The sequence below is a fragment of the Papaver somniferum genome, chromosome 1 (genome assembly GCF_003573695.1).
Source record: "Papaver somniferum cultivar HN1 chromosome 1, ASM357369v1, whole genome shotgun sequence".
Taxonomy (NCBI): Eukaryota; Viridiplantae; Streptophyta; class Magnoliopsida; order Ranunculales; family Papaveraceae; genus Papaver; species Papaver somniferum.
The window spans coordinates 188,514,473-188,586,561 of record NC_039358.1 but is presented as its reverse complement, the minus strand read 5'-3'; positions in this window follow the sequence as shown (position 1 = coordinate 188,586,561).

Below are 72,089 nucleotides of genomic sequence, written 5' to 3'. Positions count from 1 at the left end.
TTCGCTGCGTCGATTAAGATTATTGTGAGGTGATCAATAATACTAGGCTGTTCTTCGGGAATATAAGTCTGGTTTATTGATTGGTTCCTGTTCACCTTGATTTATTAAAAAACGGAGCAAAACTCGTAGGTATATTCGTGGGAGACGGATTTATATATTACCGTAGACTTTTCTGTGTGATACAGATTGTTTATTAAAGTCTTTGACTTTGGGTCGTAGCAACTCTTGGTTGTGGGTGAGATCAGCTAAGGGAATAAAGTACGTAGCATCCTACTGGGATCAGAGGCGTAGGAGCATAATTGTACCTTGGATCAGTGTGAGATTGATTTGGGTTCAACTACAGTCCAGGACGAAGTTAATTTGGAGTAGGCTAGTGTCTGTAGCGGCTTAATACAGTGTGTGTTCAATCTGGACTAGGTCCCGGGGTTTTTCTGCATTTGCGGTTTCCTCGTTAACAAAATTCTGGTGTCTGTGTTATTTATTTTCCACATTATATTTTGTTATATAATTGAAATATCACAGGTTGTGCGTTGTTCAATCAATTAGAATATCCGACCTTTTGGTTGTTGATTTAAATTGATTGACACTTGGATATTGGTCTTTGGTACCATCCAAGTTATCTCTCTTTGATAAAGACTCGCAGATTTCTATTTGCTTGAGTAAAGATCAAATCGAGAGATTGAGATATAAACTCATTGATATACTTTTATCTAGATTGAGTCTAACTGTCTAGTTGATTCTCTAGAAAGTATATTAGAGTTTGTCCATACAGATTGCTAATCAAATTGTTGGGTGTGGTTGTTGTACCCCCACTTTTTCAATGCTACCCTGATGATGGTACCATCATCGGTGACACACTTGAAGTTGCAAAGGCTTTATGTATTATACAAACTGAAGGTTCAAGTCGCGGCTTATTGATAGGTGTTGTAAAACGCCTAATTTTATGTATAGTATTTATGATTTCTTTGTTATTATCCTTGTGAATTGCATCTCTTATGTTTAGTTTTGAGCTTATTAGGTGCAATGGAGTCATTTTGAGTAAAAGAAGAAAGAGTCCATTTGGAGCGTAAAGGGCAAGGAGGTCAATTCACATGCGAGCTATACTTGGAGCGGCCTAGGTGTGCGCTAAGGAGGTGAAAAATGAACTACCAGTTCCTCAAAACTGACAGTTAAGCAAGAAATAATAGGCTGTTAGTTATCTGAACCGACAATCCATGTATGAGTCAGTGGCCCTTATCCTAATGTACCGGGTTCCAATATCAATTCTTATTCCTACACAATACCTAAAATCCAGTGATGAAATCATTTCTTATCATTAGCCATTATTTCTCCTCTTGTTGATGATGATGGTGTTTCTATGGACCTGTTGGTGTAGAGAGAGATAAAGTTGATGGTCCTAACTGCGAACAAGATTACAAGTGGTATGTAAGTTAGCAATTCAATGTCACCATCATGATTGATAAAATAGCACTCAAGAGATCAAAGTAGTGCTTCTATTGGTGGGAGGTTGGGTAGCTCACCATTCTACCCGGAATTAACGTACGGTGACACACACTCTAAAAGCACAAATTTAGACACGTACAAAGAACTGAAGGTCGGTGCCTCACATGATGTAACAATAGGTAGTCTCCACTATAGGGGATCACAAATCTAATACCGAATTCATTCTGCACCTCATTTGCCATTGGCATGGTTAAATCCAACTTTAACTCTCATACAAGTAAGAAACCCGATCACGTTCTCTGTCATCTCTAAGTTTAGTCACTCTTGTGAGAATTTTGATGTAATCTTAGCGACATGTATACTATGTGACTCTAAACTAACTACCAGTTGGAGTTTTTTATTCACTAATTTACAAAAAAGTTGAAAATCATGAAAAAATTACATGCAAATGTTTAACCACCCCCCACACTTAAACTTTACATTGTCCTCAATGTAAATTGAGTCATCCAAAGTAAGTCAAGGTGGGAAATCTTACATGATAATGTGACAAGCAATCAGAAAAAGTAAATGCAAGACAAGAAAAAGATAAAAACAAGACGTGAAAATGAAAATAAGACAAGAAATACTCATCCTATGGGTTGCCTCCCATTTAGCGCTTGGTTTACAGTCGTCAGCCCGACTATCTCCTTGCTTGCTAAGCCTCCTCCAGAGGGAGTACTTCCACAAAGTTAACTCCTTCCACCACTTCGGAAGTTAAATTCTCATAATCTGGTTTCAACCGGTGCCCATTAACTTTAAGTTCCTTGCCTGTAACTATGCTCCGAATTTCTACTGCACCATGAGAAAACACATTAGTAACAATAAAAGGTCCAATCCAACGTGACATCAATTTACCCGGAAATAATTGCAAGAGAGAATTAAACAAAAGCACTTTCTGCCCAACACAAAATTATTTTCTAGAAATCATAGTATCATGAAAGGCCTTCGTTTTCTCCTTGTAAATGCGCGAGCTTTCAAATGCATCATTGCGAAGCTCCTCTAGCTCTTGGAGTTGTAACTTCCTTTGCTTTCCAGCCCCATCCATCTCCATATTGCATTGCTGAATCGCCCAAAATGCCTTATGCTCAATTTCAACGGGTAAATGACAAGGTTTATCACACACAAGTCTAAAGGGAGACACCCCGATAGGTGTCTTGTATGCGGTTCTATAAGCCCACAAAGCATCATTAAGTCGCATTTTCCAATCCTTCCTTGTTGGATTCACCGTCTTCTCTAGAATGGATTTCACCTCTCGGTTGGAAACCCCGTCTTGTTCATTTGTTTGGGGATGATAAGGTGTTGCAGTCTTGTAAGATCCTTAAGACACATTTTACTTCTTCAACAAGCTTTGTAATATCCTGTTTTTGAAGTGAGAACCCCGATCGCTAATTATGGCTCTTGAAATTCCAAACCTTGCAAAAATATTAGCTTGCACAAAATCTGAAACCACTTTAGAATCATTAGATGGGGTGGCCTTAGCTTCCACCCATTTGGAAACATAATCAACAACAAGTAAGATATAAAAATTCCCATGAGAGTTGACAAAAGGACCCATAAAATCAATACCCCATACATCGAAAACTTCAATAATTGAATAAAAGTTTGTGGCATTTGATTTCGGTCACCTAGATTGCATGTTCTTTGGCACCTATCACAAGTTGTACAAAACGTATACGCATCCTTGAACAAGGTTGGCCAATAAAAACCGCTTTCAAGTACCTTGTGAGCTGTTCTCTTACTCCCAAAATGTCCTCCGCAAGCATAAGAGTGACAAAAAGACAAGATAGAATTAAATTCATATTCGGGAACGCACCTTCGTATTACTTGGTCACTGCAATGTTTCCATAAGTATGGATCATCCCATATGTATTGGTTTCCTAACTTCTTAAGTTCGTCCCTCTCAGCACGAGACAAGTTCTTTGGGATTTGTTTAGACACCAAGTAATTGACAATATCGGCATACCATGTTTCTCCAAAGGCAATTGAGAATAGTTGCTCATCCGGGAAACTTTCACGCAATGGGATAGCTTCCTTGTCTACAGCAAGACGGCTCAAGTGATCCGCAACGGTGTTCTGAATTCCTTTCTTGTCCTTGTTTTCAATTTCGAACTCTTGCAAGAGTAAAATCCATCGTATGAGCCTCGGTTTCGCTTCTTTCTTCATTAGCAAGTACCTAGGTGTTGCATGATCAGAAAAGACAACAACTTTTGTACCAATTAGATAAGAGCGAAACTTTTCCAAAGCAAAAATAATAGCTAACAACTCTTTTTCAGTGGTTGTGTAGTTTTGTTGGGCCTCATTTAACGTTTTGGATGCATAATAAATAGCATGAGGTATCTTCCCCACACATTGCCCAATCACTACACCAACCGCATAGTCACTTGCATCACACATGAGCTCAAAAGGCTTGCTCCAATCCGGTGGTTTAATGATAGGGGATGAAATCATAAGTTCTTTCAAACGGTTGAATGTCACCACACACTTTTCATCAAAGTTAAAAACCACATCTTTTTTCAATAAGTTGCAAAGTGGTGATGCTATCTTGGAAAAGTCCTTGATGAATCTACGATAAAAACCTGCATGACCAAGAAAAGAGCGTATCTCCCTCACCGTAGTGGGAGGGGTTAAAGCACGAATAAGGTATATCTTAGATTTATCAACTTCCAAGCCTTTAGAATATATTATATGGCCTAAAACTATGCCATGAGTTACCATGAAATGACACTTCTCCCAATTTAGCACAAGGTTTGTTTCAACACATCGTTCAAGGATTAGAGACAAGTTGTTCAAGCAAAGGTCAAATGAATCACCAAAGACACTAAAGTCTTCCATGAACACTTCAATTATGTTTTCAACATATTCTGAAAAAATACTTACCATACACCTTTGAAAGGTAGCTGGAGCATTGCACAAGCCAAAAGGCATCCTTCTATAAGCAAAAGTACCGAAAGGACAAGTGAAAGTAGTTTTCTTTGATCCTATGGCGCTATCATAATCTGATTGTAACCTGAATATCCATCAAGGAAGCAATAGTAAGAGTTTCCATCTAGACGTTTAAGGTTTACAAGCAACAGTACAGAAATGAGCAGATTTCAGATTCAAGTAAAGCAACAAGACAAGGAGCAGAATTTTTATAAGTTGAAGACTATTGTACAAGAGTGAATATTATCAAGATGAGAGTTCAAGAAGTTTATGATATCAAGACATACAAGTTGTGAAGAATCAAGCGGTAAAGTACTTACACCATGACCTTTGTACTTGCATTTTTATTTTATCGTATTTGTTAATTTATATTTTATTTTCTCTTGTCTCAAAAAAAAGACAACAGTAAATTCATTAGGTTCATAATTAGTTTTAATATTTTGTTTGTTTTCATTTTGTATTTACTTTATTTATCTTGCATATCAGAAAAAAAAAAAAAAGATTCATTTGGATGCTGGAAGACCGAAGAAGAAGATGGAGACAAGGATAGAATACCGAAGACGTTTCTATGGATGTTGTGAGAGTGGTGCTAACTGCACATCTAACGGATAACGAGGTAAGTAAGCATATTCCCACCTTCGTTAAGTGATTGATTTCCTTTCTTAGAGATCGTCAGAAAAAGTGTTTTCAAAATGAATAAAAGACGTGGGTTTTCAAAACAATTCGGAGGGTTTTTCCTTCCTACTATTTAACGTGTCACAAGATTCTCTCTTTATTCCTACCTGGACACATGTGTGACCCATAAAAAGCTATTTATTATTGAGAGAAACTTCATAAAACCTTTTCTTGTGGGCAGAGTCGAGACTTTCGATCACTCCGAACCCGAATTTCTCTCGATAAGGGATGGTTATTTATCTCTCAACTTTTAAGTATGAGATTATGTTCATATATGTGTCTAACTTCTTATTATTAGTGTGCAAAATTTCTATGTCTTCTTAGCGCGTTGGATGCTATCATTTCGGAGAACTTGCAAGTTGGAAAAGTAGGTTTTGTGGGTATATCTCTAGTAAACCCTCACGAGACTAAAACTCGTCCACTAGGGACACCTAGGGGTTCAAAGGATTGTTATACTTGCTAAGTGTGACCGTTTCCTCAACGACATAGAGTTGTATGTATCCTTTAGAATAAGTTTTGTTTGATTTGCTCGAGGACTAGCAAAGTCTAAGTGTGGGGGAATTTGATAGGTGTTGTAAAACGCCTAATTTTATGTCTAGTATTTATGCTTTCTTTGCTACTATCCTTGTGAATTGCATCTCTTATGTTTAGTTTTGAGCTTATTAGGTGCAATGGAGTCATTTGGAGCAAAAGAAGAAGAAAAAGTCCATTTGGAGCGTAAAGGGCAAGGAGGTCAATTCACATGCGAGCTATATTTGGAGCGGCCTAGGTGTGCGCTAAGGAGGTAAAAAATGAACTGCCAGATCTTCAAAACTGACAGTTAAGCAAGAAAGAATAGGTTGTTAGTTATCTGGAACCGACAAGCCATGTATGAGTCAGTGACCCTTATCCTAATGTACCGGGTGCCAATATCAATTCTTATTCCTACACAATACCTAAAATCCAGTGAGGAAATCATTTCCTATAATTATCCATTACTTATATCTCAATATCAACAAAACTGAGGTCTTTTGGCCATCCCATGATCCCAGGTGTTTAGAAAATGAGGTATTCCCTAGAGATATATGCAGGCCTGCAGTGGGTGTTAAACTGTTAGGTGGTCTAGTGAGTTTAAACCAACAATTCCGCGGTGATATCATAATGGGTCGTGTTGACAAAACAATACACCTGATGAACGCAGTCAAAAATTTAAAGGATATGCAGAGCGAACTCCTACTTCTTCGTAACTGTACAGGGGTATCAAGACTATACTTTACCATGCGTACTACCAATCCCATTGTTGATGGTGGATTTTCGTTTAAGGCTAAAATTGTAAAAGCCAAAATTATGCGCTAACATCCTGCAAAGGATAAAGCCCCTGATAAAATAAAGAATATTTCTCCATTGAAAACTTATAGCATTATCAATTAGTGCCTGACCAGGCTTGTATTTCCTGTCCTGCTTCACTCTTATCATTATTAGTGCAGCATGACGACTGAGTGTTGCTCTCAGCAGAGCAACACGAATCTCCAATCATTAAATAAGGATGCATGTACGAAATACCCGTACAGGCTATAACTCTCGGAGTGTTATACTAGCCCGATCGAGCATCTGGACTGTCCGTATCAGTCTCAGAAACGATCACGACCATCCAACTTCACCAGCATGATTGGATGACTTAGATCGAATCCATAACCCTCAAGCAGGTATTGGAATGTTCAACACCGGACCAATGCGGACCCCGCATGGGCGACCTCCCCAAAAGGGTAGCATGGCTTGCCAATTCGTCCATCCAAAGCAGCGTGGACGAGAAACCCTAAATTAGTGTTTGCAACACACTACATGTGTCGTAAATCAGTCTCAACCATCCATCTTCGCAGGCATAGATGGAGGGTGTAGATGTAGATTCAAAGAGCCCATAGCATGTCAACACAAACACTGTGGACCCGCCTACATACATGACCGATCAGTCAGGACCAAACATGGATGGTCGTCCCAATTCGTGTGTCCAAACAAAGCATGACGTACGGCTGGCAGAACCCTAATTAGGGTTTTCGATCACGAGCGTCCATTTTCACCTGATCGAACGAAGGGTCTAGGAGTTGATTAAGCAGGTCCAGTAAGTATCAGCATGATCACTATGGGTCCACATATCTCCACACCCGATCGGCCAAGGCATACCATGCCTGGTCGCCTCGATTCGCACGCACAAACTGGCATGGTCACACCTCCCAATCAAGAACTGATCTCGACCACTCAACTTCACCGGACAAATTGAGTGGCTTAGATCACGTTTCCATGGGACAATCAAGTATAGGCGTGAACACCAACCTATCACCTACACGCCAAACCAATCGGACGGGACCGACCAAGCTTGGTGGTCTCGAAACGCGCGCCTGAAGAAGGCATGGCGTACGACATTTACAGCACCACATTTATGTCGTAAATCAATCCTGAACGCTCCTCTTTGTCGGAAAAATTGAGCGGTCCAGATTACACTTTTACGGGACAACAAGGTATGGGCATGTACACCGGCATGCCGTCTACACACATACCCAATCGTGCATGCCAAAATCGTGTCCCAAGCTTGGATTCCACCAAGCTGAAAAGTGGTGCTTGCGCACCTCTTCCAAGAACCTAATTCCACTAACGGTCGCAGATGAGTGTCTCGAAGATCATCTCGTCCGTCCAACTTCACCGTCTTGGCTATACAACCCTGGTCAGGAGTTAATTGGTCAGTGAGGCGTCATGGTGATCACCACCCGTCACTCTACCACACCATGTGGTCGGCCAAGGGAGGACTTGCTTGCACAACCTCCAAACCATCACATGAATTAGGCTGGACATGAAGCTATTTTGAGACGCTCAAACAACGATGCTTCATACATGATGAATATACTTGATGCAGTACCTACATGGAATACACACGATACTTCACAAGTATCGACTTCCTAAACACTTAGTTATCTAATCTAGTATTACATGCTACTTTCTGTGGGTCCCACGATCCACACACTCGAGATATCAATCATGTCACAAACTGGGGGATACATACTGGGGTATTGGTATGGCGGTTTACAGCGTGCAGCGTGCAACGCTCCATCACAAGAACGTGTCAGGAAGTCATGAACGGTTAGTGATGATGGGAGAAGTGGGCAAGACTAATCGTGTAACACTAACACACGACTCCACTACCCTATCACTCCATTTTCTCCACTTACCACGAGATACGAGGTTCAGGCTCAAAGACTTGTATAAATAGGTTCTCCGCCCTATTTTCCAAGGAAGACAAGACAACAGAAGCAAGTGTTGATACAGCCGTATTCAAACACCGGAACTGATAGCTTACATTCTGCAAGCCAGTTCAGCTTTCTGATATAAGTCATACATAACCAACACCTTCACAATCTCAACACATTCTTCGCTTCCCTCCCTAAGATCAACCCCATCTCCTTCACTTTGTGACCGAAGCAATTCTGGAGCGACCATTTCTTGGTTTAGGACAGAATTGTACAGACTGATTTCTTGAATCACAAGCACTCCCGTGCAGTGCATTTATTTAGGGTTTAGATTCATTCCTCATCCACACACCCCAAATTACCAAATTCGGCAGGAATATTTTTCACCCATAAACACCCATACATCTTCAATCTGCTATTACACATTTTGACCAGCACTTACTCCAGTAGCTGCGAAAATTAATCACTGGCGACGCCGCTTGTTTTGGACCGGTTCAACAACGATTTGCTACACTTCCAATCAGAGATGGAGGCATGGGCGTATATACGATGGCTGATACAAGTAAGTATAGTTTTCTGGCTTCTTGTATACAGACACAGGAGGTTAATCTCTCGGTTGTAAAGTCAATTTCTTCAGAATACGATTCAAATTCATCAATTTCGAAGGGGTAGATGTTAGATTAAATTTAATCATCAACCTGTTTTAAGATGGTAGAACTTAGGTCGGGATCAGCAATCAATCCTGATGGAGCTAGTGCGGATAACACTCTTGGTATCGATGTACCTGTCAGTGGAGCTATTGTGGTCAATATATCTTGTGGAACCGTCTCTTCTGCCACCAAAGCCACCGGAGCAGGAGATATTCCAATAAGTGTAACGCCTCCTATCACCAGAGCCAGAGCAGCCGCAGACCTTGACATATCTTCAAGTGTAACACCTCCAGCGATCACCAGAACAACAACTTTCATTCCTTCATCAGGACGGGGAGCCGGAGGAGCAAGAGGAGGACCATCTCCAATTACCATCGCAGACTTGATGGAGAGGCAGGAAGCTCTTGATAAGACTCAAACAGATATGGATGCAACTCAGAAAGAGGTACTCACATTCCTCAAAACCTAAATTGAACGATTGCCACAAGACTCACGACAACCCCTGGAGCCAACAAGGGATGACTTCACGGCCAGAACAGGGGTTTCCACTCAGACCCACATGAATGAAGAAACTCGTGTTGTTCCTGAACGCCCAAGGGAGATGGACCGGTCTCCCAACTTCATCACACGTGAAGACCTTGAACGATTTCTCCAAAACCAAAGCAAAGGAAGCATGATGGAGGTGCACCAACATCAGCCGCCGTACCCTCAAGATGTACGACGAATTCCTCTCCCAAGAGGATACACCTATCCTCAGTTCTCTCTCTTTGATGGTACTGGTAACGCTCATGAACGCATCTCTCGATTTTTGGAATCATTAGGAGAACATGAATACAATCGTGTTCTCCGCCTAAAAGAATTCTCGAAGTCACTTACGGGAAGAGCGTACACCTGGTACAACAACATCGCGCCTAATAATATATCCAATTGGGATGGGATGGTAAGTGCTTTCTATAAAAATTACTTCTTCGTGTCCGAGCAGATCACCTTTTTAGACCTGGGGAGAATCTCTCAGCGGAACAACGAACATCCGAACGATTTCGTTAAAAGGTTCAGAACTCAAGCACTAGATTGTCATGATCCGAGTATCACTGAACGACAGTTGGTGGAGCTGTGCATCAACGAGATGATACCTATATACCGCGCCCTACTGGAGAATCTGGGCTTTCAGACGTTCTCCGAACTCCATGAAGCTGCCAAGCGTTCAGCCAGTACTTCCCCAGCATTACTAGAGAGAACCAGGGTTGTTCGAAATGAAGACCTACGTGAGAGTCGAGGAAGCAGGCGCCTCACCAACAAACAATACAACACTGGTCCTTCTGTGAGCGTGGTAGGCGAAGGAGGAAAAAGGAAAGCTTCAGCAACAGAACGACAACCCAAGCGTGCGGCTCCGGCACAGACGACCTCGTCTCAAAAAGGAGTAGGCAAGACTCCTGCACAAGACACCGAAGATGCAGGATTCCCATTCCCCATGAGTGAAGTGGTGGAACTCTTGGAGGCATGGATTCAAGACGACGCTATCAAGCCGCCTCCTTTCAGACGCCCGCCAACCGAGAAAGATATGGCGGATCCCAAGTACTGCCGCTACCATAGGTTTGTCCATCATCCGACTAAAGACTGCAACAGACTGAAGCAAATCTTCAAAGAAAAGGTAGAGGCAGGAGAACTCCAGCTTGGAAACAAAGGTGTTCATAGAGATCCTCTCCCTGTCAGGAACTGCATGATTTTCGGGGATTCTGTTCGCAAGACTGTACAATCTATGATGGAACATTTGTGCGAGATCTTGTACTTCTCCAAAGCACAGCGTCAGGACATATTTGCAGCCCTCAACCGCGTTGTCTCAGGCAGGCGCTTGTATCTGGAAAAGGAAGCGGTCTCGAAACCTCAGTCCTTACTGGAAGATGCAAGCCAGGGAAACTGGGGACTCTTAACCGTTGCTCGTTTGAGGGATGTCGAGTTCGGTATCACATTGATCGATACGGCCTCTGAATTCAACATCATCACTCTCCATACCTTGAAAGCATCAAATATTTCAAAGCAGGAAGCTACTCACAACCCAACTGTGATTAAGACTCCAGAAGGAGAACTTGGAGACGCATATGGGTACATCAATCTTGAATTTAAATTGGGTGACGTCCTAACGCAAGCAAAGTTCTACATAGTCAAGGAGCATCCTAATTACGACATGATCCTAGGATACTCTTGGATACACGACAACAAGGAAACACTGGAAGTTTGTCCTCTACCGGCTTCGGTACACGAAAGGATATCCAACAAGCCGTTCTGGACCTGGGGACTGTCTGTTGCCGCACCACCTACAGCTTGCCAACGTGATACAACTTCCTGGAGAGAGCCCGCCAGCGTACATTAAAAGGTTCTGAACCCAAGTAAGTCTCATCACACAATCCTTTTTGCAACCAATCACTCCTCACTCTGACAAGCACTGGGGACTGGTTCCGACTAACAAACCAAACCCGGCTAAGAGATGTGAATGGGAGGCCGGCCCCTTCAAGCGTTTTATCGAGAACTTAGAGGTTGTCTCAGTCAAATAAGATAAAGCCAAGGTCCAGGAATCTGCACGACCAAACCCATTTGGAATTGGATATCTGGTGACGAAGACGACTACATTCAAGGTTGGGAGCATGACGGTTAAAGTAACCAATCCACCCGGCTCACCCACTGAAAGAGAGGATGAACCATACCTGGTAGCAGACGTTATCCTAGGAGGCTACTGAAAGCTCATCAACGCTGACAAACTGGAAGGCTTAACGATTCACTCGCGATGGCTCAAACCCTACCGTACTTAAGACGATTCACTCGCGATGGCTCAAGCCCTACCATACTTAAGACGCTGTGCTACCACTTTCCAGCGTCCTCCACACTTTGAAACGCTATGTTGTTTTCTCCAGCGTGTCTTTTTACAATTACCTTCTCATGTCATATTTGTAATTCCTCCAGAAAATGATTGCAATACTTGCATCCATAATTAGGGTTTCAATTTTCAATTTCAAATTAATTGAAGTTTTATTTCCATCCAAGAACTTCTTTACCCCTAAAGGAAGACACAAAGTCCTGAGTCAGCCTAAACCCATTAGAGCAAAAAAGATAAGGAAACCCTAAGCAAATATTTCATAAGAAGTCAAGGAAATAGAATATGTGCGGAAAAAGAAGATGCTTTGAGCCATTCACCCAGCAAGACTAGGGAGATCTCACGTCAGGAGCACATACAGGTCCGTGGTATTCCATTATTCCATTATTTCTTTTATCATGAAGAATCACATACATATGAAGGCACACCATTGTGCCTGGAAATGTTCAGATGTAATCTTAACAAAGGATTATAACATAAAAACCTTTATTCAAGCAAGAAAAACAAAAGATCCTGGACTCAGCCGCCACTGAGTACAAGGAAGATGTTTATGAATTACGGGAATGTATTTAAAGAGAAAGAAAAGCAAAAGCCTAGCCGTCAACAAGGTCTACCGTGTCAGCACCACTACTAGGTCCTGCTTCATTGCCATCGCCATCGTGAGCCGTTACTGCTTCTTCCTTCGGATCTGCCTCAGCTTCCGCTTCAGATGTTTCTACAGCAACACTCTCCACCCCAACATCGTTAGAAGGAACAGCTTCCATGTCTTCCTCAAAGTCCACAGCAACGTTAGGGATTTTATTGACTGCTTTTAGACGCTCAGGTTCATCTGTGTCAGAATCAAGGATTGTCACACCGTCGTGGATTGTATAATCACATTTATCTTCACCAAGAGGTCGTTTGTGTTCAACCATCACGCCTCTATTGCTCCTCCATGTCGATTTCAGCTGAAAGGGCACAGATACGTCCCCTGACAATACGCAGGTGCAGAATGGACATCCCTTGTATAGCACGACCAACTTCGCGAAGTGGAAGATCGATTTTAGCCATTACTTCTTTGTGCGCATCATCTCCGGGCTTGTCGACTTCAAAACGTTTTTCTGGAGAAGTTACAGAATGGTCATCGTCCACCGCTTCCATGATAAGCTGCAAAGAAGAAGAAGTTATGAGAACAAAAAAATGTGTGTATATCATCATCAATCAAATAATAAGATCACATAAGTGTGGAAAAATACCTGGATATACGACTATGGATGAGAAGAATCCTTGGAATATATATCTTGCAAGTCAACAGAATCCCAGTAGAAGAGAAGTATTTACTGGCCACCTCTGAAGGCTACTAATTCGGGATAATGATCAACGAGGCGTATCAGATATATCTGGGAAAAGCTGTCGTGCAATGGAGGAGAGTACACCCAGTTCAAGAAGTGGGCCAAGCTCTGTCCAGATGTACATGGAGGAAACCAAAAGCGACTCGCCTGACCAAGTCCTGCCTCCTTCATGACCCTAATCAAGACTTCCAGGACATCACCTGACGATCTATGCGGTAAATACATATTTACTTTACTTTAGCTTAATTTTTTCAGCATACAAAATCGTCACCATCTCATGCCTACCCCACAATAGTGTAACCATTACGTGCTAGGCAGGGGACTTAATGTTGATGGTGGATTTCGTTTAAGGCTAAAATTGTAAAAGCCGAAATTATGCGCTAACATCCTGCAAAGGATAAAGCCCCTGATAAATTAGAGAATACTTCTCCATTTAAAACTTATAGCATTATCAATTAATGCATGACCAGCCTTGTATTTCCTGTACTGCTTCACTCTTATCATTATTGGTGCGGCATGACGACTGAGTGTTGCTCTCAACAGAGCAACACGAATATCCAAGCATTAAATAAGGAGGCATGTACGAAATACCCGTACAGGCTATAACTCTCGGAGTGTTATACTAGCCCGATCGAGCATCTGGACTGTCCGTATCAGTCTCAGAAACGATCACGACCATCCAACTTCACCAGCATGATTGGATGGATTAGATCGAATCCATAACCCTCAAGCAGGTATTGGAATGTTGAACATCGGACCATGCGGACCCCGCATGGTCGGCCTCCCCAAAAGGGTAGCATGGATTTCCAATTCGTCCAACCAAAGTAGCGTGTACGAGAAACCCTAAATTAGTGTTTGCATCACATTACATGTGTCGCAAATCAGTCTCAACCATCCATCTTCGAAGGAATAGATGGAGGATGTAGATGTAGATTCAAAGAGCCCAGAGCATGTCAACACAAACACCGTGGGCCCTCCTACATATATGACCGATCGGTCAGGACCAAACATGGATGGTCGTCCAAATTCGTGCGTCCAAACAAGGCATGACGCACGGCTGGCAGAACCCTAATTAGGGTTTTCGATCACGAGCGTCCATTTTCACCTGATCGAGTGAAAGGTCTAAGAGTCGATTAAGCAGGTCCAGTAAGTATCAACACGATTAATGTGGGACCACATATCTCCACACCCGATCGGCCAAGGCATACCATGCCTGGTCGCCTCGATTCGCACGCCCAAACTGGCGTGGTCACACCTACCAATCACGAACTGATCTCGACCACTCAACTTCACCGGACAAATTGAGTGGCTTAGATCACGTTTCCATGGGACAGTCAAGTATAGGCGTGAACACCATCCTATCACCTACACGTCGAACCAATCGGCCGAGACCGACCAAGCTTGGTGGTCTCGAAACGCGCGCATGAAGAAGGCATGGCGCACGACATTTTCGGCACCACACTTCTGTCGTAAATCAATCCTGACAGCTCCTCTTTGTCGGACAAATTGAGCGGTCCAGATTACACTTTCACGGGACAACAAGGTATGGGCATGTACACCGGCATGCCGTCTACACACATACCCAATCGGGCATGCCAAAATCGTGTCCCAAGCTTGGATTCGACCAAGCTGAAAAGTGGTGCTTGCGCACCTCTTCCAAAAACCTAATTCCACTAACGGTCCCAGATGAGTGTCTCAAAGATCATCTCGTACGTCCAACTTCACCGGCTTGGCTATACAACCCTGGTCAGGAGTTAATTGGTCAGTGAGGCGTCATGGTGATCACCACCCGTCACTCTACCACACCATGTGGTCGGCCAACGGAGGACTTGCTTGCACAACCTCCAAACCATCACATGAAGTAGGCTGGACATGAAGCTATTTTGAGACGCTCAAACAGCGATGCTTCATACATGATGAATATACTCGATGCAGTACCTGCATAGAATACACACGATACTTCACAAGTATCGACTTCCTAAACACTTAGTTATCTAATCTAGCATTACATGCTACTTTCTGTGGGTCCCACGATCCACACACTCGAGACATCAATTATGTCACAAACTGGGGGATACATACTGGGGTATTGGTATGGAGGTTTACAGCGTGCAGCGTGCAACGCATGATGGTTTATCAAAAGTGATTGTAGTAGTGGTAAAAACAGGGTCTTTTCAGACTTGTGAAGGTAACAAAATTTCTAGATTTAAATAAAATTTAGGAAAAATAGCAAACTGAAGTAAAATTTTATGGAGAAATAGGGGTTAAGATTCCACCAATCAACAATACTTATGTGATCTAAATTTTTTTTACTATGCAATTTAAATAATTGGGTTGATTCTAAATATTGCCAAGAGCAGATTTTCCAAAATATCAAATGTTAATCACAAGTATAATGCATCAAGAGTCTAAAACTAAGCATGCATTATCAAGGGAAAACACAGTTGATTAATAAAAACCATTTAAATCATTTTTATCAATGCAATTAATCATATAAAAATATTGCATAAATTAATAAAATAGAGATTACCACATAATTATTGTGAGAATGGCTTCCTCTGTCACCCCTGGGATTGGGTTTAGCTCCTCATATCAAAAACACACTCACAAGATGTATTCATGGCTAAATAAGTGTTTTTATTGATGAAAATAATTGATAATTGAAGTTTGTAACGCTGTTGTACTGTTGCAGCGTCACTGTTACAAAGGGGTAGTGCTGAAAATAATCGATAGAACACAAGTGTTGTATAACAACGACACAGAGAGCTCGCTGTTTGCACTGTTGAAGAACTACGACCCGCAGTGGACAGTCGATGTCACTGTTGATAAACGACGGCCTTGGAGAGTCTGTTCTTCACGTTCTTCCTCCTCGCAGCAGCAGCAGCAGCAACAATCAATGGTATCTTCCTTGTTTCGGCTCTGAACTCTCTCCTATTTCTCTCTAAACTTTTCTAACCCTTTTTATGACTTGAAACCACTCTTATATATCCCACAGACCCCAAATATCTCGTATAAATTCCGACTTTTTCTTTTCTTTTTCTTCTCTGCGCTGTTGAGAGAATAATCCCTTCTGTTGAGCTTTTTCACGTGCTGTTAGCTATAAAATAGCTACCAAACTCTTCCCTAGACTTAAATAAGACCGTGTACATGTTAATCCATCGTCAAAGTCCTCCAGAAATCTCTCAAAAATCTTTGAAAGTGCACAACAGGACACGTCTCTCTGTTTTAACTTTGATTGCTTCTCCCGGATATTCTAGCCCAATTAAGCCCATGAAATCATCCATACTAGAATTTTATATCCATATCACGTCCAGCCCAATCAATTTCCGGTGTTTAATCTCCCTAAAACAGCTCCAACAATCGGATCAAAATTCAACAGCGATATGCATGGCCTTTCCCGCCAAAAACCAGTATTTGAAATTTGAAGAAGACCTCCCCCTATCCAGTTCTGGTGTCCCTTTAGCAGCTGCCTGGAAATGGGTCACCCCTTAGTAATTAGGTTACCCCTTATCCAAAGTGAGAGTCCGTATAGTAATTTTCTCCCACGAGCGCAAAAACCACTTTCTTAGCCAATTTCGCCGCAAAAGCTTATTTCTCCGGAAATACCTACAGGGACATAAAAAGCCATAATAAGTACAAAAATGGGTACTAACACAATATACAATGGGGCTATATTAGACACATAAATGCGTCTATCAAATACCCCCAAACTTATTATTTGCTAGTCCAGAGCAAATCAAATAGAAAATAAAATCCTAACTCACTGTCGCAGGCATCGTCGATTGCATTTAGCGTATGCAATAAGCCTTTAAACCCCTAGGTGGCCCTAGTGGCCGAGTTATAGTCTCGGGAGGGCTTACCAGAGATATACCCACAAAACCTTAATACTCCAGACCTTAGCTATCTACGCAGAACCTTGGAAGGCACTAAAGAATCTCCTTGGTTGGCATACTTATTGACTACAGGAAGAAGTACCCTGATGCGAAATTCCAATTGTTGTACACGAGTTTGCACTCAAGCATACTAAAATTCATATAAAGTGACAGAGCTCTACTCAGATAGTTGCACTATGGACATCATATTCGGAGTCAAAACTAATCACATGGATAGATCAAGAAGATGGATATAGAAAACATAGATGGTTTTGATGTTTACTAAGTGAACGACGTTTCCCATATCTGTCTGAAGGCCTCCGCCAAAATGAACCTATCCTAATGGATTGAGATACTAGTCTGACTAATATCAACACACTGGCATATACAAGGGTACCAGTGGTCGATAACCTAACTCTAGGTCAACACAACTGGCATATACAAGGGTACCAGTGGTCGACTTTATTGAATTTATTCCTTTTGGTCAAATGGTCTGGTCTCAATTTTTTTTTTTTTTTTTTTTTTTTTTTCAACTTTTTTTTTTTCATTTTTTTTTTTTTTCAACTTTTTTTTTTTTTTTCATGGTATCTCAATCACTCTAATTCACCCTAGCATTGGTAACAACTTGAATCGTGGGCCCCACCTATCACTTAGAGAAACATAGTTTAAAAACAAAATAAAAAAAAATAGAAGTGAAAAGGACTCAACGAGATATGGTGAAACTATCATGTTATTTCTAACACCTGAGCTCTGTGCTTTTATGAATAGACTCTTTAGATGTTTCCATCTAATCAGATTGGTTCCTCAAACTCCTACAATCAAAATGCTTCCATCCACTTAGATTAGTTAGTGCAATCCTCAATAGGCATAAATTTCTAGGCTCTGGAGTTTATTTATTTATTGCAACTAAAAGCTAACAAAAAGTTTCTTCCCCACCCCCAAACTTAAATCTAACATTGTCCTCAATGTTTCTCATGAAAGAACAGTACCAAGAATATAAGTAACATGAGGAAATAGTAAAGAGAGAGTTCGGAAAGATAGTACCTGAGTGAAGTGAAACCAAAAACTGAATATAGAAATTATACAACATACAAATCACCTCGATGGTCAATCAAGGGTAAACAGGGTCCTCCAGAGGGACCTCCTCAACATCACCTGTAGGAAAAGGCTCTAAAAAGGGCTTCAATCGCTGACCGTTAACCTTTGAAGAACTACTACCATCCAGTGTCTCGATTTCAACAGCTCCATGAGGAAAAACAGTACGGACCACAAAAGGACCGGTCCACCGAGAGCGCAGTTTCCCGGGGAATAGATGCAAACGAGTGTCATACAGAAGAACTTTTTGACCTGGAGAAAATGACTTCCGTAATATGTTTCTATCATGCACAAGTTTCATTTTGTTCTTATACTCCTTCGCACTATCGTAAGCATCTATACGAATCTCGTCCAACTCATTGAGCTGGAGTTTCCTATGGGCTCCTGCCTTGTCAAGTGAAAAATTTAGCTGCTTAACAGCCCAATAAGCTCTGTGTTCTAACTCAACAGGTAAGTGACATGCCTTGCCATAAACAAGCCGATAAGGCGACATTCCAATGGGGGTCTTAAACGCAGTACGGTAAGCCCATAAGGCATCAGTAAGCCTAGACGACCAGTCTTTCCGATTAGGATTAACTGTTTTCTCTAATATACGTTTTATCTCCCTATTGGAAACCTCTACCTGACCACTAGTCTGTGGATGATACGGGGTAGCTATCTTATGTGTAATACCATATTTCTTCATCAGAAGTCTAAAAGTCCCATTACAAAAGTGCGACCCTCCATCACTAATTATAGCTCGCGGTGTACCAAAACGTGTAAGTATATTATTTTTCAAGAACTCAATCACAACCCTATGGTCATTGGTTTTACACGCAACCGCCTCAATCCACTTAGAGACATAGTCTACGGCGACAAGGATGTATAGGTTACCAAAAGAATTAGGAAACGGACCCATAAAGTCAATACCCCACACATCAAAGACCTCAACAATTAAAATAGGGTTCAAGGGCATCATGTTCCTACGGGAAATGGTTTCTTAATTTCTGGCATCGTTCACAAGTAACGCAGAGTAACTGTGGGAATCTTTAAACAACGAAGGCCAATAGAATCCACACTGCAATATCTTAGCAGCAGTTTTCTTAGCACTAAAGTGACCCCCACAAGCATGATCATGACAAAAGGAAATAATACTGGACTGGTCACTCTCAGGTATACATCTCCTAATAATCTGGTCTGGGCAATACTTAAATAAATAAGGATCATCCCAAAAGAAGTGCTTAACCTCAGCTAAAAATCTAGAACGATCTTGTTTACCCCAATGTTGGGGCATTCGACCAGTAACAAGATAGTTCACTATATTCGCATACCAAGGTAATTGGGTAACAAAGAACAATTGTTCATCAGGAAAGCTATCCCTTATAGGAAGGGAATCATCTGGGGAACTAACAACTAGCCTAGACAAGTGATCTGCTACAACATTTTCGGCACCCTTTTTGTCTCTAATGTCTGGAGAAAACTCTTGCAACAACAGAATCCACCTAATCAATCTAGGTTTAGTATCCTTCTTAGACAAAAGATATTTTAAAGCAGCATGATCAGTATATATGATGATCTTAGAACCTAAGAGATAGGGTCTAAACTTGTCTAAGGCAAACACAATGGCTAATAGTTCCTTCTCGGTAGTGGTATAGTTCAACTGGGCATCATTCAGAGTTTTGCTAGCATAGTAAATCACATGAAGTAACTTATTTTCTCGCTGACCTAGCACAACACCAATAGCATAATCTGAAGCATCACACATGATCTCAAAGGGTAGGTTCCAGTTGGGTGCCTGGACTATGGGGGCGGTAGTGAGTAATGACTTAAGCTTCTCAAAAGCCTCTAAACAAGCATCATCAAAAACAAACTTAACATCTTTTGCAAGCAAATTGCAAAGAGGTCTAGACATCAAGCTAAAATCCTTAATGAAACGACGATAAAAACCAGCATGTCCTAAGAATGACCTAATATCTCTTACGGTTTTTGGGACCGGTAAAGTTTTAATAAGGTCAACTTTTGCTCTATCCACCTCTATACCCTTTGAAGATACAATATGCCCTAGAACAATTCCTGAACGAACCATAAAGTGACATTTCTCCCAATTAAGCACTAAATTCTTTTCCTTACACCTAGTCAAAACTAATGACAAATGATGCAAGCACTCATCGAAAGACGAACCAAACACTGAAAAATCATCCATAAAGACCTCTAAGAACCGTTCTACCATGTCAGAAAATATGCTCATCATGCAACGCTGAAAAGTCGCTGGGGCATTACATAGCCCGAAAGGCATGCGTCTATACGCAAAGGTACCAAAGGGACAGGTAAAAGTGGTTTTCTCCTGGTCTTCTGGGGCAATAACGATCTGATTATATCCAGAGTAGCCATCTAAAAAGCAGTAGTGACTATGTCCAGCTAATCTCTCTAGCATCTGGTCGATGAAGGGAAGGGGAAAGTGGTCCTTCCTAGTGACCTTGTTCAATTTCCTATAGTCAATACAAACACGCCAACCCGTGGTCATTCGGGTCGGGATTAACTCATTGTTATTATTCTGGACTACAGTAATACCAGATTTCTTGGGAACAACCTGAACGGGGCTGACCCACTTACTGTCTGAAATAGGGTAGATAATTCCTGCATCTAATAGCTTAAGAACCTCAGTTCGAACTACTTCTTTCATATTGGGGTTTAGTCGACGTTGCATCTCCCTAGAAGGTTTGGTGTCTTCCTCTAAATAGATCTGATGCATACAAACAGTAGGACTTATACCCTTAATGTCTGCTATGGTCCACCCTAAAGCTTCCTTGTTGTTTTGAATGACGGTTACTAGCCTACTTTCTTGATCTCTATCCAAGTCGGAAGAAACAATCACAGGTAAAGTCTCAGACGGGCCTAAAAACACATACTTCAGGGTATCTGGCAATGGTTTTAGGTCCAACTTAGGAGGCTTTCTAAAGAAGGAACTAGGGTAGACTTAGAAACTGGTAGTGGTTCGAACTTAGGTTTCCATCCATTACTAGTATCTAACAAAGGGTTGAATCTAACAAAGCATTCACCTCATTAATTACATTATCATCATCAAAATCAATCCCAAAGTGAGCTAGGCATTTTTCTAATGGATCTTCTAACAAAGTGTTTGGTAATGACTCCTCGACTAATGTTCCTATCATGTTCACCTCTTCTATATTCGAGTCATCTAGTTCAGAGGGTAGCTTACTAATATTAAAAATATTCAGCTCAATAGTCATATTACCAAAAGACAAATTCATAATACCATTTCGACAGTTAATGATCGCATTGGATGTAGCTAAAAACGGGCGACCTAAAATCACTGGTATTTGGTTCTCTGGGTCAGGGACAGGTTGGGTATCTAGGATAACAAAATCCACTGGATAAATAAACTTGTCAACCTCTATGAGAACATCCTCGATCACACCACGAGGAATTTAACGGACCTATCAGCTAACTGAGTGTTATCTGGGTAGGTTTCATCTCACCAAGTCCTAGCTTAAGGTACACATGGTATGGCAGTAAGTTCACACTGGCTCCTAAGTCAAGCAACGCTTTCTCAACACGGTACTTACCTATTGTACAAGAATGGTAGGGGACCTGGGTCTTTATACTTAGGAGTAGTGGTATTCTGAATAATAGAACTCACATGACTAGCTATGAAGGCTTTCTTCTGGACACTGAGCTTACGCTTTCGCGTACACAAGTCCTTAAGGAACTTGGCATAAGAGGGAATCTGCCTAATTGCATCTAATAATGGAAGGTTGATATTAACCTGCTTAAAAACCTCCAATATATCATTAAAGTTGGACTCCCTCTTAGTCGGAACTAGCAGCTGGGGAAACGGGGCTCTAGGAACAAAGCCGGGCTTAACAGGACCCTCATTGGTCTCTTGGAGACTCTATCAGTCTCCTCATTTTCTGGCTCAGCAGGGTGAACTACAGCATGTTCACTATCAGGCATGGCGACCTTGTTGTCAACTTTCTTTCCACTCCTAAGGGTTGTGACAGCATTCACATGATTGTACGATTTCTCTCCTTTTGGGTTGGGATCAGTACGACTAGGGAACCTTCCATCTTCTCTCTCACTTATGAACTTAGCTATTTGTCCTACTTGAAGTTCTAATTTGGCAAGACTCTGGGAATTATTCTTCAATTCTTGCCTAGTTTCTTGTTGAAAGCTCATGTGGTTCTTTGTTAGCATTTCATGGTTATTTGCTAACATAGTGAGAGTATCCTCTAAGGTAGAGATCTTTTTCTCGGAAGTGTTCTGAAACTGGGTTTGACCTGAAGAGTTCTTAAAACCAAAACCTGGGGGAGGCTGAGAATTGCTAGACTGGCCTTGACTCTGGCCCTTAGACCAAGAGAAATTAGGATGGTTTCTCCAACCAGGGTTGTAGGTTTCTGAGTATGGGTCAAACTTCTGACGGTTCTCAAACCTAGCATTGTTATAGACAGCATGGGCTTGCTCTTCACTAACCTGACCTTCCCAAAATGAATTATCAGGCTCTATTCCACAACTAGAGACTTGAGAGGCTCTATTAGGTTCAACAAGGGACCTATTTTTAGACTGGCCCATTTCCAAAGCTTCTAACCTTCTAGATAAAGCAGCAAACTTAGCATCTGAACCAAAACTTGTATCTACCACATTGGTGCTACTTCTATTGACCAAGAGTCTTTTAGGGGGTTCAACACAAGATTCCCACTGTTGGGATTTTTCAGCGATAGCTCCTAAGAAGGTAAAAGCATCATCAGCATTTTTACTAGTGAACTCACCAGCGCACATAGACTCAACCATGGCTTTGGTCGAATAGTCTAAACCATCATAAATAATCTGTACAAGTTTCATATTATCAAATCCATGGTGAGGACACTGAGATAGGAGATCATTGAATCGCTCTAAAAACCTATAAAGAGACTCTCCCTCTTGTTGCACACTAGCACTAATTTTCTGCCTAACAGCTGCAGTTTTATGCTTAGGGTAGAATTTCATATAGAAGGCAGCGATAAGTTCCTGCCATGTTTCTATGGATTCAGACGGTAGGTTGTTAAGCCAGGTCTTGGCTTTATCTCTCAAGGAAAAGGGAAACATCTTAAGTTTCAAGACTTCATCGGTAAGGTCCTTTATCCTAATTGTCCCACAGATTTCCTCAAAGTCCCTAATATGAAAATAAGGGTTCTCATCATCTTTTCCTAAGAATATAGGGATCATTTGAAGAATACTAGGTTTTATCTCAAAATTAGCCGTAGTGGCTGGCAATTTAATGCATGAAGCTCGGTTGGTCCTAGTTGGGAACATGTAATCTTTCAAAGTTGCCATAGCTGGCACAACAGAAGTACTAGGGTACTTTCCTCACAAAGAGACAGATTCTCAAAACAGAAGTTTCCAAAAACAGGGCTCTAAAGAAGAATCTTCGAGCTCCCTGCTTAAATCAGAAGAACTACTAGGTTTTTCGCTAATCAATCGACCTAGAGTATCTCTTTTCCAAGCCCTAACAAAATCGGGCATACACTAAAAAGAATTCAAAAAGAAATAAAAATCCTAACAGGAAGGTTCTAGCAACACACAGCAGGCTGACTCGACTTTACCACAGCAAACCTAAAGATTTCTAGCAAACAACAAGCATGATGGCTCCACTTAGATTGTTTCTAGACCAGCTTCTAATCCTTCGAAAGGGAATTCGTTACAATTTGAGCAAACCCCTCTGGAATCAATCCGAGTTAAAGCAAGTTGAATCGAGGCGAGGGAAGCTCAGAGGAGCTTTGATACCCAAAACCTCACCGATCCAATGCGGCGCAGTCACGCATTCAACTCGCAGAAACCTTCAAGAACTTCGAGGTGTGCTTAAAAGAGTAACCAATATTTTTCGAATGATGTCCTGTTAAGCTCGATACCCTATAGGTCTCTTTCTAGTCCAAATTTTAGGCTTAGGTTCGCTTTAGGTTTCGTTTTCCTAAGGCGGGCAAGAAGGGAGCGGTGATGAAATCCGAACCCTTATCTTATATGGTCCAGTCCTTGCCCTTTACTAGGAATTTAAAAACAGTCCATATTCAAGTCCTCAGCATATATTCACCTTAAGGAGTCCAGTAACCCGCTTGCAGGAGATTCGCGGGTGTTTAGAATTTTACCTCCCGTACCAGACGGGCGAAGAACCGCTGAAGTCGACTCGGGCCACGACTCCTATGCCGTGTGCGAACCCGAGGGGCCGAGACGATATTGTAATCGTCGTCCTTCCCTGCAAACAGTTTATATTTAAGGGTACCCTTCCGTAGGGTTTAAAAATAAAAATAAAAATGTCCCAAAATTAATGTCCAAAGTCCATAAAAAAAATACAAAAGAAAAGAAAGTCTAAAAAAAAAAATTACAAAAAAAATGTCTCTCTTTTTTTTTCTCTCTTTTTATCAAAATAAATAAATAAAATTCTTCTTCTTTCGCTCCTTTAGCTTTGCTTTTCGCTCCCAAACTTTAAGTAAATCACCACAAGCTTTGGCAAAATTGTCTTTAGCTCCAATCTTCAAAAATCTGCAAGGAAACAAAAAAAAAACAAAAACGTAAAGAAGAACAAAAATAATAAAAATAAAAAAATCTAAAAAAAATGCTAACTAAACACAGGTCCGCGTCGGCGGCGCCAAAAATTTGATGGTTTATCAAAAGTGATTGTAGTAGTGGTAAAACAGGGTCTTTTCAGACTTGTGAAGGTAACAAAATTTCTAGATTTAAATAAAATTTAGGAAAAATAGCAAACTGAAGTAAAATTTTATGGAGAAATAGGGGTTAAGATTCCACCAATCAACAATACTTATGTGATCTAAATTTTTTTTACTATGCAATTTAAATAATTGGGTTGATTCTAAATATTGCCAAGAGCAGATTTTCCAAAATATCAAATGTTAATCACAAGTATAATGCATCAAGAGTCTAAAACTAAGCATGCATTATCAAGGGAAAACACAGTTGATTAATAAAAACCATTTAAATCATTTTTATCAATGCAATTAATCATATAAAAATATTGCATAAATTAATAAAATAGAGATTACCACATAATTATTGTGAGAATGGCTTCCTCTGTCACCCCTGGGATTGGGTTTAGCTCCTCATCTCAAAAACACACTCACAAGATGTATTCATGGCTAAATAAGTGTTTTTATTGATGAAAATAATTGATAATTGAAGTTTGTAACGCTGTTGTACTGTTGCAGCGTCACTGTTACAAAGGGGTAGTGCTGAAAATAATCGATAGAACACAAGTGTTGTATAACAACGACACAGAGAGCTCGCTGTTTGCACTGTTGAAGAACTACGACCCGCAGTGGACAGTCGATGTCACTGTTGATAAACGACGGCCTTGGAGAGTCTGTTCTTCACGTTCTTCCTCCTCGCAGCAGCAGCAGCAACAATCAATGGTATCTTCCTTGTTTCGGCTCTGAACTCTCTCCTATTTCTCTCTAAACTTTTCTAACCCTTTTTATGACTTGAAACCACTCTTATATATCCCACAGACCCCAAATATCTCGTATAAATTCCGACTTTTTCTTTTCTTTTTCTTCTCTGCGCTGTTGAGAGAATAATCCCTTCTGTTGAGCTTTTTCACGTGTTGTTAGCTATAAAATAGCTACCAAACTCTTACCTAGACTTGATAAGACCGTGTACATGTTAATCCATCGTCAAAGTCCTCCAGAAATCTCTCAAAAATCTTTGAAAGTGCACAACAGGACACGTCTCTCTGTTTTAACTTTGATTGCTTCTCCCGGATATTCTAGCCCAATTAAGCCCATGAAATCATCCATACTAGAATTTTATATCCATATCACGTCCAGCCCAATCAATTTCCGGTGTTTAATCTCCCTAAAACAGCTCCAACAATCGGATCAAAATTCAACAGCGATATGCATGGCCTTTCCCGCCAAAACCAGTATTTGAAATTTGAAGAAGACCTCCCCCTATCCAGTTCTGGTGTCCCTTTAGCAGCTGCCTGGAAATGGGTCACCCTTAGTAATTAGGTTACCCCTTATCCAAAGTGAGAGTCCGTATAGTAATTTTCTCCCACGAGCGCAAAAACCACTTTCTTAGCCAATTTCGCCGCAAAAGCTTATTTCTCCGGAAATACCTACAGGGACATAAAAAGCCATAATAAGTACAAAAATGGGTACTAACAAAATATACAATGGGGCTATATTAGACACATAAATGCGTCTATCAATGCACCATCACAAGAACGTGTCAGGAAGTCATGGACGTTTAGTGATGATGGGAGAAGTGGGCAAGACTAATCGTGTAACACTAACACACGACTCCACTACCCTATCACTCCATTTTCTCCACTTCCCACGGGATACGAGGTTCAGGCTCAAAGACTTGTATAAATAGGTTCTCCGCCCTGTTTCCAAGGAAGACAAGACAACAGAAGCAAGTGTTGATACAACCGTATTCAAACACCGGAACTGATAGCTTACATTCTGCAAGCCAGTTCAGCTTTCTGATACAAGTCATAGATAGCCAACACCTTCACAATCTCAACACATTCTTCGCTTCCCTCCCTAAGATCAACCCCATCTCCTTCACTTTGTGACCGAAGCAAGTCTGGAGCTGCCATTTCTTGGTTTAGGACAGAATTGTACAGATTGATTTCTCGAATCACAAGCACTCCCGTGCAGTGCATTTATTTGGGGTTTAGATTCATTCCTCATCCACACACACCAAATTACCAAATTCGGCAGGAATAGTTTTCACCCATAAACACCCATACATCTTTAATCTGCTATTACACATTTTGACCAGCACTTACTCCAGTACCTGCGACAATTAATCACTGGCGACGCCGCTGGTTTTGGACCGGTTCAACAACGATTTGCTACACTTCCAATCAGAGATGGAGGCATGGGCGTATATACGATGGCTGATACAAGTAAGTCCAGTTTTCTGGCTTCTTGTGTACAGACACAGGAGTTACAATGCTCTATTTTGAACCTCCCTCTTGCTACTGAATCGAGCCCTAGCTTTCAACATGCTTTACAAGAATTTACACAGGCCTGCAAGATATCTCCGTCCTCTATCAATCTTAAAGAAAATACCCCCCATCCCATGAACTCACTGGAAGATAGATACTTTGGGGTGGTTAAACGGGAGTTGCCTCTGCAGTTCTCTCTATCAGACCGTGAAGCATACTTGTGGTAAAGCAAAAAAATGGAGCATGCCTTAGACTTTCTGAAAGCAGTACCTATTTCTGGGCTTAACCAATCTATTGTGCTGAGACAATTCCATGTTATACTTAAGTACAGGTTGGGTATCCCCCTCTTTGACGCTGATACTTTGTGCGTCGGGCGCAACAGAACCATGGATATCTACGGTGATCACGCGTTACACTGTGCAAAGGATGTTGGCCTTGAATTTCGGCATGATATGGTTCGATATGTCTTTGCTGATATATGTTATAAAGCCGGTGTTGCAGCTCGAAAAGAGGTTTCCTTGGGTTTCTGGTCCAACAGTGGCACGGGTTTGAAACCAGCTGATCTTCTTGTGTATAATTGGGAGAACGGACAAGATGTTTGTTTTGATGTTACTGGTGTTTCCACTTTCACTAGTGTTGTCACCTGTACTTTTGTACCACGCCATGCGATTGCAGCTGCAACTACGCAAAAACGCAATAAATATTTAGACAAATGTATCTCTCACGGCTACGGGTTTGGAATGTTGGCTTTCACCACCTAGGCGGATTGGGTGAGGACACTGTTGTATTTCTGAAGAGACTGAAGAATTGCCTTGCAAGTCATGATGCAAACTGTAAAGTGGGTGGTTCTCTTTTTCATAGAATTGGGCTTGTTATTCAAAAAGCAGTTAGAGCTCAGATTGTTGTTAGGCTCCCAACTGTCCCTGTATAAATTACTATGTGTTTGTTAATAAAATCCCTTGTGGCCATCTTTCATAATAATAATAATAATAATAAATAAATAAATAAGCGTGAATAACAATATGTGTATGTTCTCCCTGTCTCCGTCGCCTGAACAAGCGTGGAATGCAGAATCCATAGGAATTACCACGTAATCTGCTGACAAGAAGCATGTGCTTGGATCCGAAAGATCTAATCATGTTGTTAATTCTTAAAAAAAATTTTGATAATTATCAGACCAGATCTTCAAACCAACCGGAATAAATTGTTCAACAAAATCGACCACTTCCCTTGTATATGCCAGCTGAGTTGATCTAGAATTAGGATTATCTACCACTGGTTCCCTTGTATATGCCAGTTGAGTTGATATTAGTCCAAACCAGTATCTCAATCTATTAGGATAGGTTCATCCTGGAAGTGGCTTTCAGACAGATATGGGAAACACCGCTCACCTTATTCAACATCTAAAACCATCTACGTTTTTCTCTATATCCATCATCATAATCTATCCGTGTGATTTGTTTGATTCGAGTATGGATGTGGCTATCTGAGTAGAGCTCTGTCACTCACATTAAGGTACTTCCTCCTCAATGAGAATATGTCAACCAAGGATATTCTTTAGTGCCGTTCCAAGGTTCTGCATAGATAGCTAGGGTCTGGAGTAAAGGTTTTATGGGTACACCTCTTGTAAACCCTTACGAGACTATTACTCAGTCACTAGGGCCACCTAGGGGTTCAAAGGCTTGTTGCACACGCTAAGTGCAATCGCGATGCGTGCGATAGTGAGTTAGGATTTTATTTTCTAAATTAGATTTGCTAGAGGACTAGCAAATAATAAGTTTGGGGGTATTTGATAGATGCATTTATGTGTCTATTTTGATCTTAATTATATATATTGTTAGTGCTCATTTTTATACTTATTACGGGTTTTTATGCCTTTATAGGTATTCTTGGAGAAATAAGCTTTTGCGGAGAAATTGGCTCGAAAAGTGGTATTTGCACCCCCGGAGGAATTACTAAGGGCGCCCCAGAAATGTGTTAAATGCACCCGGAGGAGTTGTTAAAGGCACCAACTAAAACTACTATTTACGCCCAAAAATTATTATTTGCACCCACTGGGGCATGTGCTAAATGGACCCTATCAGTGGATAAGGGGTACCCAAATTACTAAGGAGCACAAAATTATTATGGCACCCAACAACAGGATAAGGGGCAACCATCTTCAGCATTTCAAATCCGATAATTGGCGTGAAAACCAGTTACAGAAAGTTCAAAATTAGGGTTCGAATTTTGAAGATGTTTTAATGAGATTCAACTGCTGATTTTTTCTGGGATGACTCGAAATGACGAAAAGTGGAAGGAATAGTCATTAAAATTGGTTAGTTTGGGCTGGATTATTGAATTGAAACGAAACAGGGGAGGATAGTTCTTCTCGAGTTTGTTTGGATTCTTGAGATGTTTTTGTGGAGATTCAATTATTAAAATTGATTAGGTTGGACTCATTAAAGCATAACAGGGATGGTAAGAGTAATTGGATTGATCGAATTGGGTTGTATAATCAAATTGAAGAAAACAGGTGATAAAAGTTACGGGTTTTGGGTGAAGTCTGATTTTGGAAGTTTTATCGAGAGATAAGGAAATAATGTATTTTGAGAGATTTGTTTCTATCATATGAAGGTTCTGGAATGATCTTTACAGTTCAGATACGTGCAAGAAAAGAAAGAAGAGAAAGAGAGGAAACTTCAGGAGAGGTTTGGAAGAGAACAGAGCACTGAAATCACGAATTGGAGAATTGTTTCTGCTGTTGCATCATCAAGAACACGAAGAACAAAAGACCCACAAAAAATGTCGTTTATTTAATTGTTCCATTAACACTGTTCATCTGCGAAAAATAGATTTTATCGTTTCCCTCTGCAACAGTGTATTCGCAACACCTATATCCGCTGCAAATTCATGTATTATCACTTTTCACCTCTTTAATCAACTTTTGAGCGATAAACATATATTTTGAGAAAATGATTAATATGAGGAGTTAAACCTCATTGCTGAGGGGACGGAGGAAGCCATTTTTTCCAATTATAATGTGGTAATTTTTATTTAATTTAATTATTGCAATTTTTTTTATGATATCTGCACTAAACAAAAAATTGATTATATGATTTTGATTAAATAGTTGTATTCTATCTTAATGGTACATGCTTAGCCTAGGGTTTTTGATGTCCCGTACTTGCGATTAACAACTATTCTTTTGAAAGTCTACTTGTCTAGGCAATATATTATAATCAAATTAAATGTTTTGAGTTGCATAATTATTGATTAGATTGAATCATTAAAATTGGATAGTGGTGGAATCCTTTGTCTCAGTTTCTCTACAATCTTGAAATCAAATTTTAATTGAGTTTTCTTTGTTTTAGCACTAGAAGATAAATATACAATCAACTTTCACAAGTCTTAAACGAACAAATTTTCTTATCACTATAAAAACTACATCAAGCAACCACGTCCTTAAGGCATGGCATAGTTTTTCATCACCATGGTTGATTATAGCTCCATCGTGATGAGATAAAGTAAGTAGAGGAGAGATCCCCTACTTCACGGCTACCCATGCGTCGCTGGGACTACTGAGTTATCTTGTATATGCTCGCCCAGATGGTGACACGTGTTCGAAAGTTAAATGGTATCCACATTTTTCCCTTTTCTTTCGTATTCTACCGAGGGTAGGATGGGAAAAAAATCCTCCCACTAAAACACCCTTTCAACATGCCTGATTTGTGGTCCCCGCCCGTACATTCATGCAATAACTTCTCCTCGGATTTTGGGACAACTTCTATTTTGGATTACCAATCTGCATATAAAAGGAAGCTTTTAAAGAACAATAATCATAACTCCCTTTTATTTTTCCAGTCGCTTTCTCTCTCTGTCTCTTTCAACAAAGTTTCTTCAACTGTTCCTCTTCTCCTGACACTCACTTTCCTCCTGCAACTGTTTTTCTTCTCTGCTTGGCTATGAGAGATTTGGCTCGGAAACTTTGACTGCTACTCTTCGCTCTTCTAATTTAGTAAGTCATAATTGCCTTTACTTTACTTTTTATTTTCTCATCTTTACCGAAATCAGTGCTTGCATGCCCTAACTTGCTAATTTCGAGTTTAGGTCCCCCCCCCCCCCCCCCCTTTTCATGCCTTAATCATGATAATCATCACAACCTCTTGCTATGGTTTGTTTCTTCGAGATGGGTTTTAATCTCCAAGTATGCTTGATTGATTTCACGTTGGATTTCTGATTTTGACAATCAAAAGTTTTTGATTTTGTGATTATCTGTAGATATTTGATGGTTTGTATCTGCTGATGTTAGTGACAATGAGGCTTCCGTAAAAACCTACCAGTAAGGATTCTAAGGGTAGATCTTCTTCTCATCTACCTTCCTAAATAGATCATCTGGATGCTACACCCTCTCCGCCTCCTGAGGTACCCGAGGAAGTTGAAGAGGCTACGCCCGTCGAAATTATTGTTGAGGATCTTCCTCCGCCTCCTCCGCATTATGAATTGCAAAGGTTATAGTTGGAGGACAAAGATAGCTACCGAAGTTGGTCTCTTGCTTAAATTTCCAAGTATTTTCGTTTAAAGAAGTTTGAGATCTTCATTGCTGATGGTCTGGATGTTCTCACTGAGTCTATGATTCGAGATTTCTTTTACGATGAAAATAATTTGCCGATAAGTGTTGGACAACGAGACTCATGTATGCTTCTTCCTTTGTTTAGTAGAAAAGACCCCTTGTATTACGAATTACTGTCCGCAAGGGACAATCCTGCGAATAAGACTCAGGTTCGGGGAGTCATGAAATAAACTAGAAACTTATGGCGTAATCTTAATGAGTACTGGCTCCGTAGTAGGGGTAAGAATAACATCAATTCTTACGATCCATTTTCTCCTAGGAGGTGTAAGAATAAAGATTTTACTCATGTAAACTTTAATGATACCTACGTGGATGTTATTCAAAGGAGAAATCTTCTTCCTTGAAGGTAGGTCCCCGTCGTATTCATGTTACAACTACGCAGTTCATAGAGGGTGATACCCTTCGTCTGTTGGAGGAGATTGACAAAATTGGTCTGACCATCGTTCCTTATGAAAAAGCGGGGATCTAACAACCTCACCCAATATTTCGATTAGCAATCTGTATGGACTAACTCCAATATACTTTCTAGAGAATCAACTAGACAGTCAGACTCAATCTAGATAAAAGTATATCAAAGAGTTAATATCTTAATCTCTCGATTTGATCTATACTCAAGCAAATGGAAATTTGCGAGTCTTTATCAAATACTAGAGAGATAAACTTAGATGGTACCAAAGACCAATATCCAAGTGTCAATCAATTTAAATCAACAACCAAATGTTGGATATTCTAATTGATTGATCTTAACGCACAACCTGTGATATTTCAATTATATAACAAAATATAATGTGGAATAGAAATAACACAGACACCAGAAATTTTGTTAACGAGGAAACCGCAAATGCAGAAAAACCCCGGGACCTAGTCCAGATTGAACACCATATTGTATTAAGCCGCGACAGACACTAGCCTACTACAAACTAACTTCGGTCTGGACTGTAATTGAACCCTAATCAATATCACACTGATTCAAGGTATAGTTGCGCTCCTTACGTCTCTGATCCCAGCAGGATACTACGCACTTGATTCCCTTAACTGATCTCACCCACGACCAAGAGTTGCTATGACCCAAAGTCGAAGGCTTTAATAAACAAATCTGTATCACACAGAAAAGTCTATGATGATAGATAAATCTGTCTAACCTAAGAGTTTTGTTCCGTCTTTTGATAAAATCAAGGTGAACAGGAACCAACTGATAACTCGGACTTATATTCCCGAAGAACAACCTAGAATTATCAATCACCTCACAATAATCCAAATCGTATGGTAGCGAAACTAGATATTGTGGAATCAAAAACGATGAGACGAAGATGTTTGTGATTTCTTTTTATCTTGCGATATCAGAGATATAATCTCAAGTCAATTATTCAATTGAACTCGTACGATAGAAAATAGGAAGATCAGATCGCTCAACTACAAGAGAAGTAGTTTCGTCTGGCTTCACAATCCCAATGAAGTTTTTCAGTCGTTAACCTACAGGGTCTCGAGAAGAAACCTAAGGTTAAAGGAGAATCGACTCTAGCAAAACCAACTAGTATCACACAGGAGGTGTGGTGATTAGTTTTTCCAGTTGCTAGATGTCTCGTTTATATAGTTTTTAAATCAGGGTTTGCAATCCAAGTTACCTTGGTAACAAAGCATTCAATATTCACCGTTAGATAAAAAACCCGATTTAACCAAGCTAATATCTTTCAACCGTTAGATCGAAACTTAACTTGTCACACAAAAATGAAATGTATTTCATTTAGGTTTGAGTAACTGTACCTAAACGTGTACACTTAGTTGGTTCACAAATAGTTAAACAATGGTGATAGGTGTCATAAACACCTTATATTTATCTATTATTTATGCTTTTTTGGCGAGTTTTCATTTAAATTATGTATCTTATGTTTCTTTTTGAGTTTAGAGCAAGTCTTATGGTGGAATCCAACCTATTCCAAGAGTGGAAAATCCATGGAATGTCAAGTCTAATGACTTCCAAGTTGGGGTCTTCCATAGAAAATCCAAGCAGGGTTCCATGATTTGGTGGAATGGTCTGTGGAATCCATGGAAACGCTAATAAGAATAGCGTAAAACGCCATTAAGAATAGCGCCTAAAAGACAAAAAAAAAACGCTAATAAGAATGGAGCATAGATTTAAACTGAGTTGTTGAAAATCTAACGGCTGGAAAAAAGCTCCATTCTTAATAGCGTTTTTTTCTTATCCGTAGATTTAAATTGAGTTGTTGAGAATCTAACGGTTGAGAAAAAAGCTCCATTCTTAATGGAGCTAAGCTCCAATCTTAATAGCGTTTTTTTAGCGCTATTAAGAATAGCACTGAGCGCTATTAAGAATAGCGTTTCTACTATTCCACCATTACACTTGCGCTTCCATCCACAGTTCCAAGTGCTGAGGTGGCGTGGAAGATGGAAGATGGATGGATTCCACCATAAGACTTGCTCTTACTAGGTGCGATGGAATCATTTAGAGCAAAAGAAGAAGAAATTGTCAATTTACAGCGAAAAGGACAAAAGGATCAATTCACGGGCGAGTCATATTTGGAGCCAGCTGAGGTTGCGCAAGGAGGATGTGAAGAAAGAACTGAAGAAAGAATAGGCTGTCAGTTATCTGGAACTGACATGCCAAATATCACTTCGGTGGCCCTTATTCTAATGTGCGGGGTGCCAATATAAATTCCTTTTCCTACAGATAACCAAAAACTCAGAGAGATGAGCTTTTATTTCATCTCCTCTCCCTGAAACCAATGGCGGCTGTTGCTGAGGGAAATCAGATCGAGAAATTCACAGAAGTAGGGAGAAATTCAAGATGATGGATGGGTTGGTTATAGTTCTCGAGTTTCTAGTAATGAACTGATGATTGAAGTTAGGGTTTGGTTGAATCTAACTACAGATGGAGAAGGTTAGGGATGTATTTGTGTTGAATGTGTGTATGGAATAGAAGGAGAATTGAAGATGGCAGTAGCCGCAGTTGATTCATGGTTGCAATATGTGAACAGAGAGAATGAAGACATGGGTTAGAGCTCGAAATAGTGTTTGCTGCCATTAATGGTTGCATCTGGTGAAAGTTTGAGGATGGAGTTGCTGCTGCTGGTGGTGGTGATGAAATTGAATTCTCTGAGATGATGAGATTCTGGGTTTTGAGACCAAATCAAAGAAGAACAGAAGCTGGAGTTGGCTCTGAGATGGACTTGCAGAATGAATTGCAGCTGAAATTCTGGTACTGGTAGTGGTGGAAACTTTGGTTTGGTTGACACAGTGATGATGTTACAGATGACCAGCTGAGATGAGGAGATGTGCAGGAGCTGCTAATGAAGTTATAGCTGAAGAACTGAAATGGTTGCAATCAAGCAGATCTGATATTGGTGGTGCACTGATGCTGTTGCAGGTCTACAGGGAATTAGGAGATGGAGCTGGTCCGTGCTGAACAATAGGTACTGAAATGAATGGCAAGATTGGAATGGATGCTCATGTTGTTGTGTTACAGGGAATTACAGTTCTGCAATTGAAGAATGAAGTGCAGTTGCAGTGGCTCTGAGCCTGAGAAGATGCAAGTAATGGCAGATATACATTGAGATTGTTGCTGTGAGCTAATGGCTTTGAGGCACTGGTGGTGATTCGGAACGATGCAGTGACTGATGCTGCAGATGACAAGCTGAGGCTGCATGTCTAGGATGAACGAATTTGCAGTGGTGGATGAAGTGCAGGTACTGGAGACAATGAAGCTGCAGAGCAGGGTTGTAATGCAGGAGTAGAGTTGAGATGGAAGCAAGCAGGGGCAATAGTGGTATGAAACTGCAGGTGATGGCGAACTCGCAAGTGAAGTTGAACTGTAGAAGGTGATGGATTGTGTGAGATTGCAGCACGGAATGAAGTTACAGGTGCAGCTGCGAGCTGGTTGTTACAATGGGTTAAGCTGCTGTGCCAGTTGAAGTTGAGCTGCAGTGGGAGATGGCCTGCTTTCTGACGCAGAAGCTACAGAAAGTGGAGATTGATGAGCTATACGGGTGTGTGTCGAATCAACAACAAACTGAGTACAATGTGAACGACGAGTCTGGCGGCTTGCTGCCACTGCTAAGAAGAGATGCTGTTAAAACGGGTTTCTACAGGTTGCGAAGATGGGAAAGATGAATGAATCATTGTGTAGATGAATGTTAGGTTGGTACTGTTGAATCTGGTGGATGAGATGGGATTGGTTTGTCGAAGGCAATAGCTGGGACTGAATTGCAGGTGGCCAAAGGAAGATGTTTCAATGGGGTTTATGGTGTATGAGGTGAGATGCCAGCTGATGGAGTTTGTGCTGGTGATTGACAATTCAAGAAGTTCTGTTGCAGTTGCACTTTGGTTGTGCCGAATAAGAATGCGTTGCTGTACTTGGTTGTTAATAAAGAGAATGAAATGGACAATAGATGAATGTTTTAGGACAGGTACGGATTGCAGTTCAGATTGTGTGTTGTAGTCCATGGGTTTCGGTGCAACGGAGTTGCAGAAATGGCTAGGCTCTAGTGGATTTGGTCTGCAGTGTTGGCTGTGGCAGCTACAGGTGGTGCGAGATTTGAATTGCAACTGAGGTCGCAGGAACGCAGTGATTTTGGTGCTGAGTTAGAATTGGTACTGTGGGTTAGAGCTGGAAGGGCAAGGATCTGGAGTTGGCCTGGAGAGATGCTGTAATGTGCAGTTTCAGTTGGTGCTGGTAAATTGTGCAATGAGCAAATCTGGAACTGCAGGAATGAAGTGACAAGTGATGCTGTTTGAATCAGATGGACTTGGTTCTGTTTTATATGGGCTTGTTTGATGGGCTGTCAGAGACGCACTTTGGGCAGTGGACTAACTAGTTCCAGGGATTGAAGCAGAAGGGTGCGACCTAAATTGCAGAGTATATAAAAGGGATATCTCTTTACACATAGGAAAATCTTATCTTTTCTTCTACTTTCAATTTCTAGGGTTTAGAAACATGATAGGTTTTATCTTCCTCCTTGTTATGAACTCCACGAATATGAGTACCTAGGTTGTTTCATTGGTTAAGGAATAAGTTGGATTTCCAAACATGGGTTGTGTTCAATAAATTAGTTTTGTCCCCATACTTTATCGTTTATGATTCATCGTTAATATTGTTATGTGAATTGAATGCTTGTTTGGTCGAATCTAGAATCGATTGAGTTTGTTTTCATCTCTATTGCTAGATTAGAGTTTGTTATGCGTAAAAGTGATAAATTTGTGATTGCAAGTAGCATATTGTGAATATTGCTTGTAGTGATGCATCCTAGTAGTCACATATGAATCATAACCTTTGTTAAATTGGATTAGTGCTTTTACACGTTCGATTGCTTTGATTGGCCTGATTTCATAGAACTTAATGCATCTAGGGAATTAAACTTGATTAGTGCTTTTACACATTAGGTTGTTCTCTAAGGTAGAACTCATACTCGCATCTTTTAATGTGTTTGTTGATGACAAGAGAAAATTAGCGGGGTATTCTTGCGATCAAGGTATCCTAGGGCCTTTGATAAAAGTTGAGATTAAATATCAATTCTAATTATTGTTTCAAATACATGTTTGTGAATGAAAATCAATCCTTGACCAATATTATAATCTTATTGATTTTGCTTTAATTATTTGTTTTTCTTTTATTTTATTTTAGTATATAAAAATCAGAAAACCCCACATTGTTATTTATAGGAAACTGAAACAACTTGACAACCATAGTCCTCTCTGTGGGAACGATCCTTTCTTACCCTTGCTATATTATATATTTTGAGTAGTGAGAAAGTGTAATTTATTTTTGACGCATACGACAGCGATCAAATGGTTAGCCATATGAGTACTTTCATATTAACCGTATTCATCTTCTTCACATAACTAGTTCAAATGACTAATAAGAACTAGTTGAAGAGTTGTTCAATTGCTTAGGTCTTTATGAATAGACACAATTGAAACAAAATCGGTTTTATTCACTTGAATCAATTCATGAATAATATAGCCACGGTTTGCAAAGATTGCATTCCTTATTGATTTATTGTTTAAGTTCATGAACTTCTGATTTGAGAAATATAACCAGCTTGGGGTACGCGTACGGGTACGTGTACCATAGTTACCGGATTTGAGTTTAGAAACTCAGCAGAAATTTTCGGTTCGAAAACTTTTGTGGGTACGCATACGGATACGCGTACCTAAGGTGACTGGTTTAACAGTTTGCAAACTTACAAACTCAGCAGAAATCTCCGGTTCGAAAACTTCCGCTAGTACGCGTACCCAACCTGTCTCCTTCACCAATACAGTATGCACACATATGCACACACTTGGTTTCCGGCACATGGATTTATACACTAATGTGCGAACACACTATATATGCTTATATCCATAGTTGGTTACGTAATCTCAACTCTACATTTTAATCATTGAAACATTCTTCTATAATGTTATAACAGTAGTTATTCACAACTATCGTCATCAAAGCTATTTTCAAGATTGAAACGTCATCATGGCTTTCTTCACGGGTTAAGATGAAAAGTGGTTAAAGCGAAAGCTTACCAACACGTATTTCGATAAAAAGATAGGCGAGTAAACTCGGCTCGAAATAGCAAATGTGTATGTATGAAAACTATCATACTTATACGACTTTGTCTCAAGAGTAGGAGATAAATAGACTTTTGAGTGATAGATAAGTTCAAGTCTCCACATACCTTTTAGTCGGATGAAGTTTCACTGGTTCCTTGAGTAGTTCTTCGTCTTCGTAAGATGATTGTCACGGAGTCTGGAGCTCAACTACAGTAAATTGTCCTAAACCGAGACTTAGCTATAAGTAGTCTAAAATCAAGACATATAGTTTTGACAGCTAAACTTGACAAACATGCTTGAGATAGCAACGCATGCGAGTTCGACCGAGCAATGCTCTAACAATCTCCCCCCTTTGTCAATTTTAGTGGCAAAACTATCAATACATATGGATTACAAAATAAATAAAACTTTGTAGTCCACATGCTTGATCTCCTTGGTGCTTCAACATTACTCGAAAACTTCGTCTTTTCCAAGTACTCCGATGATTCCATAGATGTTCAATTTAGCATCATAGTTGTTGAAGATCCGTAGCCATAACAATGAGAAAACAAAAGCTCTCGATCATTGTTATATAATGTCATAATATTATTACACAATATCAAAGTTCTTATATCACAACTTCGATAACAATACTATGGTGATATGTATCACTCCCCCTTAGTCAATACTTTCATCTCAACATGAAAACCACTCCCCCTTACACAATGATCCGTAAAGCACGTAAACCATATGTATTTGTAGTGTGAACCACATATTAATTCTCCCCCTTTTTGTCAATAAAATTGGCAAAGGTACGAAAACGGGATCCTAATGAAATTGCCACGGAGATGCTTCAAGACCAAAGAAAAGTACATATCAACTTGTTTAGATGCAATCATAAGGCCGAAGCTAAATGCATTCATCAAGAAGTTTATAAAGATACAAGATAACCCCTAAAAATATTCCACATCCGCACTCCCCACAAAGATATGGAAATTAAGCGCAAGTTCAAAAGAACTCTCTCCCATTTGATGTCATTCCCGAAAGAACAACAAGAGCGACCTTACTTTTACACGAAAAGAAGGATTTCTTTGGACACCAAAAACCATAAGGAAATGATTTTGTATCCAAAAATTCTCAATTAAACTAATCACAAGAGAACCCATGATTAATTTAATCGGAATACACGACCAAATTAATCACAAACGAATCTATGATTAGTCTAGTCGGAAATGCTCACATAAGAAGACTTATGGAGTGATAGGTGTCTAAAACACCTAATTTTATATCTAGTATTTATGCTTTCTTTGCTATTGTCTTTGTAAATTATGTATCTTATGTTTGCTTTTGAGTGTTATCAGGTGTTTTGGAGTCATACGGGGGAAAAGAAGAAGAAATCATCCAGGTTGAGTCAAAAAGGGCAAAGTAATCATTTCGCAGGCTTAACACTGTTTGGAGCCAAAACAAAGGTTAAAGGACGACCCTTTCAGAGGAGTGTTAAACAAAGATCAGTCGGGGCTAAGGGGATGCCAGCTGGGTGGTTCTACAGTTGGGTGTCTAAATTCCACCCAAATCATTACAAGTTTACAACCCTAATATTGAAAAGAATTGTTTCCTCTCAATCATTATTGACACCTGAACCTGAAATTGAGAAACAAAAGAAAGCAGCGCAGCTGCTGCTGAAATCGAGAGAGATTGGAAGGGACATAAGAGCAAAGATGATGTTCATAGCTCGTAGAGAGAAAGAATTAGCAAGACCTGTTGCTGGAATAAGAAATGATGAAGGAGGAGCAGTTGGAGTTAGGGTTTGCTGAAAATGGAGAAATTGAAGCTTTGTAATGAATTACTGAGTTGGGATTGAGCTCGATTTGAAACCAGAAGAAGGTATTGATGTTCCTGCTACAATTCGACAGAAAGGGAGGAGATTAGACGCGGGTTTGGTTTAACATCGAAAATGGATTTTTTTGGTGGCTGTTCTTGAAGGGGTTGAGAGCATCAATCAGTGATGTCATGGCCGTAATTGATTAGGGTTTCAGTTAGTTTCTTGTTAAGGGAGTGATGGCAAGAAGGTTCAGGGTTTGATTTCATGTAATTTGAAGACAAGAAGAATCAGAGATGTTGTTGAAGAGAGTTGATGAGCCATAGACAAACTCCGCTTGTAATGCACACAAGGTGTTTGAGTGAATGCCTGAGTTACCAGGGAAGCTGAAGTTGTTGCAGCTGATTCTGCCAGTCATGGTTCAAGGGACAAGTAGAAGGGGTGTGTGTTCGACAAAGCCAAGACTTGTGCGCTGTAAGTTGGTGGTGATGCTGTCAGGTTGAGCTGGAGTTAGATGGAAGAGTCTGTAATGAGTCGAGCTTGAGACAGCGTGTTTGATATTGAAGATGGCATGGAGGTGATGCTCAGAACAAGAATTGTGGTGGCTTAAGGCCGGGAAATGGTTGCAGGTGGATGAATGTTGAGCATATGGCTGTGACAATTGGTGGATCTAGACAGCTAAAATGAGTTCTGAGATAGAAACTGTGAGCTGATGAGATGGAGGAATTGAATTGCAAAGGTGTTATGGACTAATGCACTGCAATGAGAATGAAGTGTATTAGATGTAATCTAGGACATTACAATGGAAGCTTGATGAATTATGGGTCATTGGTGTTGCTATTGTGGGCTTGAGGATCTGGTGGTGCTGAGTTCAAATGGTGAAGCTGAACTGGAGTACAGTTAGCTGGGAACAACGATTGCAAAGCTGAGTATGGCTCAATGGTGAACAAGAAGGGTTAAGCTCATTCTTGAGCTGTGAAGTAACAGAGAAGGTGGTGGTTGCGGCTACAAATGGGTTATGCTGGTTGCAAGTGATGCAGGGTTACAGGGCAATGCTGTGAAGGGTGCAGAACCTCAATGAGAAACGGATGATGGTCCTGGTGGTGTTGTTTTGGAAATGCAATGGACAAGTTTGTGGTGGTTGAATGGTTCAAGCTTATGAAATTGCAGGTGGTAGCTGGTGCAGTTGATATTGCAGTGCAAAGCTCAAGGAAACGGTGAACTGAAATTGCTTGAATTTAGAAGGTTGGCGAGTGCCTGAAGTGGAATGAATTGCAAGCTGATGAGCAGGTGCTGGATGGATTGAGTCTGTGCATTACAGGGAGTAGGCCGTTGTGTTACTAGGCTGAGTTCTGGTGGCAATGGGAATGTAATATTGGCTCAACTATGTTGCTGTTGGCCTAACTGAATAGCTGGGAATTATGAATTGGTGCTGAGTGATTGTTGTTGCAGATGCAAGTTGGTAATGGCAGTTCTGGTTTCAAGGCCGTGAGAATGGGTTTACTGGAGATTATGTTGCTGAGAAGTTGTAATAGAAGGTTTGGCAAGAACTGAAGTCCTCTTGGAGTGCTGCATTAGATGAATGATTAGGAATGAAGCAGGTGTAGGAAGCTGAGACAAAGAATGATGCAGAGGCTGGTCTGAGATGGCAGTTGAGCTGCAAATGCTGACTGCAATTGACGTTGGTGGTTGAGATGATAATTGCAGCTGCAGTTCGAGACTCGCATGTGGTGCAGTGTAGGAATGAAGACTGGTGGAGCTGTTGCCATGGAGTTGAGCTTGCTACTGTCTCAGTGGGGTGACTAAATTGGTGGTGTCCTTGAATTGCAGTTGAGATTAAGAAGCTGCTACGACTGGTTTGTGAATGGTGTTGATACAGAGAATGGCTGATGCAATGGTGAATGGGAGCATATGAATCAAATGTATAGATGTATGCTAGGATTGCAGGGGAGGACCTAATGAGAAATGGTAAATGGAGCAAAAACAGACATAACTCGGCTGGAATTCTGTTTCAGCGAGTTGACTCACCGATCCAGGCATGACTCAGATGTACTTGGACCTGGGCTTCACACATGGGCTGGTTTAGTAACTGACTTTTGGATGCGACCGAAAGTATGAGATGGAAGGTGAAGGCAGTATATATAAAAAGAGGAGTTCCATTCTAATTGAATATCTAATCTCTTCTTCGACTTTTGTTCTAGGGGTTTAGAAACATGAGTTTTCTCTTTATCCTTGTTATGAACTCCATTAACATGAGTAGTTAATCTTATTATTGGTTATGGATTAGTTGGATTTCCTAACATGATTTTTTTCTCCATGCTTTATCGTTTATGATTCACTATTGATATTTTCTTATGATTTGAATACTTGTTTGATCGAGTCGCGAATCGGTTGATTTTGTGTTCATCTCCATTGCTAGATTAGGATTTATTATACGCAAAAGTGACAGATTCCTGATTACAAGTAGCATGATTGTGATTATTGCTTGTAGTGATACATCCTAGTAGTCACATGTGAGTCATAACTTTTTTTAAATCGGATTAGTGCTTTTACACGTTCGATTGCTTTGATTGGCCTGATTTCATAAAACTTAATGCATCTAGGGAATTAAACTTGATTAGTGCTTTTACACGTTAGGTTGTTCTCTTAGGTAGAATTCATATGCACATCTTTTAATGTGTTTGTTGATGATAAGAGGGAATTAGCGGGATATTCTTGCGATCAAGGTATCCTAGGGCCTTTGATAAAAGTTGAGATTAAAATATCAATTCTAGTTATTGTGTAGAAAACATGTTTGTGAATGAAGATGAAATCCATGACCAATACTTTCTCATCCTTGATTTTATTTGTTTACCTTTATTGTTTGCTTTTATTTAGTTTATTATATAAAAATCAGAAAACCCCCTATTGTTATTTATAGGAAACCGAAGCATATTGACAACCTAAGTCCTCTCTGTTGAACGATCCTTTCGTGCCCTTGATATATTTATATTTTGAGTAGTAAGAAAGTGTAATTATTTTTGACGCCTACGACAGCGATCAAATTTTGGCGTCGTTGACGAGGAGGCAGCGGTTGTCACTTGTTTTTGGTTTCTTATTTTTAGTTTTGTTTTTAGTTTTTATTATTTTCTGTTTTTGACGTAGTTTTAAGAACTCTTGTTTCAGGTACTTATTGTCATATGGAAGGAGCATATTGGAGCAACGGATACGGTTTTCAACCTCCTCAACACTATGACGATTGCCCACCATCTACGGAATACGATCGGAACCAATTTATTGGTTATGATCAATATCCAAGAGCTTATGGTGATTTTCATACATACCAACAACCCTGCAGTGGGTATGTAATTCAAGCACCTAGGTGGGACAATTCTACTTCCAATTTTCTTTATCCGAGATGTATGAATGTTATAAATGGACTGAACATCGCACAAACCGGTTTCTGCAACACTTTTTCTCACCCGACTCCGGGTCGTAGTTATGATCATTCACCCATTCAAAGGGAAGAGTCATGGGAAATAGAACCTATTGTAGCCAATGGTGGTAAGCGTGTGAACGTTAGAAAACTTGCACATAAATTATACAAGTTGGAAGATGATGGAGCCTCAGAAGAGCTTGTCGATGAAATTAGTAGGACCATTCATATGGAACTTAAACGACGTCGTGATAAAGGTTGGGAAACTGACGACGATTCTTATTATGGTGAGTCTGGAAATGAAGATGATTATGTTGAAAAGGATCAACCTTTGGAGATATTTGATGACGTTAGTGTAGTTGACTCAACTCTTGATCTTTATAATGATCAAACACTTATTCAAAAGGTACATGAGTATCATGAAACTAGTGTTTTACAGAACTTCCTTGCAACAAGGTTTGAGCCTAATGATGACGAGTGTGTTGAGAATGTGACCTATTTGACCAATATTGTGGAAGACCCAATTGAGCTTGCAAAGAATTGTAATGATGATGTTTATGTCGAACTTTGGTTAAGGCAGAAACGGACAAAGAATGGTTGCAAGGTTTGATAGAGGACCATGATATAAAACAGGTGAGTAATTCACTTGAGTTTTTCAAGGATGAAGAGGATTATGCGATACAAGAGATTGTGCAAGGTTTGTCTAACCCTTTGCATATTGTTTCTTCTCCTTTACCTCTTGTTGGTTTGAATGTATGTGCTTCGAGAATATTGTTGAATGACTTTGTTTCTTTTCCACCATTAGAAACATTTGATTCTCATACTATGCAAGTTTGCAAAGAAGAAACCACAGAAGTTCCTGAATTTTATGTTCTTTATACACTTCCAAGTGTGGACAAGAATAAGTGTGGGGGAAACTTCTATTGGGATATAGCTTCACTTTTGCTTTATTATACTAATGTTTGTGTGAAGTTACTATTTGCAAAACAGGTTACATGGAAGGATCCCCAACTTTTCAAATTATTGGTGTATGGGGAATTCGTCGTGCAAGTCGGGCTGACGACTTTAAACCAAGCGCTAAATGGGAGGCAACCCATAGGATGAGTATTTCTTGTCTTATTTTTATATTCTTGTTTTGTTTTTAGCTTTTTCTTGTCTTGCATTTACTTTTTTTGATTTCTTGTCACAATATCATTATAAGATTCCCCACCTTGACTTTCTTTGGACGATTCAATTTACATTGAGGACAATGTAAAGTTTAAGTGTGGGGGAGTGGTTAAGCATTTGCATTGTAAAATTTTCAACTTTTGTGTAAAATAGTGAATAAAAAAGTTCAACTTGTAGTTAGTTTAGAGTCACATAGTTGTAGATGGTGAATTTTCGACAAAGGCTAAAATTGTAAACTCATGATTATACGAAGCTCTGATTCAGCAATCAGACGTGAGTATCGAGACACGGCTCTCTCATCGAATTCTCAACGGAGAGTACTTTCTCTCAGAGTACATGTAGATATCTAGTCTCACGACTGGACAACGGATTATCTCATGAATACTGAACACTTTCAGTGATTATTTCTATATAGTATCACGAGATGGACGGCTCCTAGACAGCTTCCTCTGCTAGTATAGAGCGATAACGTCTTCAGGAACAAACAACGAGTTTACCCTGACTATATAAAGGATATGACTCACCGACAAGCTCATATCGGGATAATTAATGCTCCTAGACAGCTTGCTCTGCTAGTATAGAGCCACAAAGTTAATTATTCCTAATTTCTCCTATTCCATGGTTGAATCCACGACTGGTCCCGTGGAATGGCAATAACAATTGTTCTGATTCTATGATCGAATCCACGAATTGATCTCATACAATAACAATAACTATATTATCCCAATACTCCGATTTCATGATCAAATCCACAACTGGTCTCATAAATGGTAATAGATAAATCTTAATTACTCCGATTCTATGGTCGAATCTACGATCCCATGGAATGGTAATGCTCACTTTATTATTCTGAATTCGTAGTCGAATCCTTAGCTGATCCTATAAATTAATAATAAACATCTTATTACTCAGTTTTGTGAATTATTCTCCACTGGATTCCACAATTACTAATAAATAATCAACAACTGGGCGTCTGAGCTACCTCTAAGTAAGCCCCGATTCAAATGGTGAAGGTGTATTCAACGATGATACACTAACAGTCATCGCATGAACGAGTATTTCAAAAATACAACGAAACGATGAACCTATGCAAAATAGAGAAGAAAATAATAAATAATTAAAAAATATTGACAGGGTGCTGGGAGCACGGACACACGACCGACCGACCGTGTCGTGGTCAATCCCACGCCAGTTTTATATTTTTTATGCATTTTTATTATTTTCCATGATTTAATGAAAATTCTCGGTTTCATGGTACTTCCATAAATGCATAAAAAATAATATAAAATTAAGGAAAGGAGTGTGGGGCGTGACCATTGGCCAACCGGCCATGCCTTGGTCCCAACCGTCCCCACACCCCACGGTTCCTTATTATTTTATTATTATTATTATTATTATTATTTCTCTAATTTCATGAAAAAAATCCTTGATTTCATGGTATTTTTCACAAATCATCAAATGATAATAAAATAAAATAAATTATGAAAACTTGTGGGACCGGGCCTTGGCCGGCCGGCCATGCCCTAGCCGGTCCCACACGCCCCTTTGTTTTATTATTAGTTTTCCTTGAATTCATCAAATTCCTTGATTTCATGGTATTTCTTTCAAATTAGGAAAAATTCCCTCAAATCATCAAAATACCTAAAAATATTAAAAAATTGGGGAAACTCGCGGGACCGGGCCCTAGCCGGCCGACCATGCCTTCCACGGTCCAACACGCCCTTTTTTTTATTATTTTAATATTTTTTGCTTCCCTGAACTCATGAAAACTCCTTCAATTCATGGAAACTACCTAAATTCATCAAATTTCTCAAAATTCATGAATTTTTCATAAAATCATCAAAATATTATAAAATTAAGGAAAAGGCACCATGGGACCGTGGTCACGACCGGCCGACCATGCCTTGATCACGGCGGTCCCACGCCTCCTCATTCCTTATTTTATAATTATTTTTCATTATCTCATGGTGTTTTCCTCAGTTTCGTCGAAACCCTAATTTTAGCATATTTTCTCGAATGGATGCTCAATTGCACGCCAGAAAATATCAAAATTCTCAGGACTGAGACGCGGACGCCTTGGGGACACGAGCACGCTATCTTAACCGACCAAGATTGTCTCTTTGGCTCACGGAAGCCGGTCCCATCAATTTTCACAGTTTTGACCTAATTTGCACAATTGCTCGTATTAGGTCCAAAACTCTTCCAAACACTTTGGATTTTCATGAAGTGATCGTCAGGCGGTCACGTGACAACCCAGGGCCGGTTTCATGACTCCATGGTCGGTCCCTCGCCTCGTCATAATTAATTAGGTTTTCTCACCTAAGTCTCAGACGAGGATTTTTCGAATAAATGATTAAATCAGCATTTGATCATTATTTCACCAACAAATCGTCAACTCTTCATGAGTTCTTTGTATTTGCTCACGTGAGCATATGGACACTACATGGTTGACCTACGGTCCATGTAGTCGCTCCTTTCTTCGTCCCATGGTTGAAATTCTGACGAACCATGAATTGATCATCAATTGATCAAATTAGGGTTTCTGAATCCAAGGATCATCATTCCAGATTCCAACCTTAATAATTTTACGACGGCCTCATGGTCATTAATTTTATTAATTATGCTCGGTTCAACGATCAGTATTCTAATTAATATTTTTGGTACGCTGCCAATAATCCATCAGATGAGCAACACATGCTCAGACGATCAAATATTCAACAATTCATCACATGAGCAGCACTTGCTCATATGAGGAATATTTTCTCAATATTGGTTCAACAATCAATATTCAACGATTCATCGAATGAGCAATACTTGCTCACTTCATCGTAAGAACTATACATCTGTCTCATGACATGTTCAATTCATGAGTTTCAGAACATCATGTTCAACTCAACGACTACATGGACTCATCGTCCCATCAAACCACGAAGTCATCAATTGACTAACAAACCACGAGACGTCAATCGTGTCACTTGGGGGGATATCACTTAGGGTTTTGGTCTGGCGGTCTACGGCACGTGTGTTTAAACACACGATGAAATGTGAGCAAGTCGTGCAATCAGTTGAAGGAATTCACGAGGTAGTGGGTGGAAAATCGACCAAGTCTCCACACGTTGAGCAACTGGTTTCAAACACGATCTCCACTTCCCCACTCCTTGATTCCATCAACTGTCACACTTCATGGGATCATGGTGTCTACAATTCCAGCAATATAAATAAGTCTCTGAATCATGATTGAAGGATAAGCATCATCAATATCATCAATCTCACGTCTCATCGACAACACGAGATCATCAACTCATCAATTGAGCAACTACTCTCAATTGAGCAATTTCAATCAATCAGAGCTTATCGTATTCGGAATTCACACTCCCACAATATTTGATTACCATTGATTCCACACATTACTCAGCTTCCCTCCTACAGATCAATACATCCTCTCTTGTGACCGAATTTACTCTGAAACGGTCATTGTCTTGATTTAGGCCAGAGTACTACAGATTGATCTCTCGAATCTAAAGCACCCCCTTTGCAGCGGTACATCTGTATGAGGTTTAACATTTCGCTCGGTTCGAGGAGTCTCCTCAGTACGGTCGTCTCCTCAATTCCTTAAAAACCAACAAATCTTTTTCCCCATCTACAATAGTATACATTTCGCTAAGATTACATCGAGATTCTCATAAGAGTGACTGAACTTAGAGATGACAGAGAACCTGATCGGGTTTCTTACTTGTATGAGAGTTAAAGTTGGATTTAACCATGCCAGTGGCAAATGAGGTGCAGACTGAATTCGGTATTAGAGTTGTGATCGCCTATAGTGGAGACTACCCATGTTACATTATGAGAGGCACCGACCTTCATTTCTTTGTACGTGTCTAAATATGTGCTTTTAGAGTGTGTGTCATCGTACGTAAACTCCGGGTAGAATGGTGAGCTACCCAACCTCCCACCAATAGAAGCACTACTTTGGTCTCTTGAGTGCTATTTTTTCAATCATGATGGTGACATCGAATTGCTAACTTACATACCACTTGTAATCTTGTTCGCAGTTAGCACCATCCACTTTATCTCTCTCTACACCAAAGTGTCCATAGAAACAACATCATCATCAACAAGAGGAGCATCACAAATTCGAAGGAAAGTTGAAGACGTTCAAGGTTTACAAGCAACAATACAAAAATGAGCAGATTTCATATTCAAGTAAAGCAACAAGATAAGGAGCAGAATTTTTACAAGTTGAAGACTATTGTACAAGAGTGAAGATTATTAAGATGAGAGTTCAAGAAGTTTATGATATCGAGACATAGAAGTTGTGAAGAATCAAGCGGTAAAGTACTTACACCATGGCCTTTGTACTTGCAATTTTTATTTTATCATATTTGTATATTATTTTCTCTTGTTCTAAAAAAAAACTACTTGGGACATGGTCATCATTATGCTAGGTCTCTTGTCAAAAAAAAAGAGACAAAAGAAAAGTTCATTAGGTTCATCATTAGTTTGTTTTCATTTTGTATTTACTTTATTTATTTTGCATTTAAAAAATAAAAAGAAAAAAAAAAAGAAAAAAAAAGAAAAAAAAAAAGAGTTCATTGATTTATATTTGGTTTGTTTTAGTTCGTTTTTGGTTTTGTATTCATTCAATAAAGCCAATGGAAAGAAGGAATATCAATAATGAAGTTTCAAGCAACAAGGAATTAGAGGAAAGAATCACATTGTCAAGATTCTACGAAGTTCAAGATTTCATCATCAAAAGTTGAAGACCGAAGACGTTTCTATGGATGCTGTGAGAGTGGTGCTAACTGCACGCCGTACGGATAACGAGGTAAGTAAGCATATTCCCACCTTCGTTAAGTGGTTGATTTCCTTTCGTAGAGATCGTCAGAAAAAGGATTTTCAAAACAATTCGGAGGGTTTTTGCCTTCCTACCATTCAAAGTGTCACAGGATTCTCTCTTCACTCCTACCTGGACACATGTGTGACCCATAAAGAGCTATTTATTATTCAGAGCAACTTCATAAAACCCTTTCTTGTGAGGCAGAGTCGAGAATTTTGATCACTTCGAACCTGAATTTCTTTCGAGAAGGGATGGTTATTTCTCTTTCAACTTTTAAGGATGAGATTGTGTTCATTTATGTGTCTAACTTCTTATGACTAGTGTGCAGAATCTCTATGTCTTCTTAGCGCGTTGGATGCTATCATTTCGGAGAACTAGTAAATTGGAAAAGTAGGTTTTGTGGGTATATCTCTAGTAAACCCTCACGAGACTATAACTCGTCCACTAGGGACACCTAGAGGTTTAAAGGCTTGTTATTTATGCTAAGAGTAACCGTAGCCTCGACGACACGGAGTTGTATGTATCCTTTAGAATAAGTTTTGTTTGATTTGCTCGAGGACTAGAAAAGTCTAAGTGTGAGGGAATTTGATAGGTGTCTAAAACACCTAATTTTATATCTAGTATTTATGCTTTCTTTGCTATTGTCTTTGTAAATTATGTATCTTATGTTTGCTTTTGAGTGTTATTAGGTGTTTTGGAGTCATACGGAGGAAAAGAAGAAGAAATCATCCAGGTTGAGTCAAAAAGGGCAAAGTAATCATTTCGCAGGCTTAACACTGTTTGGAGCCAAAACAAAGGTTAAAGGACGACCCTTTTAGAGGAGTGTTAAACAAAGATCAGTCGAGGCTAAGGGGATGCCAGCCGGGTGGTTCTACAGTTGGGTGTCTAAATCCCACCCAAATCATTACAAGTTTACAACCCTAATATTGAGAAGAATTGTTTCCTCTCAATCATTATTGACACCTGTACCTGAATTTGAGAAAGAAAAGAAAGCAGCGCAGCTGCTGCTGAAATCGAGAGAGATTGGAAGGGACATAAGAGCAAAGATGATGTTCATAGCTCGTAGAGAGAAAGAATTAGCAAGAACTGTTGCTGGAATAAGAAATCATGAAGAAGGAGCAGTTGGAGTTAGGGTTTGCTGAAAATGGAGAAATTGAAGCTCTGTAATGAATTACTGAGTTGGGATTGATCTCGATTTGAAACCAGAAGAAGGTATTGATGTTCCTGCTACAATTCGACAGAAAGGGAGGAGATTAGACGCGGGTTTGGTTTAACATCGAAAATGGATTTTTTTGGTGGCTGTTCTTGAAGGGGTTGAGAGCATCAATCAGTGATGTCATGGCCGTAATTGATTAGGGTTTCAGTTAGTTTCTTGTTAAGGGAGTGATGGCAAGAAGGTTCAGGGTTTGATTTCATGTAATTTGAAGACAAGAAGAATCAGAGATGTTGTTGTTGAGGAGAGTTGATGAGCCATAGACAAACTCCGCTTGTAATACACACAAGGTGTTTGAGTGAATGCCTGAGTTACCAGGGAAGCTGAAGTTGTTGCAGCTGATTTTTCCAGTCATGGTTCAAGGGCCAAGTAGAAGGGGTATGTGTTCGACAAAGACAAGACTTGTGCGCTGTAAGTTGGTGGTGATGCTGTCAGGTTGAGTTGGAGTTGGATGGAAGAGTCTGTAATGAGTTGAGCTTGAGACATCGTGTTTGATATTGAAGATGGCATGGAGGTGATGCTCAGATTACAAGAATTGTGGTGGCTTAAGGCTGGGAAATGATTGCAGTTCAGATGGAATTGAGTAGAATGTTGCAGTGGTGATTGCAGGTGGATGGATGTTGAGCATATGGCTGTGACAATTGGTGGATCTAGACAGCTAAATTGAGTTCTGAGATAGAAGCTGTGAGCTGATGAGATGGAGGAATTGAATTGCAAAGGTGTTATGGACTGATGCACTGCAATGAGAATGAAGTGTATTAGATGTAAGCTAGGACATTACAATGGAAGCTTGATGAATTATGGGTCATTGGTGTTGCTATTGTGGGCTTGAGGATCTGGTGGTGCTGAGTTCAAATGATGAAGCTGAACTGGAGTACAGTTGGCTGGGAACAACAATTGCAAAGCTGAGTATGGCTCAATGGTGAACAAGAAGGGTTAAGTTCATTATTGAGCTGTGAAGTAACAAAGAAGGTGGTGGTTGCGGCTAAAAATGGGTTATGCTGGTTGCAGGTGATGCAGGGTTACTGGGAAATGCTGTGAAGGGTGCAGAACCTCAATGAGAAACGGATGATGGTCCTGGTGTTGTTGTTTTGGAGATGTAATGGACAAGTTTGTGGTGGTTGAATGGTTCAAGCTTATGAAATTGCAGGTGGTAGCTGGTGCAGTTGATGTTGCAGTGCAAAACTCAAGGAAACGGTGAACTGAAATTGCTTGAATTTAGAAGGCTGGCGAGTGCCTGAGGTAGAATGAATTGCAAGCTGATGAGCAGGTGCTGGATGAATTGAGTCTGTGCATTACAGGGAGTAGGCCGTTGTGTTACTAGGCTGAGTTCTGGTGGCAATGGGAATGTAATATTGGCTCAACTATGTTGCTGTTGGCCTAACTGAATAGCTGGGAATTATGAATTGGTGCTGAGTGATTGTTGTTGCAGATGCAAGTTGGTAATGGCAGTTCTGGTTTCAAGGCCGTGAGAATGGGTTTACTGGAGATTATGTTGCTGAGAAGTTGTAATAGAAGGTTTGGCAAGAACTGAAGTCCTCTTGGAGTGCTGCATTAGATGAATGATTAGGAATGAAGCAGGTGTAGGAAGCTGAGACAAAGAATGATGCAGAGGCTGGTATGAGATGGCAGTTGAGCTGCAAATGCTGACTGCAATTGACGTTGGTGGTTGAGATGATAATTGCAGCTGCAGTTCGAGACTCGCATGTGGTGCAGTGCAGGAATGGAGACTGGTGGAGCTGTTGCCGTGGAGTTGAGCTTGCTACTGTCTCAGTGGGGCGACTAAATTGGTGGTGTCCTTGAATTGCGGTTGAGATTAAGAAGCTGCTACGACTGGTTTGTGAATGGTGTTGATACAGAGAATGGCTGATGCAGTGGTGAATGGGAGCATATGAAGCAAATGTATAGATGTATGCTAGGATTGCAGGGGAGGACCTAATGAGAAATGGGAAATGGAGCAAAAACAGACATAACTCGGCTGGAATTCTGTTTCAGCGAGTTGACTCACCGATCCAGGCATGACTCAGATGTACTTGGACCTGGGCTTCACACATGGGCTGGTTCAGTAACTTACTTTTGGATGCGACCTAAAGTATGAGATAGAAGGCGAAGGCAGTATATATAAAAAGAGGAGTTCCATTCTAATTGAATATCTAGTCTCTTCTTCGACTTTTGTTCTAGAGTTTAGAAACATGAGTTTTTTCTTTATCCTTGTTATGAGCTCCATTAACATGAGTAGTTAATCTTATCATTATTTATGGATTAGTTGGATTTTCAAACATGAGTTTTTGTTCAATAAATTAGTTTTGTCTCCATGCTTTATCGTTTATGATTCAATATTGAAATTTTCTTATGATTTGAATACTTGTTTGATCGAGTCGCGAATCGGTTGATTTTGTGTTCATCTCCATTGCTAGATTAGGATTTATTATACGTAAAAGTGATAGATTCCTGATTACAAGTAGCATGATTGTGATTATTGCTTGTAGTGATACATCCTAGTAGTCACATGTGAGTCATAACCTTTGTTAAATCGGATTAGTGCTTTTACACGTTCGATTGCTTTGATTGGCCTGATTTCATAAAACTTAATGCATCTAGGGAATTAAACTTGATTAGTGCTTTTACACGTTAGGTTGTTCTCTTAGGTAGAATTCATATGCGCATCTTTTAATGTGTTTGTTGATGATAAGAGGGAATTAGCGGGATATTCTTGCGATCAAGGTATCCTAGGGCCTTTGATAAAAGTTGAGATTAAAATATCAATCCTAGTTATTGTGTAGAAAACATGTTTGTGAATGAATATGAAATCCGTGATCAATACTTTCTCATCCTTGATTTGTTTACCTTTATTGTTTGCTTTTATTTAGTTTATTATATAAAAATCAGAACCCCCCCCCCCCACCCCCCATTGTTATTTATAGGAAACCGAAGCATATTGACAACCTAAGTCCTCTCTGTGAGAACGATCCTTTCTTGCCCTTGCTATATTATATTTTGAGTAGTAAGAAAGTGTAATTATTTTTTACACCTATGACAGCGATCATGGAGCCGCACAGTATATACATAAAATATGGATCAGGGAATATCAATAATGCGGAATATACAAAGATTCATTCTATCTTCATCACTATTTGCATAATGACATATAATAGGCATAATCTTTGTAAACAAAAGATTTTAACCTATCTTCCATCAAAGAATTGACATAATAGGCTTAACTTTTGTTTGTCAAAAGTTCATCGATCTTGTATCAATACATGCATATCGACATATGAAAGAGATAACTTTTGACATCGTATGGGACAATAATAGTTCACATACGCAAACACACATATCCCATAACATATTGCAATATATAAAACCATAAAGATTAATACTGCAAACATCTTCTTCCAAATCACTTTATAATTTAAATAAATAAATCTCAAAACATTGCAAGATGAAAACGTTGTACATAGATATGTGTACTCACAATAATGGCTATTCCAAACCCTAGTTATCCTTCTTAAACAAAAACAAGAATAAAAATTCTCTTAAGAAGTTTCCTAGACAAATGAGAGTCAAGACAATTTAACACCAATAAAAAGAAGCACAAGAGGCTACTCACATCTTCATCTTCGGAGACCATGAAGGTGAAACGAACTTTGTCCATGTCTTCTTTAATATCGGGATACTTGGTAGCAATCACAAGTAATTGTTCTTGAACACAATTTACTTTGGTATTCAACTTACAAACACCTTTGTAAATTTGGCGAAGAAGCTTCGTTGAAGAATCACTCGAGTCATTAATTGTGTCACACCTTTGCCTCTTGCATTCATATTCCCTCATTCGACTGAAGGTACACGGTCGAACAAGCTTGGTAGTTCCAATGGAATTCCCAATTGTCTCAATTGAGAAGTTGCGACCAATACACTCAATCAAACAAGGGAAGCCTAACTTCTTGTCAACGGATGTCATGTCTATCATTTGCAAAATAATGAATCCAAAAATGTCAAGACCTTTGGTTTCCATCACAAAGTAATAGACTAATTCTGAAAACTCACGGCTCCAACGAGAATTCTCAACCGTGGAAGGACAAAGATTCGAAATACCCAATTTTCCAAAATACTTTAAAGGAAAATTTAGTTGATTAGTGAGAAATTTTCCTCTATTCCACACAACACTCTTTCCACAAAGCACTTTTGAAATAGCTTCTTGTGAAGGTCGTTCATCACTTGGTCTAGGGACGCGAAAATCACCCAAAGGAATTCCGGTAATTTTCGAAATCAATTCTTTATTAACTAAAATCCTCACTCTATTAACCATGGTCTTGAATTTCATGTCCTCAGGGACAACATCGTAAATGTTGGCATAGAAGATTCTAGTAAGAGTATCAAAATATTCACCAAGGCCATCAAAGATGTTTCCAAGCTTGAATTTTTCAAAACAAGATAAATCCTCCTTATACCCACTTGTATTATCCAATTTCTTTTCTAAAATAAACCCAGTAGAAGAAATCTTTTCAAATACTTTGCTACAGGATTCATCCACAAATCTAATCCTAATAAAATTTTGTTCAATAGGAAGATCCATTGAAGAGGATGAAGAACCTAGGTTATTTGGAAAACCTTTTGAACCCTTAACAATCTTCATGATTCTAGAAGGAAATAAGGGAGTGGGCAAGAGATTACTTACTTGACTTTTATCTTGAGGAATCCCTTCACAAGTTGTTCTCCAACAAGCTTTAATGGAGAGAAAAAAATTGAACCCTAAAAGTTCACGAACACGGACCGATGAGGGAGGAAGGAGGGTTTGCGTACCCGTACTTCTTTTATACCACCAGTTGGGCTTGGACCCGTTCAGAACCGCGACCCACATAAGGAATGTAGGATTTTTAGAGGTACACGTACTGGGATAAAAATACCAGTATGAAGAATAAATACCTGCACAAACCTTTTGAAAAGCTTTTGTCACAAGGAAAAAAGGAAAAAGAATTCATAAACAAAGTCAACCAGCTACTTGCCCCATTTCAAGTTATATACAAATGCGGTGACGCCATTCCTGAATTTAGGTGGTGTAGAATGCAGAGAATTTCTCATGCAAATTCTTTGGTTGAAACTTGTGGCTAGAATTAGGAGTAAAATCATAATGATAAAACTCAGAATCCGTTGGACACTTTTTCTTATAACATAGAAATGACTTTTTCTGATACTTAGAGTCTACATTTAACTCACTGGAAGTCTTGTTATCAACTTCTAATGAGTTGGTAGAGGAGCAAGTTCGTACATCATGTGCACATGATTTGATGGGTACAAAACTTTTGTCAGAACAATTATTTTCCTCAATCGAATGGAGTTTTTCTAAGAGTTTAAAAACACTTGCAAACGCTCTAGACAGATCTTTGTCAATTGATCCATTCTGAAAATATTCCTCAAAAATATTAAGAGTAAATCTAGTGAGATTCCATTCCTTTGAGCGTTGACTACATTTTTTTAACCATCTTTTCTTAGAAGAACTTTTAGTTTTCCCTTTGGACTGTTTTTCACCGTCTAGAATTTTAGATGGAATATGATTATTATGAGTGACCATAGGTCTAGAAAATAATAATAATAATTGAACAGTCTTTAAGGGACTCTGGTGTGCGTTACAGATGCCATTAGCAAGTCTCCCAAAAAGATTTCCCATAGGGATAGACTTTTGAGGATCAAACAAACACAAACTTATAAGTTTAAGGTGTTTGCCTGCTCTGATACCAATTGAAAAAGCGGGGGTCTAACAAGCTCACCCAATATTTCGATTAGCAATCTGTATGGACTAACTCCAATATACTTTCTAGAGAATCAACTAGACAGTCAGACTCAATCTAGATAAAAGTACATCAAAGAGTTAATATCTCAATCTCTCGATTTGATCTATACTCAAGCAAATGGAAATTTGCGAGTCTTTATCAAATACTAGAGAGATAAACTTGGATGGTACCAAAGACCAATATCCAAGTGTCAATCAATTTAAATCAACAACCAAAGGTTGGATATTCTAATTGATTGATCTTAATGCACAACCTGTGATTTTTCAATTATATAACAAAATATAATGCGGAATAGAAATAACACAGACACCAGAAATTTTGTTAACGAGGAAACCACAAATGCAGAAAAACCCCGGGACCTAGTCCAGATTGAACACCACACTGCATTAAGCCGCTACAGACACTAGCCTACTACACACCAACTTCGGTCTGGACTGTAGTTGAACCCTAATCAATATCACAGTGATTCAAGGTACAATTGTGCTCCTTACGTCTCTGATCCCAGCAGGATACTACGCACTTGATTCCCTTAGCTGATCTCACCCACAACCAAGAGTTGCTACGACCCAAAGTTGAAGACTTTAATAAACAAATTTGTATCACACAGAAAAGTCTATGATGATAGATAAATCTGTCTCCCACAGATAAACCTAAGAGTTTTGTTCCATCTTTTGATAAAATCGAGGTGAACATGAACCAATTGATAACCCGGACTTATATTCCCGAAGAACAGCCTAGAATTATCAATCACCTCACAATAATCTAAATCGTATGGTAGCGAAACTAGATATTGTGGAATCACAAACGATGAGACGAAGATGTTTGTGATTTCTTTTTATCTTGCCCTATCGGAGATATAATCTCAAGTCAATTATTCAGTTGAACTCGTACGATAGAAAGTGGCAAGATCAGATCGCTCAACTACAAGAGAAGTAGTTCCGTCTGGCTTCACAATCCCAATGAAGTCTTTCAGTCGTTAACCTACAGGGTCTCGAGAAGAAACCTAAGGTTAAAGGAGAATCAACTCTAGCAAAACCAACTACTATCATACAGGAGGTGTGGGGATTAGTTTTTCCAGTTGCTAAATGTCTCTTTTATATAGTTTTCAAATCAGGGTTTGCAATCCAAGTTACCTTGGTAACAAAGCATTCAATATTCACCGTTAGATGAAAAACCCGATTTAACCAAGATAATATCTTTCAACCGTTAGATCGAAACTTAGCTTGTCACACACAAATGAAATGTATTTCATTTAGGTTTGAGTAACCATACCTAAACTGTACACTTAGTTGGTTCACAAATAGTTAACCAATGGTTAGTCATATGAGTACTTTCATATTAACCGTATTCATCTTCTTCACATAACTAGTTCAAATGACTCACAAGAACTAGTTGAAGAGTTGTTCAATTGCTTAGGTCCTTATGAATAGAAACAATTAAAACAAAATCAGTTTGATTCACTTGAATCAATTCATGAACAATATAGCCACGGTTTTCAAAGATTGCATTCCTTATTGATTTATTGTCTAAGTTCATGAACTTCCGTTTGAGAAATATAACCAGCTTGGGTACGCGTACGGGTACGTGTACCATAGCTACCAGATTTGAGTTTAGAACCTCAGCATAAATTTTTGGTTCGAAAACTTTCGTGGGTACGCGTACGGGTAGGCGTACCTAAGGTGACTGGTTTAACAGTTTGCAAACTTACAAACTCAACAGAAATTTTCGGTTCGAAAACTTCCGCTGGTACGCGTACCCAACCTGTCTCCTTCACCAATACCGTACGCACACATATGCACACACTTGGTTTCTGACACATGGATTTATACACTAATGTGCGAACACACTATATATGATTATATCCATAATTGGTTACGTAATCTCAACTCTACATTTCAATCATTGAAACATTCTTCTATAATGTTATAATAGTCGTTATTCACAACTATCGTCATCAAAATTATTTTCAAGATTGAAACGTCATCATGACTTTCGTCACGGGTTAAGATGAAAAGTGGTTAAAGCGAAAGCTTACCAACATATATTTCGAGAAAAAGATAGGCGAGTAAACTCGGCTCAAAATAGCAAATGTGTATGTATGAAAACTATCATACTTATACGACTTTATCTTAAGAGTAGGAGATAGATAGAATTTTTAGTGACAGATAAGTTCAAGTCTCCACATACCTTTTAGTCGGATGAAGTTTCACTGGTTCCTTGAGTAGTTCCTCGTCTTCGTAAGATGATTGCCATGGAGTCTAGAGCTCAACTACACTAAACTGTCCTAAACCGAGACTTAGCTATAAGTAGTCTATAAATCAAGACATATAGTTTTGACAACTAAACTTGAAAAACATTCTTAAGATAGCAACACATGCGAGTTCGACCGAGCAATGATCTAACATCTTATAATAACAAACTCATTATGCCCCTAGTTAAATGTATTTGAATGGATCATGATGAGCAGTGGTATAGAACACCCATACAACTTGTTGGTCATATGGCACGTGGGTTCACTTCCGCATCCTAATATTCCTCGCCCTTCTTCTTATTTTCCTTAAAAGTATGCTGATTACAAGCCTTAGATTTTCAACTCTACTTTCCCTGCAGAGGTAAAATGAGATGTGATTTTTTATTACCTCATTTTTATGTCTTCTTCCTTGGTCTTTGAGGTTTCGTCATTTTTGCTTGCAGTCTGCCTCTGTGTCATCTGTTGGTACGCATGGTTCCGCTGGTATCTCTATTGCTACTACCCGGAAGCGAAAGGCTAAGGCAGAAGCATCCAAGTCTGAGGTTGTACCTTATCCTGAGGAGGTAAGAATCATTACCTTTACTTTGTATGTATGAGAAATTTTACCATGATTCTTATAGACTGTAATGGCACCTTCAGCCTTTGAGGAAGAGGGGTAAGCATAAACAAGTTGTTGTTAAAGTAAAAGAATCCGATGAGGATGTTGAAGATATTGGTGAGTTCCCTTCTATGAATGACGTGGATGAAGATTTTGAGAAGGATAACCCTGCGAGGATATGACCAAGTCTGTGGAAGGTGATAATCTTCTTATTCATTTTATCCTTGATAACAAAGGTGACATTGTATCTCAGGCTAAGTCCAGGATCATTTCTGTAACCGTGTCAGCTGATACGTATTGATCTCTGTACCTTGGTGACTATTATTATAGAGGCGGAATTTAGAATAATAATAGGCGAAAACTAGAAAACAAAACACACTATAAACCAGATTCGAAGAAATATATCTTCTCTAGATTATGAACAAGAAAACTATTACAATTCTCTCTTTGTTACGCTCACAATCTCTCTAGGTAAATAAGCTTAAAAATTTGCTAAGCTTGCTTTGACAATAATTAATATTGTCTCACAAACTTCTCTCTAGTCTAGGTGTGTCTGTACAGACCACACTCTAGATGTCTTATCTATGAGCTAAAGATCTATATTTATAGATTTAATGCACTATACCATATCCTGCATTTTGCAACATATCAATTCCGGGGATGCGCAACGGATATTGACGTTGCACAATCCGTTGCACACCTAAAAATACGTTGCACAAAATAAGTAATATTGGTTTATTATATAAACTTAGTGGAGCAACGTTTCTGAAACGTGCAAAAACGTTGTACATCAATGGCATTTATGTAATATCAGGCATTTTTATGGGCTTTTAGTAGACTTGTTTTATTAATTTCAGATTTTTTTTATTTTTAGTTTAGATATATCACTTTTATTTTCTCAAATATTTTCATTCTTATTTTTACCCTCTCTCTCTTATTTTCAGAGAGTTTTTCTTCCGAGGAAAGTCGAACGTCTCTTTCGGATGATTTGGTGTAGTGACGGTTTCCCAAACCTTTTAGGAATCTATTTCCTTATCTAGGAGTAATTCCTTTTCTATGAATATTACCTTGTTCTAGGAATAATTCCTTTTCTAAGTATATATTTCCTTATCTAGAAATATTACCTAGTCTGGGAAATATTCCTTTGCTAGGTATATTTCTTTATCTAAGAATATTAACTTGTTTAGGAATATTTCCTTATCTAAGAATACTGCCTAAAAATCAGTATTCCTCCGAAATTACAATTCTATCATCAATCCGTCTCGAGGATCACTAGTTCCCGAAGAAAGAAAGATACACATGTATCATCAGTTGCTTCCCCTTCTCATGCGAGTAACCAGCTTTTGTCAACAGTTGGGCTTCTGAACTCCCCGGTGGCTTCTCAGCATTCCGCGAATTCATTTATCAAGGAGTTCGTCCCCACTTTGGTGGCTAACGGGTCTGGTTCTCATGCGAAGAAGAAGGTCCCGATCTCTCTTCAAAATTTCTCTTTCAATGTAACTCCTATACTTTATTAGGAAGTGCTCAATCGATTTCTACTGCCCCTGCTAGCAAGGTTGATATTGTTCTACCTTCGTCACCCGATTGGTCAGTATTTGTCAACCTTCCATCTGCTGGTGATATGGAATTTAATGGAGGTTTGGTGAAGGCTCCCCTTGGTACATCTTCTGTTATTCCTATTTCATTTTCCATGCCTTCCCTTAGCAGTGAGAACTTATTTGCTCGAGGATTTGAAGCTAAGGCCTTAGTCTTCCATGATCGTGTTGAAACAAGCGTTGGTCCATCTTTAACCCGTAGCTAAGGTAAGCATGTTGAGAGTTTGGCTATTGGGAGTTTGGATGATACTATTCTAGAATCCATTCTACAGGATTCGAAGGGTCCATTTTCTGCTCTCATACCTCCGCATCAAGTTAATGAATCTCTAGAAGATGCTTCAAAAATGGATGCTTTAGTGGCTTAGTATCACATGGCCAAAAATTTGTTCCTTGATCCATATTGGATTCACTACTCCCATGTCTTTGGTGATTCTCGCAGAGGTGGCGTCCAGGAGATGGAGGCTTACATAGATAGTCATGCTGACTTTCTTCCTCGACTTTCCATGTTATTGGTTAGTGTCGCTCTCCTTTTTTCGTCTTTGTTTGCGTGTAATTTATTAACTCACGTGTTCCGTGTCATTTGCAAATTTCAATCAAATTGATATTGGCTTCACCATGTTCAAGTTTTATAGGGCTAAGTGCACTCATCTGAGTTCCCTTTTTGAGCGTACTCATCAAGATCAAGGCTTCGTGAATACTTAACCTTCTTCTTATCAGCAGGTGTCAGATCCTCGGGGGGTGATTTCTTCTACTAAGATATTGTCGCTTGAGCAGGCACTTCGGAATTCTCAGATGGCATTTGAGGATTGCTTAATTTCTCTTAATAAGGCGACTGGCACTCAGAAGATTGCTAAGGATACTCACAAGGAAGCCGATGCTGTGTTGGCTAATAAATCTTTCAAAGTTATATGTTCATAGGTTCTTTCCTTAGTCATCTTTTTTATTCTTCACGTAGTTGCATTCTAAAGGGCCCCTGCTAATACTCAATGGGAAGTACCAGAGAATTTCTACGCCTGTATGAGCAAGTGTCTAAACTTACTTCCGATGTCTAGTACTATTAAAAGAAGTATGATAGATTAATGAATATCACGATTCATAATGAGGCTCAGATTTCCCTCATTTCCGCCCATAATTATGACCTTATCGAGAAAAAGGACCGTCTTTGCAAAGATTGTGAAGATATCCTTAAGTGGAAAGAGAAGTTGGTTTTGAAGCAAAAGATGATATTACTGTTAGAGCACTGCTCGGTCAAACTCGCAAGCATTGTTATCTCAAGCTTGTTTGTCAAGTTCAGTTGTCAAAACTGTAAGTCTTGATTTCTAGTCTACTTATAGCTGAGTCTCGGATTAGGATAGAAAGTGTAGTTGAGCATTAGACTTCACGGCGTTCATCGATTGAAGACGAAGAACTACTAAGGGGAGCTTGTGGAACTTCATCAAAAAAAGGTATGTGGAGACTTGAACTCATCTATCACTCAAAAGTCTATCTACTCTATCTCCTATTTGAGACAAAAGTCGTATAGTTATATAGAATTCAATTATACACATTTGATATTTCGAGCTTAGTTTAACTCGCTTACATATTCAAAATATGTGTTGGTAAGCTTTCGCTTTAACTAAGTTCATCTTATATTCTTGACGAAAGTCAAAATATGATCATGTGAAAATCGACTTGTAACATCTTACATGATTTGTGTGAGACAGTCATTTGATGTAGACTCGGAATGTTTCGTATTGATCATTCGATCACTTGAAAATTTCTTTGAAGCTAGACAGCCATTCCCGTCTTTCGAGAATGTTTCAATGATTAAAATTGGAGTTTAGAACGATTAATCATGATTGGATATTCTTTGAGGGCAAAAACTGATTCTACTGTTTTTGGTAAATTTGGGTGTGTTGATGAGAAACGATTTCAAACCCTAAACAAACGCACTGCACGAGAGTACTTTTAGATTCGAGAGATCAATATGTAAGACTCTGGCCTAGACCAAGAAATGGTCGTTTCATATTCAATTCGGTCACAAGGTGAAGGAGAAGGGTTGATCTTAGGGAGGGAAGCGAAGAAGGTGTTTGAGATCAGAATGTTGAATTATGAAGGTATGGTTGTTTATGACTTGTGTATCAGAAAAATGGTTTCTGGCTACTTGTGTTGATAACACTTATGTTGTTTTCGAAATAGATTGAAAACCTATTTATACAAGTCATTGAATGCACACCTTGATCTCTTAGGAAGTGGAGAAATTGAAGTAGTGGAGAAGTGGGTTCGTGCGGAAGGTAGTGATCATCGTGTTTCCGTTATGAGAGAAGACTGATCACACGTTCACCCACTACTCTCATTATTGTTAACCGTCCATCTTTCCTGTCACATTCTCGTAATGGGCGCGTTGCACGCCGCACGCTGTAAACCGCCAGACCAATACCCAGTATGTATCCCCCAGCTTGTGACATGTTTGATGTCTCGAGTGAATGGGTCAAGTCACGTGACTTGCCGCTAAAATCATCACATAATGCTTTTAGGTTAAATAATAGGTTATTTGTAAAACCGATATTTATAAAGCATTGCTTATAATCGACGTATGTAAAGCATCACTTTCGAATAAGCAGCTGAAAGTAATCGATGCGTTAGAAGCATCGCTGTTTTTGAGATCGATCGAATCAGTCACGGATTGAGCGTCTTAAAAGCAGCACGACCGGCCCTCTTTGGATGATCGTTTGAGGACTCTATGGTTGAGCCGCTGATCGAATTTTATATAGTGTTAAGTAGAGTTTGTCGTTCACTCGGACTTGACGAGATTGATTTCAGATTTAATAAACGAAAATGCTAGAAATAAATAAAATATATACAAAATATGTCACAGGATGAAGAATTTACTGGGACTTAGGATTTCACTATTTTTCATATTCAAGTGGTTCGGAAATTAATCCTAGGAAATTATAGCTCAAAATAAAAGAAATATTAACTATATTCTTTGCCAAAGTAGATTTCAGAAAATATTAGTTGTATATTGTAAGTATGAAGCATCAAAATTACCTAGAACTAAGCATGCGTCATCAAACAAAGTCAGAAATAATTAATTGAAATCATAAATCGTTAAAAATCGGTGCAAAAAGTAAATGAAGAATTAATTGAATTACCACAGGAATGAAGAAAAACCGCTTCCTCCGTCGTCCCAGTGATGGGGTCTACCTCTGCATATTGAAAACACGCTCAAAATTCATTTTTATTGCGCAAAGGGTGTTTACAAAGATGAAAATGGAGGGAAAATGATTAAATCGGGTTTGTAACACTTATTTTTGTTGCAAACCGAACTGTTACAGAGAAAAATAAAAACCAATTGTCGTTGTCACTGTAGCACAACGACTTCTCTTGTCTGTCTTATGTTCTTCGTGTTCTTGAGGTGCAGCAACAGCAGAAACGACTCTGCAACCTCTGATTTGTTCTCTGCAGCTCAGAAGTCACCTCTGTTTTCACCCCTAACTCACCATCCCCTTCTCTGTGATGCCAGCAGACTATATATACCCACACAGGCCTTCAAATATCACCCCATTACTCCAAATAATCTCCATAACTCTGGCAGTAAAGAAAAATATTCTCGGAATATTTTCTTTCCCTTCTCGTCTTCTGAAGTTTCCAATGAGCGTTTACACGTTCCAATAATGCAGAAAATACATCAAAGAATGAGCCAACATGCTGAAGACACACTCAGTCTTTCCAAAATGACTCCAACAGAATCTCGTGTGTCACTTTTGTACGTGAATGCCTTGTTTCTTTGAAACTGATTATCCATCCCATTCTACTCGAATCAAGCGACTATACCAAACCTGCCTAAGAGTAAAAGGCCCACAACAATCCATAGGAGAGATTAAATCTCTACAGAAATCTCCCAAATCAGAAACAACAACTCTCGGACTTTCAAAAAAAGAAAACCCGTAACTCCCTGTTTCACTTAATCCCGATGATTCAGGCAATTATGATCAATTCCAGCAAACTTACCACGCCTGTTAAGACAAATCTATTCATCCCAACAAATATCCGCCATTGAGTTTCCTTCAATCCTGACCAAAATGCGAACCCTAATTCTGCCACTTGAATTCCCGGCAAAACTGAAATTTGAATGGGGAAGATGAAGGTGCCCCTTATCCTGTTCGGGGTGCTGATAGCACTAGAGTGTAAATAAAGTGCCCCTTAGTAGTTGGGCGGCCCTTATCGACTAGGTTCCCCTTATCCAAACTGAGAGTCCGAATAGCAAATCTCCTCCGGGGTGCTTTGGACAACTTTTCGAGCCGATTTTTTCCAAAAAGGTTTATTTCCCAAAAATACCTACAAACACATAAAACACCATAATAAGTACAAAATCGAGCACTAACAATACAAACACTGAGGACAATGTAGACACAAAAATGTGTCTATCAGCCGTCACTTGGTCGATCACTCCCTGTGGAGGAGGGATGGCCGTTGATCACAATGATACTTTGATAGTTTTCCAAAAATAAATCTACACCATCCAACTAGGCTAGCGAAGTTGGATGGACGAGATGATTTGCGACAGTTGTATACTACCATTGACGCAACTTTAGGGTTTAGGGGGCCGCGCGGCCAACCCTCATTGGGAGAGCGATTCGAGGCATCGGTCGTTAGCTCGAGCAGGCCGGTCGGTCATGTGTAAAGGTGGGACGACAGTGAGCACGTTGACACCTCCGGGACCGCCTGAAATTAAGTCTAAGCCACTCAAATAAGTTGGCGAAGATCGATGGTCGTGATCGATTTGCGGCAGTAATATGTTGCCGAAAAGTAATTTTAGGGTTTTTGAAACAACGCGTTCACCCTACTTTGGGAAAGTGATTTGATACTCCCCGGTTTTGTCATGGACAGGTCGATCGACCAAGGAAGGAGTTGGGCCAATATTGAATACGTTGGCACTTCTTTGATCGCTCAAGATGCGATCCAAGCCGTCCAACTAGGCTGGCTAACTTGGACGGATGTGATCGGTTTGCGACAGTAGCATACTGCCGCAACCCAAAATTTAGGGTTTTGAAATAGCGTGTTTGCTCGAGTTCGGGCAAACGATTTAGCGCCCTATAGGCTTGCCACGGGCAAATCGATCGGGCAAGGGGAGAGTTGGGCCGCCAATGTGCATGCTGGCGCCTCTTTGATCATTCCAGGGAATATCTCAGTCAAGGCTGGCAAAGTTGGATGGTCATAATGTATTTAAGACCTTTTTTTAAGGGTCTTAGATCGTTTGAGCTTTCTTTCGAACAACGCAAACACCCATTTTAGGGGTTGGCGTTCGATGTCGTTGAAGCATGTTAGATGAAGTCCGACCGGTCGGGGTATTAGTGGGCCCGATGACGGTCATCGCGATGATTGCTTATTTCTGCCAAGGCTTGGCCAGGCTTGTTGAATTGCACGGCCAATTTATGTGGCCGTGATCAAGTTGAGACTGATATGGATAGTCTAGATTTCCCTTAAGGAATTTAAACATGTTTGATCGAGCTATTTTTAACTAAAAGTGCGTCGATACGAAAATCTCTTTGTCAGAGAGTGATGTAGCATGTGTGAGTATTTTCATGCAGATTTCAATATTGGCACTTCGGGAGATTCATGCCACTCTGCTGAGAGTGAACACTTAATCGTCATGTCATGTAAATAATGAGAGTTCGGCTGGGAACATAGAACGTGAAAATACCAGGCGAGTCATGCATTAATGGGCAATGCTGGTAGAAGAAAAAATTCACAGAATATTTTGGGTTTGCTGCTACGCGCACCATTCTGAATGAATTTCATATATATTGAATTTATTAATGAGCGAGGAGGGTGTTTTTACTCGTCATTTTTCAAATGGATTTATCCCTTGCAGGGTGATACGCATTAAATACAGGATTTTACAGTTTTGACCCTGAACTAAAAACCACCATCAACATTAAGTCCCCTGCTTAGAAAGTAATAGTGACACTATTGCGGGGTATGCACTAGATGGTGACAGTAAAAAATTTACAAGAAGAGTTTTGGTGTACAATACCAGGATAGATAGAGCCTGGCTCGTCTCTTGAGCGAAATACCTTTGGCGCACGTCAGTTGTCTTCAGATACATGAGTATCTATTTGATTGTTATCCCGTATATGGAGCCTTTATACGTGGCGAGTAGAGACTCCTTTTCTTCTTGGGATCTTGTTGATTTGTGGAATATAAATAAGACGCCAAAGCCTTTCTCCCATCGCAGAATCGTTTTTCTTCTTTGTTCCAGGTATTGTTTCACGTTCATCATGTAATTTTATTTTTAATAGATGAAGATTGATTGATTATATATATATATATATATATATATATATATATATATATATATATATATATATATATATATATATATATATATATATATATATAATCAATCAATCTTCATCTATTAAAAATAAATATATATATATTGTTGACATATAATCATAATGCCTTTTTGCAATATATGATGGGATCTGTTGGTGATGATTACTCCTTTACTTCTCCAGTAAAAAGCTTTGAAGTCGACAAACCCAAGGTAAATGCGTTCGAGGAGGTGATGGACAAAATAGATCGCCCGTTTCGTGAAGCTGGTTGTGCCATACAGGGTATGTCTCTTTTGCACCTACGTCTCGTTTGGGAGCGTGCTCAGGCTTTCTTAGCTTCAGTTCGCAAGGAGGAAGAATGGAGGCGCGAGGAAGCGTGTCAGCCGCCGAGCGCGAGAGATGAAAGGTTTGCAGCTCGGCTAAAGCGGAGAAGAATCGAGCATGAGCGACCTTCCAGTGAAAACAAGTATGATTACCCTATCCTTAACGGAATCATCATCCTCGATTCCGACATGGACGAACCGGAGCATCCCCAGAAGGCTGTTGGGGCAGTTCCTGAGGGAGAGGTGGAAGTAGCTTCTGTGGAGGGTATTGAAGCAACCGTCGGAGGGAACACTGAAGTGGCTGCTGAGGAGATCATGGTAGCGGCATCATGGTAGCGGCATCTGGAGAAGATGTTGAAACAACTTCCAAGGATGATGTCTACGCGTCTCTTGGAGGGAATATTGAAGCAGCTATTGAGGAAGCCTTTGAAACGACATCCGAAAGGGAAGTCGAGGCGGACTCCAAAGAGGATGTAGTGGCTTGTGATGAAGGTGTTGAAGCAGTTTCCAATGATGGCTCCGGTGAAGACACTGATGATTAGACTTTACTTCTGTTATCCTCTATCTCCTTTTTTTTGTTTTTTTTTTTGTAGATGAACGCTCCTTCATAGTTTGTAGGCATTTCTTTTAATACTCAGCGGTGACTGAGTTTAGGTTTATTTAAACAATGGTTCTTTTATTCACGTTATCTTGATACCCCAACTGTGACGCTCTCCAGTAGGGTTAGAATCTTTCCATTTTGTTGTTCATCCAAAGAGAATGCGACATTCATAAGTGATGACGCGTTATGTGACTGTGAACTTTCTTCATGATGATTGCATGTAACCCTAAGAACAATGAAGGGGATGCAATAATGGAATCATAAATTGACCACGAACCTGTCTGCCCTATGCTGCAACCTCCCTAATTACATGATGATAGAGAAACACTTTTTTGTTGGAGTGAACCGCTCTTCATAGTACACTTGCCCAAATCCTTTTCCTCGTTTCTTTCTGCGTGCACTCCTTTAATGTTTCTCAAAAGATATGAGATGTTTCTTTTTGGTTTGAACTGATGGATACTGGTGAGGGTTTTAGGTTTGTTCAAGACTTTGTATCATGATTCAGGAGTAAAGAGATTAAAAAGAAATAATACTTTGATTAGCTAACAAATTGAAACCATAATTATGAACGCAAGCAATGCAATCATTATGAAGGAATTACAAATATTGCATGAAAGAGGAAATTGCTGGAAGAAATACTAAAGAGAACGCTGGAGGAAAAGGTAGCACAACGTTTTAGGTATTGAAAGGTTTGATCCATCGTGAGTGGATTGTCAGGCCCTCCAGTTTGTCGGCGTTGATGAGCTTGCAGTACCCCCCTAATATAACATCTGCTACCAAGTACGGTTTATCTTCCCTTTCTGTAGGAGAATCAGACTGAGCGGTCACCTTCACTGTCACATCTTCAACTTGAAACGCGGTTGCCTTCATTACCAAATCTCCAATTTGAAACGGGTTTGGGTATTGTACAACTACTTGATCCTTGGGCTCGCCGTCTTTGACCGAGACAGCTTCTATACTTTTAACAAAGCGTTTGAATGGACCAGCCTCCCATTCACATCTCCTAGTGACGACTGGGTTGTTGATTGGAGCGAGTCCCCGAGACTCAACGGAAGGAGGAGTAACTGGTTGCAAAAAAGGTTGTTCAATAAAACTTACTTGGGTTCAGAACCTTCTAATGTATGTTGATGGGCTCTCTCCGGGTAATTGCGTCATACTGCCAAGTTGTCGATACGGCAACAAATAATCTTCGAGGTTTGACGGCTTGTTGGCAATCCTTTCAGGTATAGACACTGGAAAAGGACACACCCCTGGCTTTGCTTTGTTTTTATGTACCCACGAGCGCCCCAGAATCATATCATAGTTCAGGTAATCTTTCACAATATGAAACTTACCGCGTGTTATATCGTCTCCTATCTTGATTTCGAGGTCGATGTACCCATAAGCGTCTCTAGACTCTCCTTTAGAACTTTTAATTATGGTTGGGCAATGAAAAACTTCCTGCTTCGAAATCTTTGCAACTTTCAGGGCCTTGACAGTGACAATATTGAAATCAGATGCTACATCAATCAGCGGGTTGTCAAACTCGACATCCTTCAAACGAACGATGGTAAGGAATACCCAGTTATATCTCGCGTTTCCCAGGAAGGATTGGGGTTAGGGAGAGGCTTCCTTAACTGGAAACAGACGCTTTCCTGAGGTGGGCCGACAGTGATCACGTTGACACCTCTGGGACCGCCTGAAATTAAATCTAAGCCACTCAAATCAGTTGGCGAAGATGGATGGTCGTGATCAATTTGCAGAAGTAATATGTTGCCGCAAAGTAATTTTAGGGTTTTTGAAACAGCACGTTCACTTCACCCTACTTTGGGAAAGTGATTTGATACGCCCCGGTTTTGTCATGGACAGGTCGATCGACCAAGGAAGGAGTTGGGCCAATAGTGAATACGTTGGCACTTCTTTGATCGCTCAAGATGCAATCCAAGCCGTCCAACTAGGCTGGCTAAGTTGGATGGACGTGATCGGTTTTCCACAGTAGCATACTGCCGAAACCCAAAATTTAGGGTTTGGAAATAGCGTGTTTGCTCGAGTTCGGGCAAACAATTTAGCACCCTATAAGTTTTCGTGGGCAAATCGATCGGGCAAGGGGAGAGTTGGGCCTCCAATGTGCATGTTGGCGCCTCTTTGATTGTTACAGGGAAGATCTCAGTCGTCCAACAAGGCTGGCAAAGTTGGATGGTCATGATGTATTTAAGACCCTTTTTAACGGTCTTAGCTCATTTGAGCTTGTTTTCGAACAACGCAAACACCCATTTTAGGGGTTGGAGTTCGATGTCATTGAAGCATGTTATATGAAGTCCGACCGATCGGGGTATTAGTGGGCCCGCTGACAGTCATCGCGATGATTGCTTATTTCTGCCAGGGCTTGGCCAGGCATGTTGAATTGCGGGGCCAATTTGTGTGGCCGTAATCAATTTGAGACTGATATGGATAGCCTAGATTTCCCTTAAGAAGTTTAAACATGTTCGATCGAGCTATTTTCAATTAAAAGTGCGTCGATACAAAAATCTCTTTGTCAGAGAGTGATGTAGCCTGTGTGAGTATTTTCATGCAGACCTCAATATTGGCACTTCGGGAGATTCATGCTACTCTGCTGACAGTGAACACTTAATCGTGATGTCATGTCAATAATGAGAGTTTGGATGGGAACATAGCACGGGAAAATACCAGGCGAGTCATGCATTAATGGGTAATGTTAGTAGAAGAAAGAATTCACAGAATATTTTGGGATTGCTGCTACCCGCACCATTCTGAGTGAATTTCATATATATTGAATTGATTAATGAGCGAGGAGGGTGTTTGCACTCATCATTTTTCAAATGGATTTATCCCTTGCAGGGTGATAACGCATTAAATACAGGATTTTATAGTTTTGACCCTAAACTAAAAACCACCATCAACAGATATAAAAACACAGTATGCATATTTGCATATGTGTAGTCCAAGACCGGAAATTGAGTATGCATACCCCGTATACTTACTGGTTGGACAGGTGAAGTCCGGGAGCAATAGTATGCACACCCGTACGCGTACTGGCGAAGTCAGTTGAAGTTCGGGAGCTTTATTATGCGTACCGATACGCGCACTACATTCAACTGAGTTCGGATGTGACGACAGTATGTGTACCAGTTTGCATACTAGCGAACACAGTCCAAGTCCGGCTACTTAGGTATGCGTACCCGTTTGCATATTTGAGTAGGTTATGTTCTAAAAATCGGTTTGTTCATGAACAAATACATTTATATATTAAGGAATGCAATCTTTTGCAAACCGTGGCTATAATGTTCATGAATTGATTCGAGCGAATCAAAATCGATTTTGCTTCAATTGTGTCTTGTATACTTCTATGAGAATATAAACAATTGAACAACTCTAGAACTAGTTTCATTTGAGTCATTTGAACTAGTTATGGATAAGATGAACATGGTTGATATGAATGTGTTCATATAGCTAACTTCGGTTAACTATTGTTGAGCCAACAAAGGTGCACACATTTAGGTACGGTTACTCATATCTAAATGAAGTCACTTTTCATTTGTGTGCAACAAGCTAAGTTTGATCTAACGGTTGAAAGATACTATCTTGAGTCTAATCAGGTTTTCATCTAACGGTGAATATTGAATGCTTTGTTACCAAGGTAACATTGATTGCAAATACTGATTTGAAGACTATATAAGGGAGCACTTTATCAACTTGGAAACCTAATCCCAACACCTCCTGTGTGATACTAGTTGCGACGAGAGTCGATTCTCCTTTAACCTTAGGTTTTCCAAAACCCTGCAGGTTAACGACTTGAAAACTTCATTGGGATTGTGAAGCCAGACCCAACTGTTTTCTCTGTAGTTGCGTGTTCTGATCTTGCTATTTTCTATCGTGATTGAGTATTATCTTCTCTAAGATGGGCTCGAGATTTGATGTCCGATATGCAAGATAAAAAGTAGTCACAAACATCTTCGT